The sequence below is a fragment of the Culex quinquefasciatus genome, chromosome 3, assembly GCF_015732765.1.
Source record: "Culex quinquefasciatus strain JHB chromosome 3, VPISU_Cqui_1.0_pri_paternal, whole genome shotgun sequence".
Lineage (NCBI taxonomy): Eukaryota > Metazoa > Arthropoda > Insecta > Diptera > Culicidae > Culex > Culex quinquefasciatus.
In genome coordinates this window covers 159,368,153-159,440,241 of record NC_051863.1, presented here as the reverse complement: position 1 = coordinate 159,440,241, position 72,089 = coordinate 159,368,153, and the positions used below count along the sequence as shown (strand labels likewise).

At 38.3% G+C, this 72,089-nt stretch overlaps 2 protein-coding genes across 2 annotated transcripts; one reads left to right on the top strand and one right to left on the bottom strand.

Annotated features, from left to right (window-relative positions):
- Positions 1-34,122: 34,122 nt before the first annotated feature.
- LOC6051888 (mucin-2) lies at positions 34,123-37,026 on the bottom strand. The gene is made up of 5 exons (XM_001868212.2): positions 36,954-37,026; positions 35,530-36,891; positions 35,431-35,469; positions 34,942-35,016; positions 34,123-34,868 (listed from the first exon to the last, which is right to left on the bottom strand). Exons 1-5 carry the CDS (start codon positions 36,954-36,956, stop codon positions 34,194-34,196), a joined length of 2,154 nt encoding a protein of 717 aa, XP_001868247.2. The 5' UTR covers positions 36,957-37,026; the 3' UTR covers positions 34,123-34,193.
- A 10,050-nt stretch (positions 37,027-47,076) lies between these two features.
- LOC6050889 (basic proline-rich protein) lies at positions 47,077-71,595 on the top strand. The gene is made up of 4 exons (XM_038262825.1): positions 47,077-47,265; positions 67,311-68,175; positions 68,234-70,387; positions 70,444-71,595. The coding sequence occupies exons 1-4, from the start codon at positions 47,263-47,265 to the stop codon at positions 71,262-71,264; spliced, it is 3,843 nt and encodes a 1,280-aa protein (XP_038118753.1). The 5' UTR covers positions 47,077-47,262; the 3' UTR covers positions 71,265-71,595.
- Positions 71,596-72,089: the final 494 nt, after the last annotated feature.

Below are 72,089 nucleotides of genomic sequence, written 5' to 3'. Positions count from 1 at the left end.
ACTCGAGACAGGGTTGCCAGATCTTCAATGTTTTGGACTCATTGGAAAGATCTTTTGATGACCTATCTAACAATGGGTTGAATGATGGATCCGGACATAGTTTACATATATTTAAGTGAGATCCGGCTTCAAAAAAGTACATAAATATCACTTAAGTGGCCATAACTTGAGACAGGGTTGCCAGATCTTCAATATTTTGGACTCATTGGAAAGGTATTTTGATAACCTATCCAACGATGGGTCGGGTGATGGGTCTGGACATAGTTTACATGCATTTATGTGTGATCCGATTCGCAACTCTGTCACTTTTTTATACGTAACTTTTGAACTACTTATCGGATTTTCAAACAATTCAATAGTGCAGTATGGGGCACCAAACCGGATCGAATGCAACTTATTTGACTCAAATCGGATCAGCCAGTGCCGAGAAAACTTGGCAAGAATTTTGAGCAGGAAGGGGAATACGCACACACATACACACACACACACAGACATTTGTTCAGTTTTCGATTCTGAGTCGATAGGTATACATGAATATAGGTCTACGAGCTGTTTTTCAAAAGTTCATTTTTCGAGCGGGATTATAGCCTTACCTCAGTGAGGAAGGCAAAACGCTTTAAAATCTCGTTTACTTCAAAACGACTTTATCAAATAAATGTATTGAGTAATTTAAATTGCAAATAAAATTTGAGACACGTTGAATATTTCCAAAAAAATCTTTTTTGTTTTTCAAAAAATCGGTGCTAGACTTTGCACTATCCTACAGTCAAAAGCAAAAGATGCCTGTTTAATCATACTAAAACAGCAATTTTAGACGCAGTTTTTGTAAATATTGCTCGGTTTGTTCTAGAGGTCGTATCGAGGTGCTCTGATTTGGATGAAACTTTCAGCGTTTGTTTGTCTATACATGAGATGAACTCATGCCAAATATGAGCCCGCTACGACAAAAGGAAGTGGGGTCAAACGGGCTTCGAAGTTTCAGGTCCAAAAAACAAAAAAAAATCTTAGAATTGCTCGCATTTCCGTAAAACTTCATCAATTCCAACTTTCTTAGATGCATTCGAAAGGTCTTTTGAAGCTCTTTAAGAGGACTTGTATGGACAAACTAAGGCTGCTAAATGCCTTCTTTTGACAAACGGATGCATGAATATTAATTAATACCTTACCATTGATCTATGAAAGAACGTTGTACAGTTTTCCGGGTTAGTACAACTGAATGGCGCAATTGAGGTGCGCACGTTTTGTTATAAAACGGTAGCGTCGCTTCTGGTTTGTTCATTTTATCAAAACATCAGCAGATATTCCACGATGCGTTTGGACTGAACGTGATACTGCGTAATCACAATTGGGCAAAACATTTTTACGAGAAAAAATAAACAAATGTAGTTCACTATAAAAACCGGGCTTCAAGCTACCACTTTCATCCAGTTCTACCACCATGCAGCACCTGCTAATTCTTCTCGCGACCTGCATCGCAGCCAGTTCCGGCCACATCGACACGTACAAGAGCTTCGAAGACGCCACCCGGAATTGTGCCGACTACTACCAGCTGGACGAAACCTGCATCCAGCGCTTCCTGGCCAGCCCGGAACTGGGCAAGTCCATCGACCCGCGACTCACCCGATGTGTTCTGAACGATCTGGTCGCTTGGGACGATACCACCGGAATCAAGGAATCCGTACTGAGGCAGTTCTTCCAACCGGCCGGCTGCTGCGACCGTGACTACCGACACCACACGGCCCAGTGTGTCCAGCAGCAGCTGGCGAATACGGCCGAGGATGTCAACGGGCGCGCGTACGAGGCGTTCCGGTGCTATCTGCGTCACTACGGAACGTTGATCCGGCTGGAGAAGAAGTTCATTCCGCTGGCGAAGGAATCGCTGATACAGCTCAAGATCGATGACTATCTCATCGCTAATACGCCACAGTGCGCTCTGGTGGAGTTCAGTCGAGGTGACTTTGGACGGGAGGACGAGGCCGCGAAACTGTTGTTTACGGGAACGATTCGGGGTGGTTTTTTGGATGAAACTGATAAACGAAAAATCAGTCTGGACAAACTGTACACGCAGTTTGGTAATGTGGAACTGATTGATCCAAAAACGATCAGATGTGTGGATAACGTAGCCAGAGAGTATGGACCGTCTGGGAATATCGTGCAGTCTTTGTTTCAGCAGCTTCAGCGGTGCTGCATTCAGTTTACGACCATTCATGAAGCACTGCAGGAAGCTGCGGGAAAATTGGTGGCCAATGCTAATACAACTATCACAGCTAGCAGTGTAAGCAATAGGATTAGTAGCTGTGGATGCAAGCCAGAGCCGCGGTATTACTACCCTTCTCAGATTTACTAACTACATATTTAAATTGTTTAATTTCTGTGTAATTAATATTAAGAATAGAGAAACTTTATTTATTTTAATTTAATCAACAAAAGCATTCTAATAAAATGTTTTGTTGAAAATTCCAAAATACATGCCAAACGCAATTATTTCTACCTAACCAAAATCAAATCACGAAATCAATACTATTTCCTTGAAGATCGTGCATAAACTACGTGGTCTTAAAATTTGAAATCTGAAATCATTCAACGATCGATCCAAATATTTTGCAATATCAAACTTTCAAGTTAAGGAATAGAACTCCCACCAATCCCAAACGTTTCATTTTCTAACCAATTCCCAGCATCACAGTCCATTTTAAGATTATGCCATCGCGCTACTTAGATCACATCGCCTCAAACGCCGCAAAGCCCTTTTCCCTCTAGATGCCATTCCTCCAACGACAAACCTGACCCAAAAACGTGGTCCATCTTCAACGAACCTGCCAACGACCTGCGCGCGCGCGCGCCAATACCTCTAATTTCGCCGAATCACGTTTCTGTGCTAGGCACCTTTCTTCACCCCGCAAGTTGACCTCTCTCATCTTCGGCGTCGATAACCGCGCACGGTACCCCTTCTGGGCACATCTGGACGGAGAAGGACTTGTTGCAACATACTCTGCTTCTCGCGTAGCATTTCATAATAATCTGCTGCTGCTGCTGCTGCCCTGGGAGATGCTGAACTCGGTGACGATTGTTCTGCTTCTGCGCGCGAGACCACGTGCTTACGGTTATGATGCGGTGCTGCCATTAGTAGATGCCATCCGACCAACCGGACCGTGTTGCAAACCCGTTGAACCGTTCAAAGGCCAATATGGTTACGCCGGGAATCAAAAAGGTCCCCACGCGGAACGTCACCGCCGTAGCAGCGTTCGGCTCGACTGGCCGTGGAGGTCTCGCGCGCGCTGGAGTGGCTTAGCCAAATATTATTGCTTGGTGTCATCGAAAGGGGCAAGACTCAGCATATCGCCTGCCGATCGTTGAGGTCGATGACGATGGTGTCAACATCTCATATATGTAGTTCTACCGGGGAGTAATGTTCCAATAGGTGGAATTCTAACGCTCGAAGGTTCCATCGATTAGTGGTGATTCACTGGTTAGAACCTTCGACATTCAGCCCAAGTTTAAGTAAAGACAATTAGTTGATGCCATCAACATTCACCGTCCGTACGCGGATGTAACAGCAGGTCCCCATAAGTGGAACAAAGTGACATCACTGTTAGAATTGATCATATTGTACCCGCGTCGGAACTAAACTGCATCGGAGACTGCGGTGAAACGCGAGAAACCTCCCACCGTGCGAAAATGACTCAAAATGGGAGGTTTGCGGCACCGCCGTCAATGCCGCGCACTTGTTGATGGTTTGGCACGCACGTGCTCTTCAGGCAAACTGTTAGCTGCGCTCCAAGATTGCACACTACGGCTATGGATAGGCTGACGTTCTGCGTGATCTAACATAGTGTCATTCGAGGGTACCGTCACCACGTCACGAGAGCTTTTCGAGCAAGGCTTTTGAACATCTTACTCTGTCTTCTTCAAGGATTTTACTAAACTATTTTTTATCTAAACTTTTTAAAAGAAGTTTCTATCTAATTGTATCTGACCAATATGAACAATATGAAAAAAATGCTCAAAATGACGAAAATGACCAAAATGACCAAAATGACCAAAATGACCAAATAACCAAAATGACGAAAATTACGAAAATGACCAAAAGCCAAAAAAACCTAAACAATCTAAATAACCTAAATGACCAAAATGACCAAACGACAAAAATGACCGAAATGACCAAAATGACCAAAATTACAAAAACGACAAAAATGACCAAAAGACAAAATAACCTATATAACCTAAATGACCCAAATTACTAAAATGATCAAAATGACTAAAATGGTCAAAATAACCAAAAAGACCAAAATAACCAAAATGACCAAAATAATCACAATGGCCAAAAAGGCCAAAATTACCAAAATTACAAAAAATTACCAAAATGACCAAAATGACCAAAAAGGACCAAAATGACCAAAAGCCAAAATAACCTAAATAACCAAAATGACTAAAATGACCAAAATGACCAAAAGCCAAAATAACCAAAATAACCAAAATAACCAAAATGACCAAAATGACCAAAATGATCAAAATTACCAAAATGACCAAAGTTACCAAAATTACCAAAATTACCAAAATTACCAAAATTACCAAAATAACCAAAATGACCAAAATTACCAAAATTACCAAAATTACCAAAATAACCAAAATTACCAAAATTACCAAAATTACCGAAATTACCAAAATTACCAAAATTACCAAAATTACCAAAATTACCAAAATTACCAAAATATCAAAAATTACCGAAATGACCGAAATGACCAAAACGACCAAGGGTCCGAAATGACCAAAATGATCAAAATTACCAAAACGACCAAAGTGACCTAAATGACCCAAATGACCAAAATGACCAAAACGGTCAAAATGACCAAAACGACCAAAACGACCAAAATTACCTAAATGACTTAAATGACCAACATGACCAAAGTGACCTAAATGACCCAAATGACCAAAATGACCAAAACGGTCAAAATGACCAAAACGACCAAAATTACCTAAATGACCTAAATGACCAACATGACCGAAATGACCAAAATGACCAAAATGACCAAAATGACCATAATGACCAAAACGACCAAAGTGACCCAAATGACCTAAATGACCAACATGACCAAAGTGACCTAAATGACCCAAATGATCAAAATGACCAAAACGGTCAAAATGACCAAAACGACCAAAGTGACCCAAATTACCTAAATGACCAACATGACCAAAGTGACCTAAATGACCCAAATGATCAAAATGACCAAAACGGTCAAAATGACCAAAATTACCAAAGTGACCATAATGACCAAAACGACCAAAATGACCTAAATGGTCAAAATGACCAAAACGACCAAAGTGACCCAAATGACCCAAATGACCAAAATGACCAAAATTGCTAAAATGACCAAAATGACCAAAATTGCTAAAATGACCAAAATGACTAAAAAGCCAAAATAACCTAAATAACCAAAATGATCAAAATGACCAAAATTACCAAAATTACCGAAATGACCAAAACGGACACAATGACCAAAATTACAAAAATTACCAAAATTACCAATATTACCAAAATGACCAAAACGACCAAAGTGTCCGAAATGACCCAAATGACCAAAATGACCAAAACGACCAAAATGGCCAAAATGGCCAAAATGACCAAAATGACCTAAATGACCTAAATGACCAACATGACCGAAATGACCAAAATGACCAAAATGACCAAAATGACCATAATGGCCAAAACGACCAAAATGACCTAAATGGCCAAAATGACCAAAACGACCAAAGTGTCCGAAATGACCAAAATTACCACAGTGACCAAAGTGACCAAAACGACCAAAGTGACCCAAATGACCCAAATGACCAAAATGATCAAAATTGCTAAAATGACCAAAATGACTAAAAAGCCAAAATAACCTCAATAACCAAAATGATCTCTCTTCGGAGGGTGTAGCTGTACCGTTAAGCTTCGAGACAAAAGCCCCCGTTACGGTGTCGAGAGAAAACCGCAGCTGGGTCCCGGAAGCTGCAAGGTGGCAGCCCCACCCCGAGACTAGGTATTCGCAGCCCTGGTTAGGCGGCATACCGAAGCGAAACACCAACTCAGAAAAACGAAAGAAGAAATTCAGGACGGATTAATTGGCATCAGACCAGGCGATGTAAAAAGGACAACGATTGGAAACTCGGTACTTGGAACGTTCGAACTCTCCAAGATCCTGCACGTGCTGGCCTTCTTGCCCGGGAGCTGCACAAGCTGAACGTGCATCAGCGCACCTGTGTTTCAAATGAAGGTGGCGCTAAAATGAGGTTACTTGCCAAAAATCGTATTCCTTTCTGCTGGATTGAAGAACAAAATCTCTTATTTCTCATGATTCCCTGCATCAATCTTAATGAAACTAGTTGCAAAAGTCGAGAAAATTTTTTTGCTTTAAAATAATGAACATCAATTTTCGGGAGCGCAAAAATTTGTGAACTTTTTCTTTAAAAACATGTTTTGGAACACCGCCATCCAGGAAGTTCGATGGCCCGGTCATGGAGAGCGAGAATTCACGGCGGTGGATCCCATCGCCAACACCTCTTTCAAGTACCACATCTACTACAGTGGCGGCGAAAAGGCGATGCACGGAGTCGGTTTCGTAGTGATTGGGGATCAGAAGAACCGAGTCATCAAGTGGAAGGTGGTGAATGACCGGATCTGCGTGTTGAGAATAAAGGGCAAATTCTTCAACTACAGCCTGATTAACATCTACGCGCCGACGAACGACAAGCCCGATGACGATAAAGACGCCTTCTACGAGCGTCTCGACAAGACCTATGGAGAGTGCCCAAGACACGACGTGAAGATAGTCATCGGAGACGCAAACGCGCAGGTCGGAAGGGAAGCCTTCTTCCATCCTGTCATCGGCAAGGAGAGCCTTCATCCTCGCACGAATGACAACGGCCTCCGTTTGGTCAATTTCGCCGCAGCCAGAGGAATGGCTATCTGTAGCACCTTCTTTGCGCGCATGAACATTCGGAAGCACACCTGGCGCCACCCGAATGGCGAATCGTGCACACAAATCGATCACGTTTTGGTGGATGGTCGACACTTCTCGGACGTGATGGACGTCCGATCGTACAGAGGACCGAACATCGACTCTGATCACTTCCTGGTAGCGTGCAAGATCCGAGCTAGGCTGTCGAACGTGTTGACCCCGCGGACTGCGAGGATAGCGCGGTTGAACGTCCAGCGCCTCGCGAGCAGCGACGTTGCTGCAGAGTACAGTCGGAAGCTCGACGAGCGGATCAACGAGGACGCGCCTACGGGTAACCTGGACGAGCAATGGGGAGCCCTCCAGAGCATCGTCAACACAACGGCTACCGAAGTGATCGGCACGACCAGAGGACGCAAACCCAAAGGGTGGTTCGATGCGGAGTGCCAGCGAGTGACGGACGAGAAGAACGAGGCCAGGAAGCGTATGCTGGTGAAGGGTACGCGCCGGAACTGTGAGCGATACAGTGAGTTACGAAGAGCAGAGAAACGAATCCACCGCCGAAAAGAACGGGAGTACGACGAGAGAGTACTTGCCGAAGCTCAAGCACAGTACAACGCGAATGATAAGCGGAGGTTTTACGCAACTGTCAACGGTGTAAGAAGGAAAACCACGCCTTCCCCTGTGATGTGCAACGACACGGAAGGCAACCTGTTGACAGACAAGACTGCGGTGGCGGCTAGGTGGAAGGAGCACTTCCAGCAGCTGTTGAACGGTGAGACACGAGAGGGAATCGTCGAGGACAGGATACACGTTGAGGAAGATGGAAAAGCTGTGGACCCGCCTACGTTGGAGGAAGTAGCTAAGGCTGTTAACGGTGCACATCAACCAGAGCTTTTGCACCCAGATTTTTGTAACAGATATTTTAGCAGGGGTGTGTTTGATGGGCTTGAGCTAGGTAGATGCGCATTTGGCTGAGGGCGCCTACAGTGCATATATGATTTTTAGGGCGCTGACAGTCACTAACTGATATGTGAGGCGCTTATAGTGGAAACGTATTTTTAAACTTAAAAATAAAACAAAATCCTAAAGTACCTAAACATACACATGGTTCTTGATGGTTAATAAACAAAGCGTAGATTAAATTAAAAATTAAAAAAAAATTATGGTAAATTTACCTATTTTAACAAAGTAGTACATATATAACTTAAGTTTAATTTTTGGGATTAAAGATTACTATTTTTGCATAAATTTTATTTTTGGTACGATTTCTGCTGATATTTTTTTTCTGTGATTTTGAATCAATATTATTAGAAATTAAAAAAGTCTTGTCGCAAAAGAACGATACACGCCTGTGAATCCGTTGCCGAAACCGCAAGGTTTAAGAGGGCTAGATTATAAGGTGTTACGTCGATTCAACATTATCAGAAATAAAAGTTATTTTATGTTTTTGATTTTTTTTTCATTCAAAAATGTAAGCACCTTCCCGCAAATTTATTTTAGGAAAACATAATAAAAAGAATTTCAAAATTCTTTAACGGTTAGTAAGGTAATTCGCTTGGCTAAACACTTGCTTGAAAGTGTCAAAGATTTCAAGAACCTATAGGTTTGAAAACATTATTTAGTAAACTTCAAATATAAGATCAAAACAGACAAACAGTGACTTTTGCCCTTAACATACACAAACTTCACATTATTTTTGAAAATTCATAAAATTGACTCTAAACCTAGTCGTAAACCCTTTCTTTGTCCCGTCCTACTCGATAATGAAAATGCCCATCCCCAACAAATAAAAATGTTTTGTCTGCAGCGTGGAAAAACGCAACCCATTGCAATGAAACAATAGAATCTTTTAGTTATTTAAAATTTTTAAGGTCGCACCTATCATAAAAGATAACTCTATCTACACATAATTAAATTTGATCCATTTTGGAATTGATAATAAAAACTGACTCTCACGTATTCAATCCAGAAGTCAGAATTATATATTAACAGGGTATCCAGATCCACGGTAAGTTTCGGAGAACAAATCTAAGATAAAAGTGAATATTTTTTATCGATTTTAATGTATATTTCTATGGAAAAATCACATGAAATTGATAGAAACACGTACATTCATATTTATCAAATTTGTCATGAACATGCCTGGAATGACTTGAACGGGACCATCCATAAACCACGTGGTCACTTTAGGAGGGTATGGTGATTGTCCACGATCCATACAAAAAAGTTTTTTTTGTATGGACAATTGTCCACAAGGGGAGGGGGGAGGGTGGTGGAGGTAACAGATTCCCAAAAAAGTGTCCACGTGGTTTATGGATGGTCCCAACTTGAAAATAACATATAAAAATCCTTATTCAGCTATCCGAAAACACAATTACTTAATAAGGAAAGGAGGCAGAATTCTTAAAATAAAGGAATTTCGTACTTTTTTATTTCAGTGTATGGCTTTTGAACTTTAACTTTGCAATCAAATCGGAGAAAAAGATTGACTAGCTCTCAATAGAATAATCTGATGCGATTTAGTATTACATAAAGCGTCCAATTTCCCAGGGTTACAAAATTCCCGGAAACGGTAAATTTTAAATTTATCCAAAATTGTTCTTATATTGGTTCTGGTTAATATTCTTTAACAAAATTGTATAAAATAGCAACATAAATGATCAAATTAAGTGCGAGGGTCAATTAATGTCTTAACTTCTTGCAAAAACATTTTCAAGAAAATATATTGATATTCTAAATCTAAAGACTATTTCTAAATTTACTAGTATTTTTTTTTGCAGTGATATTTTTCCAATCACAGTCTTTTGACGGCGAGTAAAATGAATCCATGCTTCAAAACCATAACATTGCTATACATTATGGTTCTGTGAACAGTTTGAGAGAATATGATAAAGAATAATATTGAGCCGACGTTGAAATGAAAATAAAAATAATGAAGAAAATATGGATTTGTTGGCAAATCTTTTTCTTGAACAAATCTTACTTCTTTGAGCTCATAAATAAATAGATAAGCATTGGATTCACCTTAAATATCAGCTTTTTCACTTGAAATATCATTTTCATAAAATCACCTTCTACATAATACGGAGTAGTTTTTTTTAATGATTCAGCTTAATAAATGATTTCGTCTAAAAGAATTTTCATAGCAATAAAAGAAGTTCAGTTCATATTAAATCTCTTACGCCCTTGTTAGCTCAAGTTTTTTTCTTGATATTAAACTGTTAACACTTTTTAACAAATTTCCCAATTTTTTTATTTGGAATGACCCTCTCTGAGACATCAATTGATATTTTTTCAATTTTCATCCAATTTGGCCATGGTAAACAAAACCGTAAAAACATAATTTGATCTTGGCAGAACAGGATACCTAAGTTTCAAAGGATATAACAACAATTTTTGTTTAAAAGCTAACCAGAATTATAATAGTTAATTTTCATTTCATAATATCGTAATTTTTGTTGCTCAACGAATAAACAAGATCCCAGTTGTGAAAGCTTCAGAAACTAATATTTTTGAAATATTTATACTTTGATATGAAATTTTCAGGCGAACTGAATGGTTATAAGAACAATAAATCGAAATGAATAAAATAAAATTAAGTTTTTCATTACTATTTTTTGAAAATTTAAAAATGTGCCAAAAGTTAAGAAAATTATGAAACTATATTATGTGCAATTATCGTTACTATTAACGGCATTGCTTTATTGAGACAAAAATTGATATCAAAATTTTATTTAATTTCTTTAAAAATAAATATGAGCATTCAAAATGTCTCAGTTAACGCTTCCTATTGTGTAACTAAGCGAAATTCGCATATCTCAGCTAGTAACGAACAAATACTGATATTTTATTATGAGAACTTGTTCCGAAAATTGTTCTTAGAGATCTAATTGATAAAGTCTAGATTATACAAAGTGGAATCAAATTAGATAATTTAGAAGAATATGTGCAATTTGCATAGATTATGTATATGTATTAGGATGTAACAAAAATTACATTTTGGCGGACATTCAGAGGTTTGTTCCGGTGGTCATACTGAGCTCAAATTCCAAATATGAGCTTGATTGGATGTAACAGGAGCTGGTGCTTTGCATTTGAATTTTAAATGGGATTTAACCCGTAAAAGATTTTTTTCAAAATGTAATTTTTAAGGCACTTGGCCACTGAAGCGCTTATTTTCAACATCACTGGCGTGTAGGCCCGATTCTTGCACATCTTTTGGTATATATAACATTGATTTTTGGGGCACCCGGAGCTCGGTACAGACCTTAAAAGTTTGGCATTTTTTCGAAAAATCGATCCCAGTATAATCAAATAGTATCTCGGACGCCGCGAGATGCGACGTATATCTTTTTTACGATTCAGTAGCCAAAGTGCTTAACAAATATAATAAGTATATTGTTTCAATCAATTTTCAGTGACTTTCCAAAGAAAAATCTTATAAGATCGTTATAAAATTCTGAGATTCTTAGAAGAAGTTGCACTTGGCGCTAAATATTATATTTCAATTTAACCCTCAAAATTTCGGGAAATAGACTTTCTTACAAGGTGCAAAATATCAGACCTACCTTATTTATCTAGGAGAACTCTAAATAATCACACCGTGTACATTGTACACTGTATGACTTAATAAAAATCAAACTATGTTTCATTTCCCATATCAGTTCTCGATCTATAAAGTAAACGAAATCATTTAGTAAAGTCCTCTACTAGAATAAAGTTGCCACATAGAGCGATTTATTTTGAGTCCCTATCACTTCAAAAAACTTTAACCAGAAGCGAAGATCTCTTTCATCAAAAAATAAAACAGCAATAAAAAATTAATATTAATGGTACTGATTTCAAAAGTATTCTTTTTTCAAAGCTTAGGGGTAAATGTTCCGAAAAACTCTACCTGTCAAAAATCATCCTCTGTTAGAGGATTCAAAGAGTAAGTCAGCCTACACAAGTCATCTGTTGGAAACATGTTGACAAAGCGATGCATAAAGTTTGCATGCCCTGTGAGGCTGTTGCTGCGAAGTGGTTGTTCAAGAATGCTACACCGTTAAATACTGTAAGCACAGAATTAAAGGATGAATAGCACGTATTTACAATATGAAAGATGATAATGTTCTCATAAACATTGATGATCGTGCCAAAAATAAAACGCATTACGCAAATGAATGACGAATTAGATTTTGCGCACTTCCAAACAAATAAAAATAAATCAATGCGATTGTGCTTTTAAAACGAGCTCCAACATTTTTACCAATTCGGAGTATCGAATCACCTGAAGGGTAGGCTTACTCCTTCAATCTGAGAAAGTCATTTGAAATCATTGGTCTAAATTTGATACATTTTGGTGAGCGAGTCGGCTTCTCTCGCTCTTGGGAAACATATAGTTGCGTGCGCACAACAACCAAAAATCATTTAGTCAAATAAAAAAACAACCAAACCACAAAAAGAAACTTATGCATCGCAAGAGTGACAAAGCTAAATTTAAATAAAACAAACAACAAACCATCGCGCAGCGATCGCGCATCGACTTAGCGACTTTGCGACTGACTGCGACAGCACTACCTTGGAACATTGAAATGTTTGGTTGACTTTCCAGAAAGAGTGCATATGACTTGAAAAAAAGAAAAGGGCGCTTCAAAATTGAGCCAAGAAATTGGTGAAACTTGGTGCAAGCCCTTTTATGGTCAAAAATATCGTTTAACTTGAATATTTTTCCTTAAAAATAATTAAATTTAAGCAAACAGCTAAGTAGATGTCATCTACTCAAATCTACCCATAAGCACACCCCTGTTCAATTTTTTTCAGCCATAAGGGCGCCTCCAGTCAAATTTTCATATTGAGAAGTTTAATAATTTTTTTTAAGTCGTAGGGGCGCCTCCAGTCAAATTTTCATATTGAGAATTTCAATACATTTTTTTAAGTCGTAGGGGCGCCTCCAGTCAAATTTTCATATTGAGAATTTCAATACATTTTTTTAAGTCGTAGGGGCGCCTCCAGTCAAATTTTCATATTGAGAATTTCAATACATTTTTAGTTCGTAGGGGCGCCTCCAGTCAAATTTTCATATTGAGAAGTTCAATACATTTTTAAGTCGTAGGGGCGCCTCCAGTCAAATTTTCATATTGAGAAGTTCAATACATTTTTTAAGTCGTAGGGGCGCCTCCAGTCAAATTTTCATATTGAGAATTTCAATACAATTTTTAAGTCGTAGGGGCGCCTCCAGTCAAATTTTCATATTGAGAATTTCAATACAATTTTTAAGTCGTAGGGGCGCCTCCAGTCAAATTTTCATATTGAGAATTTCAATACAATTTTTAAATCCTAGGGTGCCTTCAGACAAACTTAATTTAAAAATATCGCTCCTCGACTTGGCGACTTTGCGACTGACTGCGACAGCACTACCTTGGAACATTGAAATGTTTGGTTGACTTTCCAGAAAGAGTGCATATGACTTGAAAAAAAGGGCGCTTCAAAATTGAGCCAAGAAATTGGTAAAACTTGGTGCAAGCCCTTTTATGGTCAAAAATATCGTTTAACTTGAATATTTTTCCTTAAAAATAATTAAATTTAAGCAAACAGCTAAGTAGATGTCATCTACTCAAATCTACCCATAAGCACACCCCTGTTCAATTTTTTTCAGCCATAAGGGCGCCTCCAGTCAAATTTTCATATTGAGAAGTTTAATAATTTTTTTTAAGTCGTAGGGGCGCCTCCAGTCAAATTTTCATATTGAGAATTTCAATACATTTTTTTAAGTCGTAGGGGCGCCTCCAGTCAAATTTTCATATTGAGAATTTCAATACATTTTTAAGTCGTAGGGCGCCTCCAGTCAAATTTTCATATTGAGAAGTTTAATAATTTTTTTAAGTCGTAGGGCGCCTCCAGTCAAATTTTCATATTGAGAATTTCAATACATTTTTAAGTCGTAGGGCGCCTCCAGTCAAATTTTCATATTGAGAATTTCAATACATTTTTAAGTCGTAGGGCGCCTCCAGTCAAATTTTCATATTGAGAAGTTCAATACATTTTTAAGTCGTAGGGGCGCCTCCAGTCAAATTTTCATATTGAGAATTTCAATACATTTTTAAGTCGTAGGGGCGCCTCCAGTCAAATTTTCATATTGAGAATTTCAATACATTTTTTTAGTTCGTAGGGGCGCCTCCAGTCAAATTTTCATATTGAGAAGTTCAATACATTTTTTTAAGTCGTAGGGGCGCCTCCAGTCAAATTTTCATATTGAGAAGTTCAATACATTTTTTAAGTCGTAGGGGCGCCTCCAGTCAAATTTTCATATTGAGAATTTCAATACAATTTTTAAGTCGTAGGGCGCCTCCAGTCAAATTTTCATATTGAGAATTTCAATACAATTTTTAAGTCGTAGGGCGCCTCCAGTCAAATTTTCATATTGAGAATTTCAATACAATTTTTAAATCCTAGGTGCCTTCAGACAAACTTAATTTAAAAATATCGCTCCTCGACTTGGCGACTTTGCGACTGACTGCGACAGCACTACCTTGGAACATTGAAATGTTTGGTTGACTTTCCAGAAAGAGTGCATATGACTTGAAAAAAGAAAAGGGCGCTTCAAAATTGAGCCAAGAAATTGGTGAAACTTGGTGCAAGCCCTTTTATGGTCAAAAATATCGTTTAACTTGAATATTTTTCCTTAAAAAATAATTAAATTTAAGCAAACAGCTAAGTAGATGTCATCTACTCAAATCTACCCATAAGCACACCCCTGTATTTTAGTATCTTCAAAACTACGGGTACTATCGAAATTGTTTTTTATTCATCCCCTAAAGTACGGTCCACAAAGTAATTTACAACAAAGTTTGATTAATTTTACATTCCCAATATTGCAGGATTGGGTCCGTAAGTTTGACTATTTTGGTATAAGAAGACAACAACTTCCTTCGTTGCTGTGCACCCTTAAAGAGCTCAAGAACGGGAAATCCGCGGGAAAGGACGGACTTCCGGCCGAACTTTTCAAGCACGGGAGTACGCGGATGACCGAGATTCTGCACCAAATCATCCTACGCATTTGGTGCGAAGAACAGCTTCCGACCGACTGGTTAGACGGGCTCGTCACCCCAATCTACAAGAAAGGGCAAAGACTCGATTGTGCCAACTATCGAGGCATCACAATCCTCAACGCAGCGTACAAAGTACTCTCCCGCATCCTGTGGAGCAAGCTGAGACCGATGACCGAGACCTTTGTCGGCGAATACCAGTGCGGTTTTCGAGCGGGTCGGTCAACGACGGACCAGATGTTCACTCTGCGACAAATCCTCGACAAGTTCCGGGAGTACAACCTGCAAACACACCATTTGTTCATCGACTTCAAGGCGGCGTACGATTCAGTCAAAAGAAACGAACTTTGGAAAATTATGCTAGAACACGGCTTTCCGGCGAAGCTTATAAGACTGATTCGTGCAACGCTCGACGGAGCAAAATCAAGCGTGCGAATAGCTAACGAGACATCTGAAGCTTTCGTTACGTTGGATGGATTGAAGCAGGGCGATGCTCTCTCGAACTTACTGTTCATCATAGCGTTGGAAGGTGCTGCTCGAAGGGCAGGCGTGCAAAGAAACGGAACACTCATCACTAAATCGCACATGCTGCTTGATACGCTGACGACATCGACATCTTTGGTATCGACCGTCGTTCAGTGGAGGAGGCGTTCGTCCCTTTCAAGCGGGAAGCTGCGAAGATCGGACTGACCATCAACACTGCCAAGACCAAGTATCTGGTTGCTGGCAGAGCGCGTGGCAGTGCAGGTGATGGTGTTTCGGAGGTGGAAATAGATGGAGAAAGATATGAGGTGGTGGATGAATTTGTATATCTTGGTACACTCGTGACGTGCGACAACGATGTGAGCTGCGAAGTGAAACGGCGGATTAGTGCTGCAAACAGGGCCTTCTACGGTCTTCGTAGCCAGCTAAGGTCCCGCAGCCTAAGGACGCCTACGAAAATCACGCTGTACAGGACCTTGATACTCCCTGTAGCTCTTTACGGTCACGAGTCGTGGACGCTAAAGGAGGCTGACCAGAGAGCACTTGGGGTCTTTGAGCGGAGAATCCTGCGTTCTATCTTCGGCGGCAAGCAAGTAGGAGACCGGTGGCGCAGGCGCATGAATTTCGAGTTGTACCAAGACTACAAACATGCTGATATCGTAAAAGTCATCAAGCACGACAGGCTGAAGTGGGCTGGACATGTAGCCAGAATGTCGGACGAGCGGGCGGCTAAAACGATAGTCAGCAGCGAACCTGGACGGGGTCGTCGGCTTCGTGGAAGGCCTCGTACGCGTTGGCTGTGTGCAGTCGACGAAGATGCAAGAGCGGCCAACATTGTAGGCGACTGGAGACGAGCGGCCCAAGATCGAGCATCCTGGAAATCTTCGATTAGTTCAGCGTTGGGTCGATAGACCTGTTGCTGATAAAGTAAGTAAGTAACCAAAATGATCAAAATGACCAAAATTACCAAAATTACCAAAATTACCGAAATGACCAAAACGAACACAATGACCAAAATTACAAAAATTACCAAAATTACCAAAATTACCAAAATTACCAAAACGACCAAAGTGCCCGAAATGACCCAAATGACCAAAATGACCAAAACGGTCAAAATGACCAAAACAACCAAAATGGCCAAAATGACCAAAATGACCAAAATGACCAAAATGACCAAAATGACCGAAATGACCAAAATGACCTAAATGACCAAAATGACCATAATGACCAAAACGACCAAAATGACCTAAATGGCCAAAATGACCAAAACGACCAAAGTGTCCGAAATGACCAAAATTACCAAAGTGACTAAAGTGACCAAAATGACCAAAGTGACCTAAATGACCAAAATGACCAAAATGACCAAAATTGCTAAAATGACCAAAATGATCAAAATTGCTAAAATGACCAAAATGACCAAAAGCCAAAATAACCCAAATAACCTAAATGACCAAAATGACCAAAAGGACCAAAATGGCCATGTTTGTTGGTTGACTCTTTTACTATTTTATTTAAATTTAATGTTTTCTGTACAACTACACTCAACCCCCGGTGGCTGGTCACTTTTTCGTTTGACATTTTTTTAGTTTGTATCCCGTTGGTTGGTCATAGTCAAACTATTAGTGACGAACTGTCACTTTTTACACGGCGCTCACGCACACTATCAACACAAACGTTTGATAGTGAGTGTGAACTCCGTGTAAAAGTGGTGTCAAACTAAAAAGTGACCCCGTTCGTTTGACAACAGTTGGTGTCAAACCATCGGGGTTTGAGTGTAAAACCTTCTCCAAACACACAGTTTTATTAAAACACGAGTGTATTCTTTCCCATCATCCCATCCACTAATTAGTCGCAACAATGTTGCAGTTCCATCGACCACCACCACAATCAATTTAACGGCTGCAATCAATCAAAATCTCACGCGAAACTGCGCTGCGTGGGGTTCGTCGTTCCACTTTCAAGTCAAACCAATCAATGGGACGTATCCTCTGCCGGAGTGTACTCCCCGCACCCCAAATCGTTCCACACCCGATTAACCTTATAATATGACTCCTAGGATGACGATCAGCATAAACATCACGCACTCCCTCCCCGTCGCCACATTAGTAGCAGTAGACTGTAGTCGCAGGCGACCATCGAAATTAATCATCATCACAGCATATCCAGCCAGCTTACTAAGCGAGCGAGATTACCTTCAAGATTTGGCCATAAATCAAGCCTCCCGACCGCGAATCTACACGTGCACGTTCACACTCACAGGTTTAAAAGTGAATCTTCCCTTCAAACTTCCACTGGGTAGTATCCGTCGATTCACCGATTGATGTACTTCTGAAACCGCAAATATTTACTATAGTTCACCGCTACCGAACAGGAGATTAGCTACGGTTTGTATTCCTCGGATGGCGTTTGAATGTCGATTTATTTATATAACAGATTTGCAACATTGTTGCAGATCCTCTGGCTGGCTTGTTGGTGACACATTAGGAGATGTAATCACACGAAAAGTATGAATTCTACTATTTTTCAATGTAGAATCTTCTTTTTTGGGTTTGTTTATACAAAATTCTCCTTATATTTTATATAAAATTAAGTTACATAATTGAAAAAAGCTTTGTTAAATTTCTTCACAAACTCTGAATCATTTTGAAAAAAAACCTTTGTCAAAAATTTATGAGATTTGTAGTAATTTTATTTTCCATCAAAAACATCTTTGAAGAAGACTTCCGTGTGATAAAATATAATTGCATCGTAAAATATTTGCACTAATGTCCGATAGTCGGCGTGCAGTAACATCAACTACTCGCTAGAATATGTGCTAAATGATAGTCAATGACTTAATAGCGTTCATCGACTATCGGTTCGTTTTTTCGCAGCAGGCGATGAATGACATTGATCTATGGATAGTGTGCACAAATTAGCGATGGCATAGCGAATTGTGTCTATAGATGCAAAAGCTTTCCACCATGTTCGTGAAGAATTAATTCACTCCAGCTTATGAATAGACGGGGTAAAGTACTTTCAAGAGCAAATGAATAAAGAACACTATTTTTGAAGGAAGAAAAGTTTCGACATTCTTGGGGGCGTTGCGTGGACATAACGTATCAAACACTATGGAGTCTTTTTAATTTTTATTTTCCACCAAATTTAAAACTAGAAGAATAGTATTAAAATTGAGAAAATTCACTTCAAATTTCCCGTAATTGGGTTACTAAAAAAACAGCACCTTCAAAACTGATCTAAACCATGGTGTTAGCATTTTGGACCAAATTTGAGTATTTTTTATCTTTTGCCGGGATAAAGAAGCACTATTCGGGAAAGTTTTAGAAGAAGTAAAATAAAAATTGAAAAATTGTTCAGATCGTTTAGTATGGTATTTCTACGCATCCTTCCTCCCCTTAAGATTCAGTGAAATGTTATCCCTTCACAAAATCCTCTCGGTTCGTTAACGCAACGCAGTAGGTCTGGCCGCTTTAATGAAATGAAGCTCGGGAATTCTTAAAGGTACAATCATTGATACAGTGCCATTCCGTTTTTGTTAACATACATTTTTCAAACATTTCTGCTTGCTAAAAATCAATAAATTGTTTATTATTGTGTTTAAGACTAGTTTTTGATCAACAATTTAGAAAAGTGAAGTTAGAAAAATTAAGTTAGAAGAAAAGTTAACATGTCGTGTAATCTAACTCGAATGCTTTCTTTATATTTTTATATTTTATTTTTTTTAATCTGTATGTGAAAAAAAGGTACCATATAAAATTGAAATGCAATGCGCAAACTTCTAACACAACCAATCGTACCCAAGTTTTAGAAAGTTATGCAGGGACCTTACATTTCAAAAAGGTCCAATTTTCAATATTACGCCATTTTGAAATGTTAGAGTTGAGTCCTAAATTTCAAAAATATTTTTTTTCGAAGAGATCAGAAAATTTTACAAATGTTTTATTAAATAGGATCATTTTTTCTGAGATATTAGTACTAGAAAGAATAAAGCTGATTAGATGAGACTTAAAAATTTTCAATTTTCTTGTTTCTTTTTTTTTATTCGCTGTACTGTATTTCAGCAACCATAGGTTCAATCTTCAATGTCTCTTGGGCAAAAAGTTTAGAATTTCTCGAAAAAAAAATATTTTCAGGAATGGAAAATCCAAGACACTATTTTCAAATATCAAAAAATAAACTTTAAGTCGCTATATCTTAAAACATTGCACTTGATCAAAAAATCTGTTAGGTTCTTTTCGATTGCCAATATGACTTAACATTAAAAACTGTAGTCAAACAAAAATTTTGAATAATATTTCTATTTTTCCAAAAAACAACTCCAAAATACAACTCACCGAAAACTTTTTCGTCCATACTTTTATATGGCTTAAATGTTGCGGTTTTTTGTTCTCTAAACCATATAAAAAATTACAAAAAATAAAAAATGCGGATTTTGGGGAATTTGTTTTTTTTTTTCAGTGTGATTTTTCTGATTAGTCCTCATAAATACCTACAACTTAGACGAAGACACCAAACCGATCAGCAAACACCTTTAAAATATACAGATTAAATATTAACATAAATAATTTTCAAGATCCCATGGGGGTCTATCATGCTCATGCTCATGCTCAATATCAAGATAACTAGAGGTGGGCAATATCGCTCTTTTTTAACATTCCAACGCCCAAGGCTCCTAAAAAGTTGGAACGGTAACTTCAACTCAATGGTTCTCAGGCATAACTCAACCAATCAAGATGATTCTTCTTTCCTGTGATTTGTTAGGATGTCTAGATGATTCTAGAACTTTGCAGAACTTAATTTGATCAAATGTGTAATTTTTGCGATCAAAAATATCGTTCCAACTTTTGTTTTTGCGTGTAAAAAAAAATTCGCCAAAAAATCCGCGGAGGCAGTCGTTTCAAAAAAAGGTGGAACGATGTTTTCGGTCGCAGAAATTACATATTTGTTCAATTCAAATTCTGTTAAATTTTAGGATCATTTAGACATTCTTACAAATCACTGGAAACAAGAATCATGACGATTGGTTGAGTAATGCCCGAGAACCAGCGAGTTGAAGATACCGTTCCACCTTTTTTGGGAGGCTTGGGCGTCCGTGTAAGTTGGAAATGCGTTGGGCGTTCCAGTGTTAAGGAGCCGCTCATTTTTGTTCGCTCATTTCCCTCTTTTCTTTAGGTTGAAAAGTTTTTCTTGTTTCTTGTTATATTACAAGTTATTTCACATTGGACTTTTATAAATTATTTGATTAAAAAAAACTGAAAAAGAGAAGATGCCCTTGAAAACCATAGGTCTTGGTGGTCTCTTTGTTACGATTTCTACTGTAACCTAAACATTCGAGTAATTGGATGGCATCCAAACTTTAATCTTGGATGCTGGAAAAATTGCTTTTAATTTTATATATGATATTTTATTTGGAGAAAATATTCTGTGAACTCTTTTCTACATTCTGATTAAATCAATAAAGTCTATAAACGCTAAAGTTTAATCGGACAAAAGGATTTATTTATTTTTCCAAAATCTCTAAACTATTTAGTAGATTTTTGATAATAATTTACAAATGATGCAATTTGAAATACTCAAATTTGTATTCCGGTAATACATAATGTGCAATCAGTTGAACAATGTAAAGTTTTGCTTTTTTTCATTTTGTTTAGCAAATCATTTACTTATGGAATTAATTTTTATAAACATTTATATAATTGAAATTGCATTTTCAATTCTTAGCACTAAATTTAATACTATTTTTTTTTTTTTTTTTGAGATTCAATAAATTATATTTATTACAAAAATCATGCCATCTTCAAACGGTCCTTTCAAAAGACAGGAGTTTAAAAAAAGAATCTATGGTCATTTCACTTATTTTTTTTATGGTTTACTCAATGAAATCGGGATTTAGGTCATAATTTTAAGATCATTCGCTCATATCATTTTTTTAATTTAAATTTTTATTTGTATTTCAGGGCGTTGCAAATATTTTTCAAAGTTTATGTCCCTCGACTCTGACCAAAGTCGAGGGGGGGGGGGCAAAAAAATAAAAAAAAAGTATAAAAATTGAAATTACGAGCCATGGTTTCAACATTTTAATGAAAAAAGTGTTTTAAAATGCATTATACACCTGTCCAGTTGTTTTGCCATCATTAGTTTCCAAAATATCTAAGTATTCACGAAAATTTTATTTTTTGCGAAAAACATTTTTTTTGCGGTGCTGTTCATTGGAATTTCATAGAAATTCAAAACATTTTTAAACAAGCCCAAACATGCTTAACATGATTATCAATGCAGAAAAATGCATTTTAGATTGTTTGCAGTTGATTAGACAACTATTTTCATGAAAATTTTGAAGTTTTTTGGAAAAATATTTTTTTGCCCCCTGATTTTCAGACCAATTTTGAAGAATATTTGCAACGGCCTTATTTTTCCACAAAAGATTCAAATTGCATCGTGGCATGACCTGAAAAAAAAAAACATTTCCTTGCTAAATCAAACCGAATGCATGCAATATCCTAAACAGGTCACCTTTTCGAAAACTTACGACACTAACAACTCTAACAACTGGAGCCGGGAATCGGGATCGCATGATGGCGCTCTCGACCACTAGATTTATGACAAATTGTGGGAACCTCGTCACATTTTGGCACACCGCGCTTGCATTTTGCAGGCCCGGCCAAATTGAACTTATTGTTGCGGCCTCCCGTCCAAAGGTCACACGACAACGCCGTTCAATTAAATATTAAAGTTCTAATTTCTTCACCAGTATCAATCAACCGTCCGGTCGGTCGCTCGTCGGTTGCAGCTGTGCTCTTTAGACTGCAAAATTCATTCATGTTTTAGCAGCAGCAGCAGCATCAGCACTAAAAAGGTGCTTCATGTGGCATAAAAGAGCACGAAAGACGATGTCACGTCAAACGATAATAATTTGTTGTTGAAGTCTCCTAGCCAGAGGGGGGAGGCGCAAAAGGTTGGATACTCTGCTGCTGCTATACGACTGTTCAGACGACTTGGTGGACAACATCAGCCGTAATTCAAGTTCATCAAAAGTCACCGATCTTCGCGATCCTTCTGCTGACGTCTTTGCGGGCATCAAGCGTCAGGCGATCGTACGGTTTTGGAGTCGAGTTCTGGGGTAGTTTATTGTTCACCACGCAAAGGTTTAATAGCCCTAATGACGGAAATATTTTGGACTGGGACGGGTGCGAGTGACGGCGCCTCTGGGGTGATTCTGACAACGCTGATGGTCAATCGACAGCTGATGAAGTTCGGACCCTCGACGGTGGACGAACGAGCTAATTGATTAAGTGAGAGTTGCGTGCTCAGGGAGTGACTTCAGGAAGTGCGGGGAATACAGTTATTGGATATCACAGAACGTTCGGTGAACTTTTATTGACAACGCTTAGGCAACAATCAACTTCTGGACATGTTCGACTTGGGGAGCACCGTAGGTCGACCACGGGTTAGCCGAGATGTACTTGGTCGCGGGGACCACTCCCAGGTAGTTGTTGTATCCGTAGCCGTACGTCGTCAGTGGCAGACCCCATGGGTTGACCTTGGCAGAGGCCACGTTGGCTTGGATGACGGTCTTTCCCTGGGGGTACCATCCGTTGAAGCTGTTGTACGCTGGCCAATCAGTGGACAGCTGGTTGACTCCGTATGGGTAGGCTTGGAGGTTGTTCCAGGAGTTGAGGCCGTTCCAGGTGTTGATACCGTTCCAGGAATCTACACCGTTGCTAGTCACTGGCCACGACGTTGGGGCATGTCCTGCCTGCGCAGCAACTGCCATGATAGTGACGAACAGAGCGATGAAGGCCTAAAAGAAATAAATATTAATACAATTTGTTTAAAGTTAGCTGTTGTTGAACTTACGTTCATTGTTTCACGGTTGGTTAAGTCTCGGACAAACTCGATTTACTGTCAAGAAAGGAGCTACCGGAGTGAACTGTACTAGACGACGTGTTGACTCCAGTATTTGTACCGTTTGGCTAAAGGTCATCACACCAATTTTCACTTTTGATTCTATACAATCACTTCCGGGAAGACGATTGGTTTGACCTAGTTTAGATTGTTGAATCAAACTTACTATTTGGAGTGACCAAAAATGGTATAAAATGACTTCTTGAAACTCTTGTCAACATAGTTCGTCAACAGCTCTTCTACCAAGTCAACAGCTCAACCAACCAAGAAACAATGAACGTAAGCTCAACAACAGCTAACTTTGAACAAATTGTATTAATATTTACATCTACAGGCCTTCACCGTCCTATTTGTCTCTGTCATGGCAGTTGCTGCCCAGGCAGGACATGTCCCAATGTCGTGGCCAGTGACTAGCTACGGTGTAGATTCCTGGAACGGCTGGAACGGTCTCAACTCCTGGAACAACCACCATGCCTACCCATACGGAGTCAACCAGCTGTCCACTGCTTGGCCAGCGTACAACAGCTACAACGGATGGTACCCTCAGGGAAAGACGGTCGTCAACGTTGTCTCTGCCAAGGTCAACCCGTGGGGTCTGCCACTGACGTCGTACGGGTACGGATACAACAACTACCTGGGAGCGGTCCCCGCGACCAAGTACATCTCGGCTAACCCGTGGTCGGCCTATGGTGCCCCTCAGGTTGGACACGTCCAGAAGTTGATTGTTGCTTAGATAATGTTGATCGTGAAATATATTGTACTGTGTCATACCTCAAAGTCAAAAGTTTAAATGAGTTTTTGTTTGCGAAAATCATTCAATTTGCAGTCTTAACGTGAGAAATTCCATTATTCCCATGATTTTTCGTTCGAAGATATAAATTTTGCGTTGCTTTCAATATTTTGACAAAATTCCTTTTAGGGGAAATACACCCATTTCAAGCCTAAAAAGCGGTCATATTTGAATGATGCTGGATAATATGGAGTGTTCCTTGAAATTTACTAAAACCAAGAACACCAACGAGTAGAGCAACTTTTTGTGAACATTTCTGTTTATTTTCACTTTTACTTATAGTTATTCTATTCCTTTTACAAGCATTTAAAAAAATATTTCTCAAATGCATTCTAATCAGTCGAGTGCATTGGGCCACGCCCATTTTTTTATTTTCAGCTTAGTTCTTTTTTCTTCCAACGCTCTTTTTGGTCTGCTTAGTGCTGCAAAAATTGATGAAATTTTAAGCGAACACATACGAAAAGTAGCATTTATACCGAAAGTTTCCCGGCATCACTGGCTCACTCCAACAGGCGCTGCTGGTGGTGTTGGTGGCCACCCTTTGTTCTTTATTTGCCTTCGCTTCTCGCTCGGTTTTCTTCAGCCTTCGATTGGAATGGGTCGTCAAAATTCAAACGTCAAAAGGCTTGACGTGTTTCTTTTTTTGATGGCGCTTGCTAATTAATTACATGTTTCGGGATTATATTTCAAGTAAGTGACTAACTAATGTGCAAAAGAACATGTTTCCAGTAGTTGGACGCAATTTCATATCTTAAGCGTCTACGAAAACGTTACACACTTCGAAAAATTCGTGTAATTTTCTGTCATTTTAATGCACATAACTGGAGCGTCATATAAGACATAAAATTACATCTGATTTGGAAATTACACGACCCAAACAAGCAACCGGTACGGTCGTGTAAAATTACATTAAACGCAATCTGATTGGGTTATTCATATTGGAATTATGTTTTTTTTTTCTTATTGGAAACTTGTGAAGAAACATACAAAACGTTTATGATGAATATTTACTTTTATTTGCACAATATTACAATTTACACAAACCTTTTTTGAATTTCATGACCCAAACTATCTATTTGTGGAACCCGTGGTACCGGATCTTCCCCGGAAGATATTCTCCGTTTGTTCACTTTTCACTGTCTTCTTGGAACCTCTATCCGCATCTGCACAGGTTCCAGCAGCAGACTGACCTGAATAAAACCTGCTTGCCCTCTAGAATTGATCCGATGGCTGATTTTGCACACTCCAGCCACCTCCGGTTGTTTTGATTCGGCTCAGTTTATGGTTTTGTTGTGGTTGTAGCAGTTCCGACGGAGGTTACGCTGGAACCGCCATCATCAGCGGTCGTTTGAGCTCAGATTGTAACTTTTCTATGGGCGCACAGCTACAGCCAGCGTTATGATCTGGACCTCGGATTCCGGAACCGTACCGCATGACGGATAATCGGGCGGATGAAAAGCGGTCTATCTGCATCTGCGTACAACAGTCGGAAAAGTTATTTTTTATGGTATTCCACAGGAAAATTAGTTAACTTACCTTACAAAAGTGCTCCTTTTTGTCCTTACGGTGATTGATGAAAGATTTTCATCATTTTTTCGATGATTTCGCGAATAGGAAACTTTTTGCTCAAACGCGCAACATTCGTCCGTCTATCAACAATGGCTGACGTTTGACTGCACGCTGAAGTGGTAAAACTAAATACGCTTAAAATTAAGTCTGATTTGCTGTAAATTTAAATCAAAGAACACGCTCCTGATATGTGCATCAAACAAGATTGAATATTACATTTCACAAGACGTAATATTTTGCTTTCTCCGAAGAACTTGAAAATCGCTCCCTTTGCGAAGACATAATATTACGCTTTATTCAGGATTACATGCTTTTATTTTAAATTATATTTGCAATTACGTCTAATGTAATATTCATATTTTTTTAGTGTGTAGCACAAGTGAAAAGATATTGATGGCGACTTTCGTTAAGCAGTTAACCTCTCATCTTGCGTGTGGATGTGTGTGCCAACAAAATGAGGAGAAATGATCTCGCAAAATAGAAATTATGATCAAAAGTGCATTAAACTTGATTTTTTTGGCCAGTAAATGACATAAATTTGCGTGCTTAACCGAGGCGGTGCTGTTGCTGGTAAGTGTATAGCCTAAATAGTATTTTTGAAGCTTTAATCGAGCATCAAACTCTTCATATGACGAAGATATGTGTTTGATTAGAAAGGGGTTTTGTCCCCTACAAGTTGTTTAGAATAATTCCCTGCACATGCTAATACTTTTTGGTATCGATAATCCTATTCCTTGTAAAGTTATGGAAATCGTCATTAATCAATGATTGCCAACTAGGATGTCAATGATTGTGTAGAGCGTCCAATTTCCCGGGGTTACAAATTTGCTGGAAATTCCCGGGAAATTTTAAATTTATTGTAAATTCTTGTGATCTTGATTCTGATAAATATTTTGCAACAAATTTGTACAAGACAACGTTTTCAATGGTTAAAATAAGTGTTAGAAATAATTAATAACTTGACTGTATGTAAAAAAATTACAACTTCAAGAAAATATTTTTTTTCAATTTTGATGATAAGTATTTTTATATCAAAGTATTTAAACAGTGAGTAAAATGAGTCTTTCAAATCTAGAATCATAACATTTCTATTAAACTTGCTTCTGTGACCAGTTCGAGAGAGTGTTATTAAGATTTACATTAGTACATAATAAAAATCATTCAGAAATTATGTGTTTGAAACACATAATTTCACAATTATTTTTTCTAGAACAAGTCATACTTATTGCAGCATTTAAACAAAATAGTAAAGTTTTTTTGATTTTTCCTTGAAAATCTAACTTCTTGTTTTTTTTTTACTTGAAGCAACTATTTTTTTCAAATATTTGCTGCTTCTTTGGGCATCTTTTAAACAATACGAAGTTGTTGTGTTTTAATTGTTTTATTATGTCACATGGTTTTCAGCTGAATAAATGATCTCTCCTAGCACAAAAAGATCAATAAATTATACGATAAATTAACATCATTTTACAATCACTATACCTTAGAACTAATTCATCTTGCACAATATTATTTGAAATTTTTATTGCTTCCAATTCAATTTTCATCCAAATTGATCATTGTCAACAAAAACGTAAAAAAAAATCAAAATTAGGAATTAGATATCTTTATTCAAATAAAATAACACCCAATATTCTTTTTAGAAATGTAATAGACACATTCTTCAGCGACAAAAACGACACGTTTTGTCTTATAGGTCGAACATTTTAATTATTTATTCGTTTTTTTATTGGTCCAATCATCAATCGCGGGTGGATTCACAATAAGAAATGTTTATAGTAACTTAAACATGATTTATTGATTTGTATGAAACCAAAAAGGGTTCGAAATTTGCAACGTCACGGAGCGATCGATGTGGCAAATGAAAAGATCGACTTAAAATAAATTTTCCATTGTCATTACTTGTAGATTCCAATCTAAATCTGTAATAATATTTAAGTTTGGGACAGGTTTTGATATAGGGAAAATACACCCATTTTTATCACTTTAAGCCGTTTGACCAATTCTCATCACTTTTGCCGTTTACCGCTATTAAGAGGCAGTTTTTGTAAATATTACCCTGTTTGTTCTAGAGGTCGTATCGAGGTGCTCCGATTTGGATGAAACTTTCAGCGTTTGTTTGTCTATACATCAGATGAACTCATGCCAAATATGGGCCTTTACGACAAAGGGAAGTGGGGTAAAATGGGCTCTGAAGATTGAGGTCGAAAAAACATAAAACATCTTAAAATTGCCCACATTTCCGTAAAACTTTATCAATTTCCAACTCACTTAGATGCAATCGAAAGGTCTTTTGAAGCACTTCAAAATGTGCCATAGACATCCAGGATTGGTTTGACTTTTTCTCAAAGCTTTTGCAAATTACTGTTAAAAATTGACTTTTTTAAAACCTTAATATCTTTTTGAAACAGCCTCCAACATCCATACTCCCATAGGTCAAAAGTTAGGGAACTTCTTTGACTATAATCCTACAGTATTAACTTTTTGGCCAATCGCAGTTTTTCTCATATATTTACGATTTTTCTATAACAATTTTTTCACAAAGCTAACTTTTGCCCTGTAGACCAAGAAGACGGCACTTTTTGGGCGCAATTTTTACATATTCGGAATCCTCGGAAAATTTCACGTGAGTTTGAAGCTAAAAAGTTGATTGTACCACAAATTTATATAAATTTTGAAACACATGTGACTTAGATCAAAAATTCCTTCAGTGGATTAAAAAAGACAACAACCGGTACATGCTGATTCATTTTGGTGCAAAAAATCGTTAAGTTGAATTCAATACAGAGAATTTTAGAGTGATGATCAATTTTCTTCGAAAATGTTCAACGGCTTCACCTTAATCAAGATCTGTTGATTTCAATTAAACGTCCGTCAGCGATTGGAATCATCATTAGACTCCTTCCGAAACATTGTAAAACACGGTGTTCTCAAACGCTGTACTTACGGCCACATTTATGAGACTAACATCATCATTTCCCCTCTGAAGTACTGCCACACTAAAAGCCGACCTTGACTCGGTTACAATTATCGCAGTTATTCCCCTCAGCACCCCTAGCAGTTGGTCATTCATGTTCACGTTTGTCACCGAGAACAATACAACACACCCGACATTATTCAAATCAGATCATTACACCGCGCACACAGAAACCCATAAATCAAAAGCTCACTGACCAGAGGTGCCTCCAAACTGTCTGGAACTGGGCCCCAAACGAAGGCACAGTTATGCGGCAGATGGGTCTCTCACCACACCTTTAAAGGTCCAGTTTTAACGACCCACCCCGACACTGCAGTTTTGCCAAGAAGCCGTGTACTAAAACCACCGTGCTGCACAGTAGTACAGTGATCTCTCCGCGAGATAACATAAACACCCATCGGATATTACGACCGACTTACGCACCTTCTTGGAGTGCTCGGACTTGAGTACGCAAACGTAAAACAGACACAAAACAGCTAATCTAAGCTTGGCGGATGGCGGCTACGGCTTACAGTAGTGAGGTTTAGTGCCATTTTACGGCGTATATTGCATTGTCGTGGCAAACGACCTGCCAAATGGTGGCCACTATTGGTAAGGAGATAAGCGAAATGGGACATTGGATTCAAGTTTCGGTTTCGTATTATTTTTAGAATTGTCTAATGCAATTGCATTCATGAAACAGAACATGTCGAATTCCTTGACATTTTACCATGGAATTTATATTCTGTTACCAAATGTGTAATACGACTCACGATAAATTTTTAATAACTGCACGTAAATTTTTACGCTAAATTCTTCCTCATTAGCAACCTTTCAGCAAACATTACTATAGATCCTCCTTGAGAGCGCCTCTCTATCTTCCACCGGATCTCGGTCACCATCGAATCAATCACCGACTGCGGCCAGGCGCTCCACCGATGCATCAAACTAATTGATTTTATACCTTCCTCACCCTTTGCACTGTGCAACGCCGCTGCGCTGTCCAGCGTTAAAGTATTAGGTACACCTTGAAATCCCGCCGTACTTAAATAATTTAAGTGCTTATTACCCCCGTATCGAAAGGCTTTTGCCTTTTTGCGCTCTCTCGTAAATGTTACGCCGCTGAATACCGTTCGAGCCACCTACGCCGCCGCCACTAAGAACGTTTCCACTAGGAGGGCGAATCCGTATTAATGGCCTATCGACTTGGTGTGATCGAGGGTGGCCCGGTTTCCCGTGCCAGCCACAGATTAATGGGTAAGTGAGCAGCCCGCGAGTACTCGTCACGTGGCTTAACCAGCGGGCGCTCAATAGAAGATTGATGGCTGCTCAATGACGTTGGCGAGAGGTCTGGTTGGAGACTTGAAATCATTCTAATTATGTCATTTCATTGCGAAGTTCCGGGACTTCTGAATGCCGTAAAACCCCCTCTAGCAAAAGTTGCAGTTTTGTAGACTTTCCGTGATGATTCAGCCATGGATCGGACCCTTACTCCAAGCCCTTGCAGGTTACCGAGAGTAAGCAATTATGATTATCAACGGCGTTTGCCCAGTTCCAGGGGTTCGGTATTGATCGACATAATGAACGCAAATTGACCGGTACGGCGCGGAGCGCCCCTGATCTGGCAAGTACATCACGCTTCAACGAAGGGGCGTCTATTGTAGTGGTACAAAATATTGTATATATGCAAAGGTGCAAATTGGTTAGGCGCGGTGATCTGGTCTGTTGTGGACTTTCCTGCCCGAAGCTGAACTTGGCAGTGGCAATCGTGGCACCGAGATATTGGCAATGTGAAGCAATTTCTATGGATAGGGTACCACCATCTCGGTTGATTACCCAAGGGTAAAGTTTGCAAATATTACGGCTATTGACCAAATCCGTTGTGTTGAGCAAAATTGGTAGGTACTCTAGCAGCAGTATTTGCTCGGTTTGTTCTAGAGATCGTATCGAGGTGCTCCGATTTAGATGAAACTTTCAGCGTTTGTTTTTTTCTATACATGAGATGAACTCATGCCAAATATGAGCCCTCTACGACAAAGTGAAGTCGGGTAAAACGGGCATTGAAGTTTGAGATCCAAAAATCATAAAAAAATTAAAACTGTTCGCATTTGCGTAAAACTTTATAAATTCCTACGCTCTTAGTTACATTTAAAGGTCTTTTGAAGCCTTTCAAAATGTGCCATTAACATCTAGGATTGGTTAGACTTTTTCTCATCGTTTCTCACCTCATCGTTGTTAAGTTTTTGGCCAATCGCAGTTTTTCTCATAGTTTTACGATTTTTCTATAACAAACTTTTAATACCGTTAAATTTTGCCCTGTAGGCCAAAAAGACAGTACTTTTTGGTCTCAATTTTGACATATTCGGAATACATGGGAAATTCCACGTTAGTTTAAGATGTTGTTGTTATGAATTTAATTTATAAAATAAGTTATTGAAATATTTCTGAAAGAAAAAGATTGATTTAGTTTACCCTGTGATCAATAGGGGAAATATACCCTTTCTAATCAAACACCTATCTTCGTCATATGAAGAGTTTGATGCTCGATTTAAGCTCCAAAAATACTATTTAGGCTATAAACTTACCAGGAACAGCACCGCCTCAAGTAAGCACGCAAATTTTGGCCATTTACTGGCCAAAAAGATCAAATTTAATGCACTTTTGATCATAATTTCTATTTTGCGCGATCATTTCTCATCATTTTGGTGGCACACACATCCACACGCAAGGTGAGAGGTTAACTGCTAAACGAATGTCGCCATCAATATCTTTTCACTTACGCTAACGATTTCAAAGCGCTTAAGGTATAAAATTGCTTCCAACTACCGGCAACATATTCTTATGCACATTAGCTAGTCACTCACTTGAAAAGTAATCCCGAAACATGTAAACAATTAGCAAGCGCCATCAAAAAACAAACACGCCAAGTCTTTTGACGTTTGAATTTTGACGACCCATTCCAATCGAAGGCTGAAGAAAACCGAAGACAAATAAAGAACAAAGGGTGGCCACCAACACCACCAGCAGCGCCGTTTGGAGTAAACCAGTGATGCCAGGAAATTTTCTCTATAAATGCTACTTTTCGTGAGTGTTCGCTTAAAATTTCATTAATTTTGGCAGCACTAAACAGACCAAAAAGAGCGCTGGAAAAAAAAGAACTAAGCTGAAAATAAGAAAATGGGCGTGGCCCAATGTACTCGACTGATTAGAATACATTATGGAAATATTTTTTTTAAACGCTTGTAATAGGAATAACATAACTATTATTAAAAGTAAAAATAAACAGAAATGTTCACAAAAAGTTGCTCTACTCGTTGGTGTATTTGGTTGTAGTAAATTTTAAGGAACACTCCAGATTATCCAGCACCATTCAAACACGACCGCTTATTAGGCTTAAAATGGGTATATTTCCTCTACGTCAAATTTTGTATCAAGATTTGCCTACCTGTTTTACCCCTAATCCGACAAAATGCTAAAAAATATTTTAATTATTTCTAAATGGCATTTTCTTCAATCAAATTTAAAATCCCAAAAAACCTCAAATTAGCGTGAAATTTCCCAAGGATTCCGAATATGTAAAAATTGAGACCAAAAAGTGCCGTCTTGATGGCCTACAGTGCAAAAGTTACCGTTGTAAGATATTTGTGATAGAAAAATCGTGAAACTATGAGAAAACTGCTATGGGCAAAGATTTAATACCGTAGGCTTATAGTCCATAAAATTCCTTAACTTTTGACCTATGGGAGTATGGGTATTGAAGGCTGATACAAAAAGTTATTAAGGTTTAAAAAAGTCATTTTTTAACAGTAATTTACAAAATCTATGAGAAAAGTCAAACCAATCCTGGATGTTAATGGCACATTTTAAAGTACTTCTAAAGACCTTTCGAATGCATCTAAGAGAATCGAAATTGATAAAGTTTACCAAAAATGCGAGCATGTTATAAAAAAAATCATGGTTTTTGGACTTCAAACTTCTATGCCCGTTTTACCCAACTTCCCTTTGTCGTAGAGGGCTCATATTTGGCATGAGTTCATCTCATGTATAAACAAACAAACGTTCAAAAGTTTCATCCAAATCGGAGCACCTCGTTACGACCTGTTACACTTTGGTGAAAAACTCGCTCTTAAGATCCCTTCCACCCCGGGATTTAAAGTGATAACCTTCTATTGTGACTTGGACATGATTCTTTGGGGTAGCTTATAGATGAAAAATTTGGTATGATACTATAAAAACACAAAAATCACCCTAAAGGATCTGTTCCATTCTTCAACGAACAGAACTCCGATTGAGTTGAACAAATTTATTCAAAACATAAATTATAATCACAATATAAAATCTAGCTATTATAATGTCCTCTCAGCATAAACCTATTCTAGACAAAGGTGTCGCACCATCAACTCCAACAAAAATTGTGTTGATATTAGTGGTATTCTTTGTTTGGTTCCACATTATTTGTCACAATTTGTACATATGTAAACAAAACAGCTGTCAATTTTGGATAGGGTGGCAATGTATGTAGATTAGTAAGGTAAGGCGGATTGCCCAGCTGTCAAAATAGTTAGATATCATGAACAGCCATGCCAGATGTACAGATAAATCTGTATTTTACAGATTTTTCGATCCCAAAAATCACAAAAATCTGGACATAAAGTTTTTTCAAAGGATTATATTTTAAAGTTTCAACAATTTAATGATAAAATTATGCTTTAATATGATTAAAAAGCTTAAATAATCTGCTATTAAAAATTAAAAATGTCTTCTATGGCTTCGAATTCGACATGATACAGAAAAAATACAGATTAATTTTCAAGAAAATACAGATCTCCCACAAAATAACTATGCATTGAGCACGAAACCCGAATTTTGTAAAAAGATTTTCAGAAAAGTGAAAATTTTAACCATTTTTCGGGCAAATTTCACCGGATTTTTTCTGTAGGGTTGTGTTAAGCATGTCAAACTCCCGCCTTACCTTATCTAATCTACATTCCTTGATAGGGTGCAAGCTTACCCAGTGAGAAAACTGCCAACTTTCTTGCTGGGTAAATGCAAACTATCAGTTCAAAGCAGAGCATTTTGACACTTTAAGGTGAAAAGGGAAGATAGCGCCATATTGACACAACGACTCCAGTTTTTGGATGCACCTTTAAAGAAAAGTTGCGTAACTGCAAATTTTGTTTTTTTTTTTTTTTTTTGCAGACGCTAAGTAAGCAATCTGTTGAGTTCAGAATGTTGAAGTTGAACAGAAGTTGTTCACGAACTGGTGTCCCGTTTCACCTTAAATGCAAACATCCAGCTCATTTCGCTTTAAAACAATTTAAACATTCACAAGAGGTAGTGAGATGAACCGCTTTGCCTCAGTAAGTTTTAAGAATCAATTCCAAAATTTAATATTTTGTTACAACTGATTTGTAAACAAATTGTTTACAGCGGCACCAAAAAATGTCTAACCATGCAGATGGCGCAACAGTTTTGTCTAATAATTTCGTTCATTCGCACCGTTGAAAGTGCCCAATCCGTCCTTAAAACGGAAACGGAAGGTTACCTTTCTTGTATTGATACCCATTCTGGCCATCCGCTTCAACCGGAGGCAGATACCCGTTGTTGGTACTCTCCGTGGTTTGCGGCGTCGGGCTCTCGCAGTTCGGGCCCTGCCCGCCATTGGTACAGCAGTACGGCGGAACACCTCCGGCAGGACAGCTCGGCCGGGACGTTGTCGTCGTAGCACAGCTAGGCCCCTGACCACCGTTCGTGCAGCAGTACGGTGGGACTCCTCCGAAAGGACACGTGGGTTTGGAGGTCGTCGTCGGTGGGGGTCTTCTCGTTGTGGTGGTGCAGCTTGGTCCTTGACCTCCGTTTGTACAGCAGTACGGTGGGACTCCGCCCGCAGGGCAGGTTGGTTTGTAGGTCGTCGGAGCAGGTCGGCGTGTAGTTGTGGTGGTGCGACGGGTGGTCGTTGTGGTTCGGCGTGTAGTTGTGGTCGGAGGTCGTACCGTTTGGACGACACAGCTGGGTCCGATTCCTCCGTTGGTACAGCAGAACGGCGGTTCTCCTCCCAGGGGACAAGGTTTGTACGATGGCGCTGGGGTGGTTCTCCGGGTTGTTGTCGTTGGACGACGCGTTGTGGTGGTAGTTCTACGCGTTGTTGTCGTAGGTTTACGTGTAGTAGTAGTTGTTCTACGAGTCGTTGTGGTGGGCTGAAGATAGAAATAACCCTAGGTAATATACAGATGACTATGACTACCCAAGATCTTTAAACACTAGACTGACCCGTGTAGTTGGACGCGTTGTGGTGGTTGTTCTACGGGTAGTGGTTGTGGGCTTCCGAGTAGTCGTTGTAGTTCTCTGCGAAAAAAAACTCAGTATAAGTACCGTACACACTTAGATTTTCTTACCGAATTCGGTAAATTTTAACGAATTTTCAACTGCTGAACAGTTCGGTAAACTGAAAACTATCGAAATCGGTAAAAAAAACTACCGAAATTCTGTGATGTAGTTCATTATTAGGTTTTACAGCGTGACATCACGAGCGCACACGCACGCACATTTTTGCTGAGACACACGTGCAAAAAATGTAAACAGTGCAGCCAAGCTGTCAAATTTCTAACCTAAAAATTGAGTCGGCGTAAAACCTAATTGTTCATCGTACAACGTATTTTCGGAAAAATTTTGTTCATTTTGACAGATCGTTTACCGATCTGAAATTTACCAATTTTTCAACTACCGAATTTGGTAAAAAAAACTAACTTGTTTACTTACCCTGGTGGTGGTTGTTGGCCTGGTTGCCGTCGTGGTTCTCTGGAAATTTGATGTAACATTACTGAATTACACAACATTTAGGATTCAATCAAATCTCACCTTTGTAGTGGTAGTCGTCGGCTTTCGGGTAGTCGTTGTGGTTCGACGTGTAGTAGTCGTGGGACGTCTAGTCGTAATGGTTGTTCTCCTAGTGGTGGTCGTTGGCTTGGCCGTAGTCACGACCTCGCAGTTTGGTCCTTGTCCACCGTTTGTGCAACAATAGGGAAGTTCTCCCCCGTAAGGACAAGATGGCGGCTGCACTTCACAGTTCGGGCCATCTCCGCCATTGGTACAGCAATAGGGCGGCACCGCTCCATTAGAGCAGTACGGTTGGATGGAGCAATCTGGGCCGTCGCCTCCGTTAGTACAACAGTAAGGCTCTACGCCTCCGTTGGAGCATCCGCTTTGGTAAACCGGAAGTTCGCAGTACGGACCGTCACCTCCGTTAGTACAGCAATAAGGAGGAACTCCTCCATAGGGACACGTCGCTGGTTGAATCGGGACGGAAACCGGTGGATGGTAGACAATCTCCACGGAAGGTCCGTACTCGATGGCCGGTTGATACACTATACAATACGGACCTTGACCACCGTTTGTACAGCAGTATGGCGGAACACCTCCATAAGGACAAGGACCTGGAACAATACAGTTGGGACCAGTGCCACCGTTCGAACAACAGTAAGGCGGGGCAGCTCCGTTGAGGCAGAATGGTGCATTCTGGATCGTGCAGTACGGTGGAGTTCCTCCGTTGGAGCAGAATTGAGGTTGTGGCGGAGCAGGTATGGGGTTGTACACCGGTGTTGGTGGCGGCTTCGGCTGAGATTGAATAACCGGGGTTGGTGGTGGCTTCGGCTTTGGAACAACACAATCGGGTCCAACTCCTCCGTTAGTGCAACAATACGGCATAACTCCTCCGTTTTCACAAACGAACGGCAACGGAATCTCACAGTCCGGACCAACTCTTCCATTTTCACAGCAAAACGGAGGGATACCTCCATTGGCACATGAAATCTGCGGCGAAGACAGCGGTCCAGGGATCTCACAATTCGGTCCAACTCCACCGTTGGTGCAACTGACTACAGGTTTGGGGACTTCACAGTCTGGACCGGATCCACCGTTAGTGCAGCAGAACGGAAGCTGACCTCCATTCGAACAACCTGGCTTCGGCGTTGTTGCCGGGGTAGCTGGTGCTACTGACGAGGAAGATATTGTTAGTGCACAGTTTGGCCACTTTCCACCTCCTGGACAGCTTGGTTCGTCAATAGTTATTGATGTAGATTCTACGGAGCAGTCCGGACCACTTCCACCATTCGCACAAAACGGTATTGACGGCTTCGAATCTTGATATCCATCCGGTCCTAGAACCGAGGTAGCCCCAACCACACCCACGACCGCTAGCACCATCCATAGAAGACGTTTACCCTAAAAAACATCCCATAAATCAGCAAAATTTTTCCCAACAAACTCATCTTCAAACTGGTTACCATTTTGATCACACTTTCACTGCTCCAAAAACACAAAACTCACTAGTTCACCATCACTCGAATCAGAACCCAAAACGCGACTGAGCGTCCATTCTGGGCCACATCTCATATTTATACATTTGAGGACGCCCCTCGCGTAAGGATATTTGACATTTGGCCGCGGATATCTGGTCTACATTTGCATTCGGCGGGTCCACCCCAAAGCCAGACTAATGATAACGGTTGAAGAAGATCCAAAAATTGGCAAGACGCCACTTCGCTGCTGCGACATCTTTCTCAAAACAAGAAAAAAAAATCTGCAAACATTAGCATAAATTTTGGTCTGCCCCGGCAGCACCGGTTCCGGCCAAGGACGAAGATTCTTTTGCAAAACGAGATGCAACCTATGCTTTTAATAGGATCCCGGCAGATATTGCTTCACTGGGGGCGAAACTTTCAGTTTCATTTCAGAAGTTGATCTAGATTGTTATCAAACTTTGTTGCAAAATTATTCGGAAAAGCGGTCCAACAGGAAGGTAATTCTTCAAAGGATTATCTCAATACGTCCAAACCGGTTCTACCACACCTGCAGTCATATTTCATTTCCACACCGCGAATTCGTTGCATTTGATCGACCAAACAATATCAAGGACAACTGCTTCATCTTCGCTGAATCTACTGTTAGAAAAATCGGACCAACGGACTTTCTAGTTGGGCGACTCCTGCAGATTTTAGTTTCTTGACATTTGCCAGCGATGTTTTACGAGGACGAAGTTTGACCGAATCGTGGGATCGACGTGTTAAATTAAGATTGAATTAGGAAATTTGCATCTCACCCGTTGCTGGCTGCAACCGTTTTGCGACAGATTTTTATGGCGATGCACCTGAACGCGTCGATTGGGTTCGTCGCCATTAAAGAAGGCAGTAAATCTTTCTAGGTCGTGGTCATTGATGGGTTTGGAAGCATCCTTGGGGGAGATATTTGCAGTATTTTTAATCGCTTTTCCGATTATAAAAGCAACTATGTTTTGTTTGATGGATCATTTAGGAAGAATGTTTCATCAAGAAATGTGGCATATCACAATGTTTTAGCATGGTTTTGAGTACGTGTAAAAAAATTGGAGAAATTTTAATTGACATGAGACTAAAGTTGCCAAAATTGGCCAAATTTACAATTTTGCGCAATTATTTCCTGAACCGTCCGAATTTCAAAAAGTGCTCAACGAAATCACTAAAGTAGCTTAATTGTCTCATCACAGAAAAAATGTAAGTTTGGAAAGTGTTGTTTTGAAAGGTTGAATAAAACCAATATTATGATGCAATTTTACCTCTATTAAGCTTGAAAAAGTGACATTACAACAGAATAGTGGTAAAATTACATGTTTTCAGATATAAAATTACACATTTTTTCTGACATAAGATATGCATCTCTTCCCAGATGTACAGTCCAGACTCGATTATCCGAAGCCTCGATTATCCGAAGTTTCGATTATTCGATTACCCGAAGGTTTTTATGGGACTTCGGATAATCGAATCACGAACTAAAACCATTTTTTAGTGTTTTTTTTTTATTTTCTTGTTAGTAACATAAATTTGAGTTCTGCGAACAAATTTGAGTCAAATTTGAATAGTTGAACGCCCATTAAATAATAAAATTCAGTTTTTTCAACGTTTAATCACCGCCATTTTGGCCACAATTTTGGATTTTAAGCTCAACAAAAAATCTACAACGAAAAAAATATATTTTTTCATGATTCGATTATCCGAAGCAAAATGTTTCCTATGAATTTGAATAATCGAGTCTGAGCTGTAAATTAACATGATGTTACTGTGTTTCGGAGAAATCCGTTGTGCAAAAAAATACCGCATCGATCTGAAGAAAAGATTCATGAAGTTGAACAACTCCATGTAGTAGTATTGGTAGTATTGGTTTTATGAACAGTGAGTGTAATTTGGACTTTATATAAATAAAGTTATCATAATTGTGGACAAAAGATGAATTTTTTGCATTTAATGATTGCATTTGGCACAAAATTAATCATTTTTCAACTGTGTTTTTAGTTTCTTCAACCGTGAGTGAGTTATGTGGCGATATAACCACGGCAAATAGTCTCCCTGGCAGTCGTGTTAAGATGAGAATTTTAATTTTGAAGCAAAATTACTACTGATTTAAGTAAAGGAAACCGTTTTGATGTTGATACAGTCTTTCAGTAATGCCATCTCTAAAAAAATAGAACTGAGAAAATTATTTTATATTCAAGTTCAAGCGAAAGCTAGCAGCATTATATTTAAATAACCAAAGTTTCTTTAAAAATAGCTATAATTTTTAGCAAATATGTAGCTGTCGGATTTCTTTGAGGTAATAAAATTGCACAGATACTGTAGATTTAGATTGGTATGTTACAGATTTTGCACAAAATAAAGTTGCATGTAACAACAAAAGTTTACCAGTTAAAAATCGTTAATTATATATGTGTCATTCCGCTTCAATCGATCATAAAAAACATCAAAATTGGATTTAACATTGCTCCGTTGCTGTAAATCGGTGTGACATTGATAGGATTTCAGTTTATTTTTGGAATCTTTTCCAATTACTATGGTTCTACTAAAGATTAAAGACTGGACTAGGCCACACATAGTCCGGGCACTATCTTTGAAAAAAAGTTTTTTCGATAGTGCTTTAAAAAATAGTTGTGTTGAAATTTTTTATTTTGATTTCCGTGGTGAATTTGATAGTCATAGTTTTTCTTGTTAAAATGTAATTTAAGGTGTTCAATTTTTATTTCTACGTAAAATTTAATAATGAGAAAAAAATAAATGTTTATATTCAGTTAACTAAATTTATAAGCTTTTTAACAAAACACATATAAGTTTTGGGTTAAATTGTTTAAAAAGTCACAATTTTGCTTGAAATTCGATAAAACTAGTTTTGTTTATTACATTATCGATTCATATTGTATTTCAAACTGAATTCGAAGCACGAATCAAAAGTTTTTACTTTAAATATAAAATTTGTTCTACTGAAAATTTCTATCAATTTCAAATGTAAATTTTCGCAAAAAAAAGAAAAAAAACTGTAAGGTAGTGCCAAAAGGTGTAGGTGGTCCAATTGGAATGAAAATCAAGACGTTTGATCATTTTTATGGGATCAATAGTCCCTCTAAATTGGAAATTGATCAAAAAAGTTGATTTCGATTGCTGCTACGTTTAAGGTAAAAATGACCCACGAGATGAGTATCTTATCCCTCTCAAATCTTTGCCCTTGTTCCTAGTCAAAATTGGAATTCTGTCCAAATTTTCACAATTTATTCAACGTCCTTTACGGTGTGCTCGATATTCAATAAAAACCAAAAAAAAACTTTGCATTGTTGTCACTCTTCATACGAAAGAAGTTTCAATCTTGTCACACTCTGCAAAGCGACAACTGCCCTAAGGGAATTTAGTCAGAAAGCGATTTGTCATATGGGTCATTCCACCCGAAGCGGAACAGCACTTGAAAATTACCATCTCCGATTCTGCTCAAATTTGGCAGAGCTGTTAAGACTATCAAAACATGCAAAAATCCCGAATTTCATCCAAATCGGACCACCCCCTCCATTTTTATACCCTCCCAAAAAAATCAACTTTTTGACGATTTTTGAGCAAAACCCCTATCTTCAAACGACGATAACTCAGGAACCGCAAATCTTAGAGGGTCGGTCTTAGACTCAATTTTGAAGGAAATTGGACGTAGAATCCATTTCCGTGATCAAAATTTAGATTTAAATATGTTTTCTACCTGTATTGCGCAATTGAAAACTTTAAATGGCCGTATCTCAAAACAGCCCTATTTATTTTTTGAATTTGACCTCACCATCGTATTCCCCGGCCCATTTTACATAAAAATCACTTATCGACAAAAAGGAATATGTTTCGTTCCAGAGATATCGAATTTTAAAGTTTTGAGTATTTGAGATTACCTAAATTAGCTACACTCGCCGCATCTGCTAGAAGCACTCGGGCGCGTTGATCAATAATTACTACCTGGTGTTCTGTATGATGAATTATTTTTATTTTTTCATACGATTTTGAGATAATTAATCCCTTGAACAATCTATTTTTTGTTTAAGAATTATTTATTGGGTAATTTTAAATGCATTGTTTTTCCTGATCTCAGTGTCTTTGAACCATATTAAGTAAATTTTGAACTTTTAATATTTATTTGCAAATGCTACAGCGTTTTTACAATATAATTTTATCACTTTCATATCATTAGGAAAAATGTGAAAATAATATAATTTCATATTTTTCCTAATTCCTAATTTCTTCTTTTATTTGAAGCGAGAATAAATGTAGAGCTGGCTGTAGTAGATGAAATAATTCTCATGGGTTGCCATGTGCGGTAGCGAAATAGTGCCATTCAGCAAAAATTTCAAAATCTCCCATACGGTTTGAAAGATTGATCATATAAACCGTTTTTTTATATTGTGAGCCAGTTTCATCTGAATAATTGATATTTTCTTTCAATTCTGATACATTTAATTTCAAAAACAAAACCATATTTTTTCTGATAGGTACATGTGGACACAGCTGCATCGTCTACCAAGATTTCGAAATGATTGAAAAACAAAAAAAATCAAAAACAAGAAACCAACACAACTGAATTTGATCTTAATCAGATCATAAATAAAATTAATCTTTGTGATTTTCTCACATTTTTCAGTTTTATACTTTCCAGAAATCCTCCTCCTTAATCATGCTTCACGAGAGTTTAATTCATGTAAATTCATAATTTTTAACACGATAATGTATAGTACACTTTTTCTTAAGAAGTGTTACTTACAAGATCAATTGCAATTTCCTGCTAGCTCTGCGTGAATTCCATTCTGCCCTGTATTGCGTGTCGTTCTTGCTCTGTCCTGTGGGCTAGCACATAAATGCACCGTATACTTTTTTTTAAATTTAAGATTATACAGCAGTTTCCTACTAATTAACTAATGATTATTTGGGATGAAATCTTATTTCAATAAATAAACAGGTAGCAGTTATTGATCAACGCGCCCTTCTAGCATATGCGGCGAGTATAGCTAATTTAGGTAATCTCAAACACTCAAAACTTTAAAATTCGATATCTCTGGAACGAAACATATTCCTTTCTGTCGATAAGTGATTCTTATGTAAAATTGGCCGGGGAATACGATGGTGAGGTCAAATTTAAAAAATAAATAGGGCTGTTTTGAGATACGACCATTTAAAGTTTTCAATTGCGCAATACAGGTATAAAACATATTTTAATCTAAATTTTGATCACGGAAATGGATTCTACGTCCAATTTCCTTCAAAATTGAGTCTAAGACCGACCCTCTAAGATTTGCGGTTCCTGAGTTATCGTCGTTTGAAGATAGGGGTTTTGCTCAAAAATCGCCAAAAAGTCGATTTTTTGGGAGGGTACAAAAATGGAAGGGGTGGTCCGATTTGGATGAAATTCGGGATTTTTGCATGTTTTGATAGTCTCAACAGCTCTGCCAAATTTGAGCAGAATCGGAGATGGTAATTTTCAAATTTGCATTTTTTCTTGCACACGCCAGGTGGAATGACCCATATGTAAATGCAGAATGCAAAAAACGCGTTTGTAATTGTTTACAAGCATGTGCTTATTTTTGGTAATTCAACGTCAAACATTTGAAAGCGCTTTTCTCGAAACGTGGGGGGGGGGCGAACAAAAAATAGTAAATTTATTATTTTAAGCCTGATTATCGAAATATTGAGACTAAAAATATGGAAAAATGCTTTAAGGGGTTACAAACACACAAAAATGTCAAAGGTTGACATTAATGTCAAATTTGTTATGTTCAGAGCATTTAAAAAACATTTTCATTTATTGTCAAAACAAATTTGAAGACATTTGGATGAAGAAGTGCTGAGATACTGCCGCTCTAATCTAGTCCGTCCCATATGTAAAAAGTGAGTGCTGAGATAACGCTGTGAGAAGCTCAAAAAAAGTTTCACCATTTTTCTCATGCTAAACCAACAATTTCTATATAATTTTCGATACAGTTAATTCGATATCAGTTTAAAAAACACCACTTTCATAAGTTTGATTTAAAAAACTAACAATATGAAGGTAAATTTGTGGAATTTTCAACAAGAGACCGACTTGACTTTATTTGTCCATAAATAAAGGCGGGTCAGTCATGGTATCAAGGTAGGCTTGAACATTTACACCAGAGGTTCAACTGTCATTTCCAGGTTTGTTTTGGTAGTTTTCCAAGTAATTAATGGTCACCAAATGATACAAATTTGTTTATTTCAGATTTTTATAGAATTCCAAGATATAAAAATATGACCAGCAACGACACCAGAAATTGTCAAATTACTACAGAAGCAAATGACATATGAATGCAAATCTCAACTGCTAAAACCTTGAAATTAAAAATTCGCTTTTCGGAGGTGGAATCTCTTCCAGAACCAGGATTAAGCCTATTCATTCAAGACAAAATAGAATTGATTGTATGGTGTAGATATTAGCCATAACGGTATTCATTTTATTTTTCCTATTCGTGGTTTTCCCTTGAAAAAGAAAAAAAAATCACAAAAGGTTTGGATTATTTTGTTTTTAATATTTAAATGTTTCTTCGGAAATGTACAGATGATGACGTTTTAAAGCTTCACGTATTCATAAAGACATACTCTGTGAAGTTTAAACAATTCTGCATCCACTCAAACAATTTGCAAGATGTTTTTGTATGGGGAACTGACTTGCCTTTATTTTCCATATGGGACTGCACGAAAGTCATATTTATTTAGGAATTTTTAGAACAAACATTACTTGTTTATTCAATAGGCTAAAATAACATGTAAAAACAAGTCTTTTGTGAAGTTTATCTCATTTTTGACATAAATACATATGGGACGGACTAGATTGGAGCGGCAGTATACCTATTTGAAGTTTCAAAAAACGGGTGTCACGATATCTCAACACTACTCAAACCAAATCGGCTCAATTTGTTGGTGAAGGCTCGTTAAACCGGTTCCGTATGCATGACGAAGGCGAATTTTCAAAAAGCTTATTCAAAGAAAATATTTATATGTTTTTCATTAAAAAAAAAGTCATCAATTAATTTGTATTTTTTTAACGGAATCGACGTAACACCTTATAATGTGGCCCTCTTAAACCTTGCGGTTTCGTCAACGGATCCACAGGCGTGTATCGTTCTTTTTGCGACAAGACTCCGCCTCCCGGGTCTCCTAAGTGTGAAGGTATGGGCACGGGGAGAGGGCACCGAATTTTTTATCCCAAATTTCAGCCAATTTGGTCAATCCGAGTAGTGCGATGCTTGTGGGACGCGCAGTCCTGTTTTTTCGTGTTATTTTCCGTCTCTTTTGTGTCGCTATTTGTGTACATGGGATGATTGGATTTCTTCTTCTTCTTTTTTCATTTATTTTTTGTTCGCGCGTTCGTTGGCCGATGAATTTTATTTTTGTTCTCTTTATAAAGTTTTCGATAGAAACGATCCGATTTTTGTTTTTTGAGACAAGCAAGTGGTATTGCTGGATTAAATCCTTTCCATATCATCGAGGATCGGAAGGCACGTCGACGGATATGTTTTAAGGCTTATGATATAAAATAATTTTAATGAATTAAGCCCTTCCTACAACACCGTTGATCGGAAGGCACGCCGATGGAGAATTTCTAGAGAATCGCGGTCTAATTAATACTATATTTAAATCCCTAGATATCTTCCCTAGGTATCTTTCCGCAGCCGGCTGCCTAAGATTTTTAAAATTTCAACCGATAAACAAATTGCTCATGGTCGCATCACCTACCACAGTGAATCCTGGCCTCAAACCCATCTTACTAACCCCTCAAAACTCATGTGATACCTTGTCGGAGACGCAGCTGATTTAGCGGTCCCATCACTCAAGTATCGGCTAACATTCCCATCCACTTCCCCGTGTCTTACCACTGGTCGTGGCCGGCGTCGGTATTGATCAGCACGATAGGGACCTTTAAAAATTGCGAAATGGATTGGTTCCTACTCTTCATCTGTGGTGCACGGAGCAATGTTTGGGGGTCCTGGTCAATAACGAAGTAGCAGCTACGGGTAGACACCAATGCTATGCTTTGCTAAATTTCAGCCAATTTGGTCAATCCCTTCTCTAGATATCGAGGCACCCGTAAATCAAATTGGTGTTTCGAGAAAAACGCTCAGCAAGTTTGACAGTTCGCATTGCGCATTTTTAGTTGATTTAATAAATCTGGAGCAACATTTGAAAAGGGAGCATAAGCATTTTGACAGCTGCAATAGTTTTGCATTTTCCGAGACAACAAGTAACTATTTAAAAAAAATCCCTCAAATTGTTGAAAGGTAACTGGGGAGGCCAACTATTTCCTGATGCTCGAGAATCAGCGAAAAAGTTCAAACTGTCAAAATGCTTATCCGCCCTTTTTTAGTGTTGCTCCAGACATTTTCTATACAGTCAAGACTCGATTATCCGAAGTATAAAAAAATAGAAATAACAAGCCTTGGTCTCAACATTTGAATGAAAAAAGTGTTTAAAGTGCATTTTACACGTGCCTAATTGTTTTGCAATTATTAGTTTTCAAAACATCCAAGTATAACAGTTTTTTTTTTGCAAAAAAAAAACTTTGTGGGGTGCTGTACATTCAAATTCCACAAAATTGAAAATATTTTTGATCGATCCCAGACATGCTAAATATGATTTTAAACGCAGGAAAATGCATTTCTTATTGTTTTCAGTTGGTTAGACTTCTATTTCCTTTAACTTTTTGAAGTATTTTGAAAAAAATTTGCCCCCTGATTTTTCAAACCGATTTTGAAGGGGGCGACATAAACTTTGAAAAATATTTGCAACGGCCTTATTTCATTTTCTTGTTTGTAACATCAAATTCAAGTTCTGCGATCCTATTTTAGTCAAGTTTGAATAGTTGATTGCCTATTAAATTAAAAAAAAGATGATATAAAGGATATAAAAATTCTAAATCAATTTGGAGTTGTTTACGGGTCAAAAATAAGAAAAGGAAAAAAAAGAATGCGTGATTCGATTATCCGAAGTGAAATTTTTCCAAGGCCTTCGGATAATCGAGTCTGAACTATAATATGAAATCTTGTGACCCCTTAAACATCATTACAATTATGCTACTTAAAAATGACAAAGCATCAATGAATTTATTAAAATACTAATTTTTCTTGGAAAAAAATCAAAGTTAGTAGAAAGATTAAAAAGTCTCTATTTAATTTTTAATGCACAAATAATAAGCTTATACATTGTTTTCTGATTAAATTACAATCTATTTTGCAAGTTATTTCAATGCAAAATTTTAAAGTTAGTAAAAAGTTATTTTTTTAGGATATTTCGAAGAGGAGACAAAAACCTGAAATAAAATTAGCAATGCCATAACATTGTATTTAAGAATGACGAATTAACTTTTAATGTCTACATTTTTTTTCCTCTCGTTTCAAGTTTTTCAACTCTCAATTCAAAATAATTCCCCGTGAAACAAAGAGATCCTTAGTTGAATTAAATTAATCTCAATCTCAATCCCCCGCAAACAACATCAATCTATTCACTCACAAAAAATCAAAACTTCCCACAAGCATCCGCCGGAACCGACACGATCGCCACATAATTAGTCTCAATTAATTCCTGCCGGGCAAAAAACAAACACCAGCCACTCATGCACACTGATCGCACTGATCAATAACCAATCATGTGCGCACACAGCCCTCCTCTCAAGCAGACATCGCGTCTGTCCGATCGTCAGCTAAGCCTCCGGCTTAGTACCATCTTGGCCAACTAGCAGCTTCTTCTTCACCTAGTCACTCTCCTCCGACAGGATCTTCGCTCGCGACAACGACCCGAGCTTGCGCGAGAAGATCTAGTTTGGGGGGTTGCTCCGCTCTCGACTCTCTCACACGCAGATCGGCGATTCTCAGACTTTGAGCCACTGTTCTTCGACGTTTGCAAGGGTTGTTGTAGAACGCTCCGAGTGTGGGTTTCGCTCTCTCGTAAAAGCTCGCCGAATCGGAGCTTTCGCGCGCAGCATCAACCCCTTCGTCGTCGTCGTCGTCGTTCGGGGGATGATCCTGAGACCTCAGAACTGATATAAATATTCCGCCACCATCGGCGGTAACCTGCGAGTTAGTCGGCAACCGTCGACCCGGGTGGAGGCGTGCTATCCCTCTCGTGTAACGTGTAACACGCGTGTTCGGTAACAGTGTAACAACCTGCAACAGGACTCTTTTTTTTTTGGTGAAAAAGTGTGTTGCGCAAACTTCGACAGTGATTTATTGTTCGGCAAGATCTTAAGCAAGAGTTGTTGCTGAAAATGGTGAGATAATCAACGTTGATCGTTTTGCATATTTTTTGGAAGAAACTCGAAAAAGGACTGTACAAACTGTGTGAAAACTTTAGTGCACTGAGTGGCGATTCAAGCTGGCTGGACATTGTTGTGGCATTTTTGTCACATTTTTTGGAGAACCTCTCGGATTACCGCAGTGACCTTTTGCGCAGGATTACAACACGTCGGTCGTTGCGGCTTAGCTGAACCGGGCCAAGTGCGATCGGCTGGGAACCGATAACCCAACAGTGACTTCACGTGTACTACTGAGCCAAGTGTCAATGGGTAGTGCGTATGAGTGATGATGAACGCTGCTGCAAGTGAGGCTGGCGATGATCACTATCATGGGCCCAACCCAGACCCAGACCGGCTGTGAATTGCTGATGATTGATGGTTACTAAACGGCTCCTCTGGCGGTTGGCTTTTGTGCAAATACGCGCGCAACATTTAGAATGTGCATTTATTGGGACTGATGTCATGCGGCTGAACTTCGTGTGTAATGTTAAAACTGGCGGCTTTAATTGATTGGACTCGAGTGCAGGTGATAATTGATGGGGGACGGCTTGGAAGGGCAGTTGGGAACGGTGAGCCGAAGATTTGGACAATTAAAGACTTGTGAATGAAGGGGGAAAAGCTGGTGCGATATGGACGTTGAAGTGAAGTTGCTGCAAAATTGGATGAGTATTTGATGCCGTATGAAATCACTAAATGGAAAATGCTGTAAACCTTAAAAAGCTAGAGAAGCTACCGATATTTCTGAACATTCAGAACGAATTGCAATTAGTCTGAAAATCGAAGCAATTAAATCAAACTGAATCTGACTAGGAAATTTCTAAATAATGTACAGTCATTTTGATCATCATTGGATCGTTAACTTAAAACATGAGATTGAATTATCTTAAACTTCATTGAATGTTGAACGGAAACATTGTATTGTTTCGCTTAGTAATTATTTATCCATGATATGCTCCAACAATTATGCGAATCTTTTTGTGCAATCTTGCAGCAATCTAGCAAACCTTTTAAACATAATTTCTAAATGATTTGATTTCTGTCGCATGTTTGGAAACAAATGAATATTAAAACTAAAATAATAATAATAAATTTGGCCAAAATAACTATTCAAGTAAAAAAAAATACAGTTAAAGTTCCATTATCCGAAGTTCGTTTATCCGATGGTTTATAAAACTGATGCGAAAAAATAAATTTAATTTGGAGACGAGACTCAAGAATTTTGTTATTTTTATTTTTATTTATTTTTTTACCAATACCAAAATATTGTACAAAAACATGGCTAAAACAGGTTACCAAGTTCACGATTGAAGTAATTTTAAATCTTTGATGGGAATTCAATATTTTCTTTCAATTCTTCGGTTTTTCAACGACTCGTCAAGCAGAAGATCAATGAATGATTTTTGTATAATTTTGAAGCCCTTTTACTCAAAATTAATTTTTGAATTTTAAAACATTATAACAAAAGTATCAGTTATGACTTCTCAATATATATATACAGCAATTACCCACGAAAACAGCATGAAAAAAAAACAAAAGTGCTCGGACCGGGCTCAAAATTTTCCTGGGGGTTCCCTGGCCGAAATAATTAGACCCGTATTTTTTTGTTTGGCCATTAGGGTGACCTACGCCGTGTTAGGGTAGTCTGAAAAATGGCCATTTTCGTCGATTTTCGCAAAAACCACTTTTCGAAAAATCATAACTCCTCGCCATTTTAACCGATTTCAATTGTCTTATACGCAATGAAAGGTGATAAGTTGGCCTTTCAAATAAAAATAGTAAGAAGTTTCAAAAATCTAGCCTAACATATGAAAAGGGTGTATGCAACTTTAAAATGCCGTTTTGACGGTGTCTGGACCAAAGAGCCTATGTCTGGAAATATTTTTATCGGATTCTCCGGACATTTTTACATAACATACTGAAAAATGGGAGAAGTTCATTAACAAGATTCCCAGATATAATTTCTTGAAAATAAAATCCGTGTTTTTCGACGCGCCGCGCACAAAAACCGGAAAATGACGAAATCGGCAAAAAATCAACTTTAAATTTTCAGCGATGACCTATACATGTCTGGGTACCAAAAGTTGCGTCTTTTAATTACGAAAATTTTGGTACCCAAACATGTATAGGTCATCGCTGAAATTTTAAAGTTATCGCAGTTTCAGTGAAAAAAGTTGATATTTTGCCGATTTCGTCATTTTCCGGTCTTTGTGCGCGGCGCGTCGAAAAACACGGATTTTATTTTCAAAAAATCATAACTCGGAATCCTGTTAGTGAACTCCTCCCATTTTTTGGTATGTTATGTAAAAATGTCCGGGGAATCCGATCAAAATTATTTCCAGACATAGGCTCTTTGGTCCAGACACCTTCAAAACGGCATTTTAAAGTTTCATACGCCCTTTTCATATGTTAGGCTAGATTTTTGAAACTTCTTACTATTTTTCTTTGGAAGGTCAACTTATCACCTTTCATTTGCGTATAAGACAATTGAAATCGGTTAAAATGGCGAAAAGTTATGATTTTTCGAAAAAAGTGGTTTTTGCGAAAATCGACGAAAATGGCCCTTTTTCCGACCACCCAACCACGCCGTAGGTCACCCTAATGGCCAAACAAAAAAATACGGGTCTAATTATTTCGGCCAGGGAACCCCAAAAAAAATTTGAGCCCGATCCGAGGACTTTTGTTTTTTCCATGCTGTTTTCGTGGGGAATTGCTGTATATATATATATATATATTTTTTACAATGTTAAATCGGATTAATCGCTTCCTTGATATTGTCGACTAAAAATTACAAGTTTAGAAAGTTAAATAAGATGTTTTTCAAAATTTAAAAAGTTTGAATCTGAACAACCAAAAGGTGTTCATTTTTTATCCTACAAAGTTATAAAAGTTTTTTTAGAAAACATTCTGATCTGCTGGTAAATATGTTTCAGGTCTGGAAAAGAGTAAGCGCCAATTTAATAATTTGGTCAAACTTATTAAAAAAATACCCTGACATAACTAAAAATGTGTACAACATTATTGAAATTTTCAACAACAAAAAATTGTGAAATAAATTTACAGCAAAATATAGATATGGAATTTTTATCACAATTCCATGGTGAAATTACTTACTTATCAATTTTAGAATGCCAAAATTAAAATCTTTTATTTGCTTGATACATATCAGTAACAACTTTTCACTGAAAAAAACAATTCCAAGCATGTTTTTCAGAGTTGCAAAACATATCTTTAACTCGTTGCAAAACTTGTTTTTGTCAGTACTTAAGTATTTTTTTGAAACCCGGGTGAATCCTACATTTAGGTACGACTCGTGCTGAGTAAATCTTCTTTTTTGCAACTTGTTGCAATACTTTGTCAAAAACACACATTTTCAAAATGCAATTTTTTTATGTTTATGTCAAAAAAGATTATGAAATCTGATGTCCACGCACACATTGAACTTTGAATCATCGATCGATTGAAATTCAGATTTTTTTCGGTATTTTAATTTGGATTGTTGAGTTGAAATATTCCTCCAAAATCTGGAGAATCCGGAATATTAACCAATAGCGAAAACAAAACACGCAGAAAAAAATCATGATTTGATTATCCGGCCTTCAGACAGTCGAAACTTCTGATGTGTAAAATTGGAAGGTGTAATTTTGGAAGGTTAAATATTACCTCTTTTATGATTTAATTTTACCTTAATTTGGACTAAAAAAGTGACATTACACAAAGCGGTGAAATTACACATTTTCAGAGATATAATATCACATTTTTTCTCACACCCCTTACTGGATGTAATATGTATTACCATAATATTTTACTGTGTAGTCGAGTCTGATTACGAATTAAGAAACAAAAACAATATAAATCTCGATGTATGCATAAGACTAGTACAAATTTTATTTCAAGTTTTTGTCCCTCAGCTCTGGTCGAGGTTGAGGAGGAGGTCCAAATATTTAACTTCAAATTTCAAGCCATATTTTTAAATTTTCAAACAAATAGTATCACAAAAATGTTTATTATTGTATTTTCGTCAGTTTCACATTTTTACACATTTTTTTATGTAACACTACTCAAAAAGAGGTAATATTCAACCTACAAAATTTTCAATCTTCCAAAATTCATTTTGTTTTTCTGTGTACCAAACATTTGCTAAATATCAATGAAATTCTGGTCATATTACTCAAGTTTCAAGTCTTTTTTCCGTTCTGTGGTCCCAAAATTGAAAATGTTAAACAAGCCCTACTTGAGTTTTAATGCATTAGTAATGTTAACAATTTATTTTACATAGTTGACATCGATTGTACAAGTTTTTTTTTTTTTAATTTCGTTTTTTCTGCAATAATTATTTGAGCTTGAGGTTAAAAGTTGCACAGGCCTAAAAAACTATCTAAAAATAAGCAATATGAAAAAAAATCCTTCAACATTGTCCCCTCCACTGCACCCACCCAGCTAATCAATTTTCCCATTACCAAAAAGAAATTAAATTTGCCTTTTTAATTAACTGAATGACATTTTCCCAACCTACCCAGCAAACCACCTTCAATCATCGAGCGGCCCAAAACAAACGATAGTCGCCAGCGCAGCCAACATCGCACGCGCGCGCTCAAAACAAAACCTGCAGCGAACCGTAAAATCAGCCTCTCGTCACTCCGAGAGCACCAAAATCTTCATTCTCCTCACGTCACACCTCTTCGGGGCTTTAAGCAGCATCATTTGACCGCGAGCTCACGATTGCCAACTTCACGCATTGTTACCAACAATGGCGAGCAAAAAAAAAACTCCCCGACCATCCTCGTTAATGATATTCGCACACATATTCTTGTCTCGTTGTTGTTGTTCTTCTTCTTCTCGACCCTTTACTCTGTCACTGGGTCGTGGTTGTCATCGTCAACGGTGGGCCTGGGTCACACAACAAATTATGCAACACTTTTCTGCAGCGCGTTTATTGTTTTTGTTCGTGTCCAAGTTAAGCAGCTCCAGTGATGGGCTCTCTTGGGATACTCCTTCGTTAACCCTCGATTGCCGTAAGAATTGGGGTTGATTCGTCAATTTGAGTCTCACTTTCAACACAATATAAATTTTCTTAGCAGATTAGTAAAAAAAAACTTAGTCAATTTATCTAAAAAAAACTTTAAAAATTCGAACAACCAAACCGTTGAGGTAGCCCGGAACGGCAAAGGTTTTCCTCTCGTCTAAAAAAAAAGGTGATGATGGCTAAAGCATGCTGTTAAAACTTAATTTACCCCATCCGTTATTTCCAATGGGCCAAGCTCATCGTTTGTCTTACTTGTCAAAACGTGGATTTTATAATTTTGTTGCAAAAAAATGCATAATTTTGCGCCAAATTTTTTTTTACCATAAGCTGAATTGTTTTATAAGCTTGACAGCGTCCTAGGAATTGACGTCAGGGAAACTTAGCTTCAACAGCAGTTTACGATTCTTTCTAGTTGTTTTTATTTTTGTTGTTGTTCGTACTCTATATAACTTAAAAAATGAATATAAGGTTGAATATTAATTTAGTACAACAAAAATTTTATTCAGCTCGATGTTAATATATTATCATAGAATCACAAAAAAAAATCAAGAGTGTATATTGGTTTAGAAGATTTAGTTTTGATTGATTTTTTTAAGGCAAATTTTAAGTTTTTTTTTTATAAATTAAATCTAGGTTTTCTACCACCCTTTTCCTAGATTTGAAGATCTGAAACAAACAATTTCTATGCTACCAAGCCAGTATCTGAAACATTCATAGTTGTAAGGAAAATCCAAATCTCTATACAAGCACAAAAGAAACAAAATTGTAACATCTCGAAAAATAAAAAATTGAATTAAATTATAAATTAAATGAATAAGTGCTTAGGCTGGTGTTGGTGATGGCCGAACGACTTTTAGAATTGAAATTATTAAGGATCTTATTTAATTGAATTTAATTTATAATGAATAATCTTCTAACTTGCATGAATTGGCGTTCATTCTGGTGATGAGCAATCGCCTTCAAATTAAAAAAAAAACTTAGATTGACTCAAATTAATGATACTAGTCAACTAGTTTGAACTAGGCAGCTGTTGAGGCAAACAGAAATCATTTTCAATTTCGATTCAGTTTTATTAGTGAATAAGGCCGATGCAAATATTTAAAAAAGTTTTTGTCCCTCGGCCCTGGCCAAGGTCAAGGGGAGGGGGGCAAAAAAATAAAAAAATAAGAAAAATTGAATAACAAGCCATAGTCTTCACATTTAAATGAAAAAAGTGTTTTAAAATGCATTTTACACTAGTTCAGTTGTTTTGCAATCATTAGTTTTCAAAAAATCTAAGATCTGACAAATACAAAAATTGTATCGAAAAAAAAGATTTTGCATCGAAAATTTTCAAAAAATCTTAAGATTTTTTAATAAACCCAAACATGTTAAAAATGATTTTAAACGCAGAAGAATGTATTTGAATTTGATTTCAGCTGGTTGCAATTGAATTTTCATTGAAATTTTGAAGTTTATTGTAAAAATATTTTTTTTGCCCCCTGATTTTTCGGGCCAATAGGGGGGGTGACAAAAACTTTCAAAAATATTTGTACCAGCCTAATCAAGATACAATAAGTTCATTCGCAGTACAATCTAGGTTTGGAGTTCCTTTCAGCTGGAAATATGGAAATATGTAATGGTTAAAATCGAATGATTGAATTTCGAAAACAAATCCAACAACATTACAAAATCTTCAATTTTAACCAATCTAGGATTTACAATTTACTTTTGATTATTAAATTTAGGCATAAAAACAAAACTATAGGATCCTTGCACCAACAACGGAATATATTACTATTGTCAGCTTATAGAGGAGAAAAGCAACTCGCGACAAAATTTTGAGGCTAGGTTTTTTGACAGGTATGATTTTCATAAAGTATTCGCCTCCTTTTCTCTCCCACAGAAAACCTGGGAACGAGGTAGCTGTCAAACTAGGCCAAAATGTTAAAGTCACTCACAAAATGAACTTTGAGTGATTTGAGTTCATTTCTGACGTCACGATTTTCTCCTCTATTGCTTATTGCGAGATAAAATCAACACAGAAAAAAATTAATTCTCGAAACCGTGAAGTCAGTTCACGATTATGAGAACCACGAAGGAATATATTCACGTTTATGGTGCAAATTCACGATTACGGGAATTGATTTTTTTCTGTGAAGTTTCTTCTTCGATGTGAGTGACCGCAGTGTAAAGCAAGTTGAACTGAAATAGAGGAGAAAATCGTGACGTCAGAAATGAACTCAAATCACTCAAAGTTCATTTTGTGAGTGACTTTAACATTTTGGCCTAGTTTGACAGCTACCTCGTTCCCAAGTTTTCTGTGGGAGAGAAAAGGAGGCGAATACTTTATGAAAATCATACCTGTCAAAATTCCTAGCCTCAAAATTTTGTCGCGAGTTGCTTTTCTCCTCTATTCCGCGTTAATTTGGCTGTCAACTTGATTTGTTTTGAATATTTTCCAAAAAGTCCGCTGAAAACTCAAGGCATCCTTTGACAAAAGCCAAAAAATTGTTCTGCGGTTGTCATGAGGTTGTCATGTTGCTGTCATGCGACCATTATCTTGCGGTCGTATCACTGCGCGTGAACTCTAATTATTGACGCCCGCAGTAATATTAAAAATCACGAATTCAAGCTGTTCAAACTCAACCTAAATTCATGATTTATAAAGCGGTCATTCTCCGCCAACTCACACAGCAGTTGCACCGACCCCTCTTCGATTTGCGTGAAACTTTGCTCTAAGAGGTAATTTTGGTTCCTGATCACGAATCCGAGGTCCATTTTTCGATACTTCGTGCCGGTGGGACGGTACGACCCCTTTCATTTTTCTGGTTTTTTACTAAGACACGTTTTTTCAGTGATTTGTAGCTCGCAACCATGAAGAGATAGAAATTTGGTGTTAAAGGGACTCTTGTGTAAAATTAGACGCCCGATTTGATGGCGTACTCAAAATTCCAAAAAACGTATTTTTCATCAAAAAAAAGTTGAAAAATAGTTTGAAAATCGTTGCCATTTTCCGTTACTCAACTGTCAAAAATCGTGAGATATGTCATTTTATGAGAAATTTGATGTACTTTACGAATCTACATTGACCCAGAAGGGTCATTTTTTCATTTAGAACAAAATTTTTCATTTTGAAATTACGTGTTTTTTTAACTTTGCAGGGTTACATTTCAGAGTGTAACAATGTTGTACAAAATTGTAGAGCAGACAAAAACAAAAATTTTGATACATAGTCATAAGGGGTTTGCATGTATTCTTCACGAATTATGAGAATTTCACAAAAAAGATTTTTGAAAAATTTAATATTTTGACCATTTTTGACCAATTTTTCGAATTTTCAACCTCAAAAACTCAATCGTGTGATTTTGAAAGTATTTTTTTTTCGGAAAGTTCAGCTAATTTTGCATAAGAATGACCCGATTGAGTTTTTGGGGTTGAAAATTCGAAAAACTGGTCAAAAATTGTTAAAATCATAACTTTTTCAAAAAACTTTTTAGTGAAATTCTCATAATTCGTGAAGAATACATGCAAACCCCTTATGTCTACCCAAGCAACACACTTTGTCAGATAAACGTATTTCCTAACTGGTTGTATAACCAATCCGCCTCGTTACCACAACTTGTTCTACAACTCCTGTGAACTGGAAAAAGCGCACTTTTTTTGTTGTATAACTTGCCAGAAAAAGATGCAAGTTATCAGAGTAAGTTGTACAAATGTATTTGACAACACTGTGCCATCTAACAAGAGATTCAACGAAAAAAAGGGAGCGTGGTTTACGGCTGTGCTGTCAAATCAAAGCGCACACTGGAAAGGAAAGTTAGATTGAAAACAGCTATCTAACCGTCGACTAACTTACATGTAAACAAACGTTTCTTATTAGAATTTCAATCAACGACGAACCTAATAAAAAAAGTACACTTGTTTCTGCAAGATTTATTTAAAATAATTCGAAATTGAAAAAAAGAAAAACAATCATGGCGCGCATGTAATTAGTGTGAAATTTCCTGCATGGCGAACTTTTAGATTTTCATTTTTTGATGAACTTCCTCTGTCCCAAGATTCGATCCGATGACTTCGACGATTTGTTGTTATCTCCACGGCAGGTCCAGGCGCGCTTCCACATCTCTCCACGGGGCTTTATAGTAAACAAGCTGGCCCAAGCGTCAATAAGAAGGCTGCTGTCTGTTTTGTTAGCTAAAGAACTTAACTCCAACGAAGGCTGTCATTGGAATTGAAGTTATATAAGTTTGTTTCAATTCAGTTTTTATAACTCCACTATATAACTTTGTTATAACAAACCGTTTCAACTGTCATTTCGATTACCGTACCACGGAGTAATATTGAAAATCGATATGATTTTGATTTGTTGTTTTATATATCATAAACTCTATAAGCTGATAATTTTTGTAACTTTTACCAGCGATATGTTCACAAATGAATCGGTCAACAATCAAAACTATTGCAATCTTCAATAAATAAACATTTTTAAAACTCTTAATTCCTCATGTACAAATTTACACCACCTTACAACACGCAATGTCAAGTTGAATATTTATGTTGAGCATCAGTTATATAACCTATTCTCTGATAACATTTGTGTAACAAAGTGAGAAAACCTAAGGTTGGTTGGCCACGCCCATTTTTTAGAAGATGCCGTCGCATGACTATGTTAGATAAGCAGTGAAACAAACAGTGCAATATTGTTTTTATTCAACAAACGGTTTTCGAGTAAAACATTGCAGATGAGGGAACAGCATCTTGGCATATCAGCACTTTGACGTTCAATTACAGCTCATAAAAAGTGTTTTCGAGTGAAATAAAGTGATAAATAGCTCAATAGGAAGTGAGCAAGTAAGTTTCTATCAAAAGTGTTCCAAAATAAATTGTTTTAATAGTGAAAATCAGCAAATTGGATGGAGTTAAGAGCGAGTGCATATTCCCTAGGTTGTGTGTTAAAGTTGGAAAAGAGTGATGTTGACTGTTTAGCAAACTTGTTTGGCACACATCTCATGAGTTACATAAGTCAGTTATACAAGTAGTGAAACAAACTGTTATTTAACTAACGTTGGAATTTTTTCTCGTATGTTGACAAAAAACAGCTATCTAACTATTATTCAACAGACGACAAGTTATGAGTGCTACTTGGGTATGTATCCCAAGTAACATTTATTTCCAGGAGTTCTACAAGAGCTCTTCAAGATAGCTACAGCATAGCAGTTTGGACCGCGGTAGGATAAAACTCTCTTCAAGTACTTTTCCAAACTCCTGAAGAAGTTTTGAAGAGAATTTTATCCTACCGCGGTCCAAACTGCTATGCTGTAGTTATCTTGAAGAGCTCTTGTAAAGGTCCTGGAAAAAAAATGTTACTTGGGTATCAAAATTTTTGGTTTTGTCTGCTCTACAATTTTTCACAACATTGTTACACTCTAAAATGTAACCCTGCAAAGTTAGAAAATACACGTAATTTTAAAATGAAAAATTTTGTTCTAAATGGGTAATTCTCCGCCAACTCACACAGCAGTTGCCCCGACCCCTCTTCGATTTGCGTGAAACTTTGTCCTAAGGGGTAACTTTTGTCCCTGATCACGAATCCGAGGTCCGTTTTTTGATATCTCATGACGGAGGGGCGGTACGACCCCTTCCATTTTTGAACATGCGAAAAAGATGTGTTTTTCAATAATTTGCAGCCTGAAACGGATATAGAAATTTGGTGTTAAAGGGACTTATAAAATTAGACGCCTGATTTGATTGCGTACTCAGAATTCCGAAAAACGTATTTTCATCGAAAAACACTAAAAAGTTTTAAAAATTCTCCCATTTTCCGTTACTCGACTGTAAAAATTTGGAACATGTCATTTTATGGGAAATTTAATGTACTTTTCGAATCTACATTGTCCCAGAAGGGTCATTTTTTCATTTAGAACAAAATTTTTCATTTTAAATTTCGTGTTTTTCTAACTCAGGGTTATTTTTTAGAGTGTAACAATGTTCTACAAAGTTGTATAGCAGACAATTACAAAAATTTTGATATATGGACATAAGGGGTTTGCTTATAAACATCACGAGTTATCGCGATTTTACGAAAAAAAAGTTTTGAAAAAGTTGGTCGTCATCGATCATGGCCATTCATGGTCACTCGCGACAGACACGGACGACGAAACAAAGAGAAACGCAAAAAGTAACTTTTTCAAAACTTTTTTTCGTAAAATCGCGATAACTCGTGATGTTTATAAGCAAACCCCTTATGTCTATATATCAAAATTTTTGTAATTGTCTGCTCTACAACTTTGTAGAACATTGTTACACTCTAAAAAATAACCCTGCAAAGTTAGAAAAAACACGAAATTTTAAAATGAAAAATTTTGTTCTAAATGAAAAAATGACCCTTCTGGGTCAATGTAGATTCGAAAAGTACATTAAATTTCCCATAAAATAACATGTTCCAAATTTTTTTACAGTCGAGTAACGGAAAATGGGAGAATTTTTAAAACTTTTTTAGTGTTTTTTTCGATGAAAAATACGTTTTTTCGGAATTCTGAGTACGCCATCAAATCGGGCGTCTAATTTTACATAAAAGTCCCTTTGACACCAAATTTCTATCTCATCACCGTTTCAGGCTGCAAATTGTTGAAAAACACCTCTTTTTTCGCATGTTCAAAAATGGAAGGGGTCGTACCGCCCCTCCGTCACGAGATATCAAAAAACGGACCTCGGTTTCGTGATCAGGGACAAAAGTTATCCCTTAGGACAAAGTTTCACGCAAATCGAAGAGGGGTCGGGGCAACTTTTCCCGATTTCGTGTGAGTTGGTGGAGAATTACCCAAATGAAAAAATGACCATTCTGGGTTATTTGAGATTCGAAAAGTACATTAAATTTCCCATAAAATGACATATCTCACGATTTTTGACTGTTGAGTAACGGAAAATGGCTGCGATTTTAAAACTATTTTTTAACTTTTTTTGATGAAAAATACGTTTTTTCGGAATTTTAAGTACGTCATCAAATTGGGCGTTTAATTTTAAACAAAAGTACCTTTGACACCAAATTTCTATCTCTTCACGGTTGCGAGCTGGTCTTAGATTTTCGTGAAACTTTGCTCTAAAGGGCAATTTTGGTCCCTGTTCACGAATCCGAGGTCCATTTTTCGATATCTCGTGACGGTGACGCGGTACGAGTCGTACGACCCCTTTCATTTTTCTGGTTTTTTACTAAGGCACATTTTTTCAGTGATTTGTAAATCACTGAACAAACGTGCCTTAGTAAAAAACCAGAAAAATGAAAGGGGTCGTACCGCCCCACCGTCACGAGATATCGAAAAATGGACCTCGGATTCGTGATCAGGGACCAAAATTGCCCCTTAGAGCAAAGTTTCACGAAAATCTAAGAGGGGTCGGGGCAATTTTTTCTGATTTCGTGTGAGTTGGTGGAGAATTACCCAAAGACTATAATGGAAAACATTGAATTTTTAACATTTAGTCACCCCAAGTAAAAAGCAATATTTCTTCTCATTTTACTGAAGTTTTAAACGAACAAAAAAAATGTCCAGAAATATTTTTTGATATGTATGCATGTATGTAAATGTTATGTTCCATCCTCTTCCACCTCTGAGCTTCCATACCAGTAGGTGAGAAAATTCACTACAATTTCCTTTTTAAACATTTGATTTTCATGGTCAAGAAATGAAAACTTTGCTAATTTTCTTAAATTTTAGAAAATTATTACGCCATACATACTGTTTTGGAATTTGTGTTTACACCCAAAATGCATTATTGAGGGAAAAGTTCTCTAAAAATTTGGAAGCCTAATACTGAACTCTAGAGAATAATGCCACCAACACACATCATCAAAACAAATGTGTTTATTCGATTATTGAAGCAAAAAATCTCCGAAAAGTGTCATACATTGACTTCTGGACACACTGAAGTCGTCAAGCTGAAGTGGCCGAGGCAGTTAAGTTAATGGAATAGGTTGTTGAATGTTCCTGGTTTGATTCCCGAAGTCGACACATTTTGTTTTTAGAAGAGTGAACTTAATTTTGGAAATGAAATTCAATTACAAATATTATCTTAAATTAATAAATGATCATTTTTTCAAAAAAAATGCCAAATATTAAAAAAAAAGTCTTAAAACAACGCAGGAAAAACTGCCAAGTAAAACTTTTTAACGCTAAAATGTAGTGCTATCCATGCTGATATTAAGCTATTTTCCGGATAAAAACTTGCAATTACTTGAGACGTTAGCGTTCTGCAGTCGGATCTTCAAAACCAAAACCTTCACCCTGGAGTTTGTACAAAATCCCACCACCCACCAGCCAGAACAGGATGTGCCCCGCGCACTAAGGTCAAATCGAACATTACGGCGTCTACCCGAGAGCGATTGAATAAATTAAGCACATCATCTAACGCTTCTAGTCGGGTTTGTCATAAAATCCCATGACAAGACAACTTTGGTCCTCACCGTACACCGAGAGTGACATAATCGACAGCAGTTAGTAGTGAGCCTGCTTCTAGGGGTTGGAGCAGGCAGGAGAGACGCGTTACGCATCAAGGTGTTGTTCAGGAGCAAATCGAAGAATGATTGCGAAATATCAAGCGGCCGAGACGACAAATTGAGATGACGGATGGTGCGGTAATCTTTTTGTATGAGTCAATAGAATCATGGCGAATGGTTTGAGTTTGCTTTGCTCGCTGTTTGCATAAATTATGCAGTTTTATTTGGTTGAGACATCAGCCAGCGGTGACAACGGCCAAGCCAGGTAGTTGAGCGCCAAGGAATGCTCAGGGTCGAATCAGGATGAATCGGTGACAAAATCGGGTTGTATGCAAATGTTTGCTGACAGCGCAGATTGGGTAGTTTTTTTAAGTGAGGATTCATCGTTTGATGTTAACCGAAGCTTAAAATTTATTCAAAACTCAGTCAAACCCATGGTAATAGTATTTTTGTGATGACAGATTGCACAGAACAGTATGTAAATTTATGCGTCCATGATGACGTAAAATTTTGCAGATATATTTGAATTTCAGATTTCCCACTAATTTTACCCACAGCGAAATAAAAAGAAGCCAGAAAGAAAGGATTAGCCTAATCATATCCAGCTGTTTAACCTTTTGGCAAGAGCTACTAACTCAGTTTAAAAGCAATAAGATTTTCATTTGTTGGCAGCCAACCTATAAATCAGCCATAAATAAAATGATCAATCATTTTTGTTGTTTTCAAAGTCAGTTGGAAATAAAAACTATATTTTTTGGAAATTTTAGATAAATTTGTAATGTTTGCTCTTTATTAGTAAAATATATTGTGTACAAATTTGCATCAATTATCCACCAAATCGGATTTGACATTCACCCTTTTTTCGGTTCTCATCGACCCACATTACATCATCCCACCAAACCACGTGAAAGACGTAACATTTCCAAAGCTCCTTTTTTTACTCAAACCACGCGCAGCTACCGCCCCCTTAAGGCGTAAACTACACTAAGCACTTTTTTCCTACCTCTCACTATACTCTTCAGAACAAGTCCCGCTTGTCTGATCTGCGACGACGTTGAACTTTTTCACTCTCCGTTTCATTGACTGCCAGCCGCTCTTCTTCTTCTTATTTTTTTCACCACCTCATCAATCACTCAATTGCTCAATCATCATCGAACGAGCCGCGGGCTATAATTGAAAAACAATCCAGCAGAAAACAATAAAAATTAAGCGCATAAAATTGTACAAACGCCTACACACCGACCTAAAGTCAGAGACCTTTTTTGTTGTTGATGTTTTAAATGCTTGCATTTTTTGTCTAGATGAGGCATTTTGCACCTAGTCGAAAGGTGAAGAAGAACAACTCATTCACGGTTCGCACACCGGTAATCGGTGACTATGTCGTCGTCGTCATCGAACAAGGAGATATTGTTGATCATTATGGCTCGCGGCCGTAACAAACTGGGCGAGTAGCGTTAAATATTGTCCGGAGATCGTGGGAGTTTTTTGTACAAGTGAGTAGGACAACATTGTTGACCTACCTTGTGGGTTTGGTCTTTTTGAATGTCTTCATTTCACTTCAGGAGCAGTTCCTGGTAGTCTGTCATTAATTTAAGGGGTTACATACATGTAGAAAATCACAAAATTTCATATTACAGAAAATTTATTGAATCCACTAAAAAGATGATTTTCAATCACTCCTGGAAGTTTTATGAAAATATTACATGATTAAACTGAGTTGGAGACGATTTGCTGAAATTTCGGGTTGAAAACTCTAGAGACATATCCCGTGTGCATAACGAAGCCCGATTTTGTAATTTTGCTTTAAAAAAAATACAAAAATCAAAAACTGACGTAAAAAATTGTGAAACACACAAACATATTTTCATCTTTTTTTTAAGTTTTTTGAAAATCGACCTTCGTCATTCACACATGACCGGTTTAAAGAGTCTTCACCAAAATTTTGAGCCGATTTGGTCAAGGCAGTGTTCAGATATCGTGGAACCCGTTTTTTGAAACTACTAACTTCAAATAGCTATACAGTCATGCCTCGGTTTAGCACCGCATATGGGGGATGCAAAACCGAGGCGTGCATAACCGAGGCACAGAGCTTATGGGATTTTGGCTATATGGGAGACATTGGCTTTAATCGTACGAAAAATCATGCAAACATCAGAAAATTATAGTGTTTTGATATCGGGATGATGTCAGCTATCCATTAAAATTATTATTGCATGAAAATTTCACAAAAATACGTATTCTCTCAAGAAACCAAAAATATATTGTTATTGCAATATGGATATCAAATGATCAGTTTTTTTCATACATTTTGGATGTAATAACAACATTTTAAGAAAATACTCCAAATTTTCACAAAACTACGTCTTTTTGAAAAAAAAACTCCAAATTTAAATTTTAACAATATGGGTATCAAACGATCGGGATTTTTTCATACATTTCGAATGTAATAACAACATTTTTAGAAAATGCTAAAAAAAATCACAAAACTACGTATTTTCGAATAAAACACTCAAAATTTCCGTGTTTACAATATGGGTATCAAACGATCGGGATTTTTTCATATATTTCGAATGTAATAACAATATTTTTTTAAATACTACAAATTTTCACAAAACTACGTATTTCCGAAAAAAAACTTAAAATTTCCGTTTTTACAATGTTGTATCAAACGATCGGAATTTTTTCATACATTTCGAATGTAATCACAAAGTTTTTAGAAAATATTAAAAAATTTCACAAAACTTCGTATTTTCTAAAAAAAAATACTCAAAATTTCCGTTTTCACGATGTGGGTGTCGAACGATCGGGATTTTTTCATTTCGAATGTAATAACAATATTTTTTGAAAATACTCAAAATTTTCACAAAGCTACGTATTTTCGAAAAAAATACTAAAAATTTCCGTTTTTACAATGTGGGTATCAAACGATCGGGATTTTTTCATACATTTCGAAAGTTATTAAAAAAATGAAAATGCTCAAAATTTTCACAAAACTACGTATTTTTGAAAACAAAATTATTTGATTATTTGATACCCATATTGTAAAAACTGAAATTTTGAAAAGTTTTACAAAAATACGTAGTTTTGTGAAAAATTAGAGTATTTTCTAAAAATGTTGTAATTACATTCGAAACGTATGAAAAAAATCCCGATTGTTTGATACCCATATTGTAAAAATTGAAATTTTGAATATTTTATTCGAAAATACGTAGTTTTGTGAAAAAATTAGAGTATTTTCTAAAAATATTGTTATTACATTCAAAACGTATGAAAAAATCCCGATCGTTTAATACCCATATTGTAAAAACGGAAATTTTATGTATTTTACTCGAAAATACGTAGTTTTGTGAAAATTTGGAGTATTTTCTAAAAATTCATTATATCCGAAATGTATGAAAAAACCTGATCATTTGATACCCATATTCCAATAACAATATATTTTTGGATTCTTTAGAGAAAAAAATGCATTTTCAAAATACAGGAAAAATACGTATTTTTGTGAAAATTTTCTAGAAATAATAATTTTAATGGATAACTGACATCATCCCGATACCAAAACACTATATTTTTTGATGTTTGCATGATTTTTCATACGATTAAAGCCAATGTCTCCCATATAGCCAAAAACCCATAAGCTCTGTGCTTCTGTGCACTGGGCCATGCTTAACCGAGGCAGCTAAACCGAGGCGTGCAAAACCGAGGCATGACTGTATCTCGGCCATGATACAACCAAATCTCTTCAAATTTGTTTTGATAATAGATGAAAATGTATATTTAATGCCCTGAAAACAGATTTAAAATAAAATTAAGTTAAAAAAGTAAAAAAAAAATCTTTTTTTTCAATTCTTTTAAATTAAATAATTATATGAACCAGTACAGCAAATACGATTTATATATCTTGATTTTAAGAAAGAAAAACAAAGATAACTTTCACTGTAAAATAAATATTGAATAGTAATAGTAATAGTAAAATAAATATTGAATAGTTTCCAATTCGTTATTCTTCAAATTTCTTTAATCTATTGAAGTTTATAAAACCATTTTCAATATTTTTTTTTTAAATTATTTGCAGCGATCTTTATTTTCAGTATGATTGATTTGCGTTTTGAACTTTTTTTTCGAACTAAACTTAATTACTGAAAAGTTGTTTTACTCACCTAATAAAACAAAATTTAATGTTGTTTCTAAACAATAACCACTTCAATTCAAGTTTTTTCATATATTTCACATTTTTACGAAATGGATAATTTTGTTTTCTTGCCCCATTTTGCAGTTTAATATTGATTCTGAAATCAACAATATAGGAAAAATAAGAATTAAATTAAAAAATAAAGAATATTTGAATTTGAAACAAAAAAATTTCATAAACGATCAAATTGACGATCAAATGGAGCCTAACATTTCAAAAGGGCGCATGGGTTTTGTGAACAGGAGTGTCTCCTTCACTCAAATGACAGTTTACATAAGGTATAATAGAGATGCACTCTTGTTTGCAAAGCTCTATGCCCTAATGAAATGAAAGGCATGAAATAGTCGTCTTAATTACTAGTGTTCAACTTATGAACTATTCTTTTATGTTTATTGGTTTTTGGAAGCGGCAAGACTGGTTTAAAAACAAGATCCTTTACCTTATTTGGCGTTATAATAAAACATTCGGGTTTTGAGATTAAATTTACTTTCAGACAGTTTAGTTTAGGTTGTTGATTAAAGTTAGATAGTTTTCCGTCGATGAATAATTGGACTGAAATGATTAGTTGATTTGAACGAAGTGTAACATTTCATTGGCAGATCTGTTTCTAGTTGTAATGTACGACAAGACTATTGACGGACGTGACAGGTCGGCAGTTAGTTTTCATCTTTTTTTCTCTAGTATTTTTTATTTCCTTTAAATTTGGAATACATCATAGGTTTCTTTTGTATAGATCTCCGATTAGTTACATTTTCTTATTTAATTAACTAATAATTTAATTTATTCCGGGCCTTCTTACTTTGAATCACAATTTCAGATTTTCTTTATTCAGTGTTAAACTTAGATTACCGTAACTGTAAGTCATCCAAGTTCTTACTACTCACACCAACACTAATTTTCTTTCACCTCCCCCCTCCCGATCCCCTATATCTTCCGGTGGTGTTCATTTGGTATGCAATACTAGTTCGGCCACTACCCTTTTTCCACAAGAAACCGGACTTGGACTGACTTGAGGCCGCGTCCCCCACCTTGCTCCGTAAAACGAAAACGAAAACGAAAACGAATATATATTTATTCCAAAACTTATTATTTTCAAATAAACACTCAATTTATTAATTAAATGTTGCATGAACAGCCTTAAGGACCGGTCATAGAACAATGTTGAAAAGCCGTCGCGGGCCGGATGAATTCGCTTCACGGGCCGGACGTTGGACAGGCCAGATCTATATTTATCAACTACAGAACAATGATTCTCAAAAAATCGCTTAATTTTCAAAACGTTCGATCATCACTCGTAAAGGCAAGCCCATCACGGTTCACTGAAACTATCAGCAAACACAAGCAGTTCCTTGCCGCCTCAAACTGAAATGACCTTTTAGAGTAGCTACACTTATTCAAGACATATTTTTAATAGACTGACCCAAAATAGGCTCGTGTGATACCCCATTGATCTTCAAAGAAATGGTTAAATTCGAAACTTAAGCAAAAATCCCAAATTTGGCTCACTAACCCTAATCCACACATGGCGAAAAATTACCCTACTCGTGAATGACCATATCGATTCTGCGGAAAGCGAAAACGATCAAACAAAATTAGCAATCAAGCCTCGCTGCGGTGGGCAGCAGCCGGTGTCGATGACGCGTCCCTTCTGCTGACCGATCCGGGTAAAGATTGTTGAGGCTGCATTTGCATTAAAAATTTAAATGAGCTGTTTGTTTGGTCAAGGTCATCGATTTGAACAAGATGCCTAATCGCCGACCACCAGCACCAGCTGGGTGTGTTTTGATAAATTTTATGTTAATTTTTGGGAATTTGCCTAACCCGTTTATTTATGGGTGAAGATTGTGTCATTTTTGGTAAATTTATTTTAAGCTTATGCGAACTGGATTCGACGCAACCGGTTAGATCCAGATGAATGGCCCATTAACGACCGTTTGAATTGCGCGCAAACAACACAAGAATCGTTTGATAGCCACAAACAAGACCAATTACAATCTCCAGCGCAGACTGCTGCAACTCATCCCATGATCTGCGAAACACGCGCAAATCTACGAAGAGAGCCGGGAGGAAGTTTCCGCTGCCGGTCGCGTGTACGTGTACAGCAAGCAATGTTTTGTTTTGCTTCCAATTCTTCGCACGTTCACACGTGGTTTTCAGCAACCGATCAACGCCACCGCCGCCAAACAATTGAATCGTGAAACAAGTGCACATAAATCAATCAGAGATTGCGTCGTCGTAGAGCCCGGTTGACGGCTCCGGCTGTTACCACAATCTGACCATCGAACCATCTAATGACCACAACCTTCCTCTTCTTCGATACCTTCCTTTTTTCACAGCGACTGCTAGTGCTTTGCCTAGCGCTAGCAACGTCCGGCTATGCGGAGATAACGACGCACCTTGGACCGGACGGCTACGAATACCCAAGGCCGAACATCCCGTTCCCACCGCCGGAGAAACCCTCACCGCCAGGAAGCACTCCACGACCATGTCCTTTCGGTGGAGTTCCGCCGTACTGCTGTACAAACGGAGGCTCGGGGCCAAACTGTGCCCTGCCGTCTCCACCAACTCCGGGACCAACAACTCCGAGACCTTGTCCGTTTGGAGGAGTCCCTCCGTACTGTTGTACTAACGGAGGCTCGGGGCCAAACTGTGCTGTCCCGACTACCCCTGCAGGTTGTCCTTACGGAGGAGTTCCTCCTTACTGCTGTACAAACGGTGGACAAGGACCCAACTGTGTAGTGTCAATTCCTTCTACACCTGCACCAACAACACCACGACCCTGTCCGTATGGTGGAATTCCGCCGTATTGTTGTACTAACGGAGGACAAGGTCCAAACTGCGAGGTTCCTACCAGGCCAACTCCTGGACCGACTACTCCGGCAGGATGTCCTAACGGAGGAGTACCACCCTATTGCTGCACCAATGGAGGTTCCGGTCCGAATTGCATCGTCCCCACTAGACCAACTCCAGGACCAACCACTCCTCGGCCCTGCCCGTTCGGAGGAATCCCTCCGTACTGCTGTACCAATGGTGGAACCGGACCCAATTGCGTTGTAGCTACAACTTCAACTCCCACGACACCAAGACCCTGCCCGTACGGTGGAGTTCCTCCGTACTGTTGTACCAATGGTGGACAAGGACCGAATTGTGTTGTTCCGACTAGGCCTCCTCCATCTACGCCAAGGCCTTGCCCGGCTGGCGGTAAGTAACAATAGCCTTCGCATTCTTTCACAACTTCTGATAAAACCGAAAATTCCAGGTGTACCCCCCTATTGCTGTACCAACGGAGGTCAAGGACCAAACTGCGTAGTTCCACCTCCTCCCGTTCCACCACCAACGCGACCTCCGCCACCACCTCCATCCGGTAACGACAACGAATACCTGCCGCCATGCACTAACGGCGGCCAAGGACCTGACTGTGTACTGCCAATCACACCACCACCCAATCGACCACCAACTCGACCTCCAGCGTGTCCATCTGGTGGAGTTCCTCCTTACTGCTGTACCAACGGCGGATCCGGACCGAATTGTGTTGTTCCAACGAGACCAACTCCAGGACCTACGACTCCAGCTGGATGTCCATATGGAGGAGTGCCTCCATATTGTTGTACGAACGGAGGAACTGGACCGAATTGCATAGTTCCGACAAGACCAACTCCGGGACCGACGACCCCGGCGCCTTGCCCGTATGGAGGCGTTCCTCCATATTGCTGTACCAACGGCGGATCCGGACCGAACTGTGTTGTTCCAACGAGACCTACTCCGGGACCAACTACTCCAGCTGGATGCCCTTACGGAGGAGTTCCTCCATATTGCTGCACCAACGGCGGAACTGGACCGAATTGTATTGTTCCAACCAGACCAACTCCAGGACCTACAACTCCGGCGCCTTGCCCGTACGGAGGAGTTCCTCCATATTGCTGTACCAACGGTGGAAGCGGACCAAACTGTGTAGTCCCAACAAGACCTACTCCAGGACCAACCACTCCAGCTGGATGTCCTTATGGAGGCGTTCCTCCATATTGTTGTACAAACGGAGGAACTGGACCGAATTGCATTGTTCCGACAAGACCAACTCCAGGACCAACAACTCCCGCTCCTTGTCCATTCGGAGGAGTCCCACCGTACTGTTGTACCAATGGAGGATCCGGACCAAACTGTGTGGTTCCAACGAGACCTACTCCTGGACCAACGACTCCTGCTGGATGTCCCAACGGAGGAGTTCCTCCCTACTGCTGTACAAACGGAGGATCAGGTCCGAACTGTATCGTCCCTACTAGACCAACTCCCGGACCGACCACTCCTCGGCCATGTCCCTTCGGAGGAGTTGCTCCTTACTGTTGTACGAACGGAGGATCAGGACCAAATTGCATTGTGCCGTCTCGACCAACTCCTGGACCAACAACGCCAAGACCAACTCAAAACAACGAATATCTGCCACCTCCAACCAAACCATCACAGGGCTGCCCCAATGGAGGAGTACCTCCGTATTGCTGTACCAATGGAGGATCCGGGCCAAACTGCGCAGTTCCAACGCAACCTCCACGACCAACTACTCCTTCCGGTTGTCCAAATGGAGGAGTCCCGCCCTACTGCTGCACTAATGGTGGACAAGGTCCCAATTGCCAGGTTCCAACACAACCTCCAAGGCCAACCACTCCGCAGTGTCCGTACGGTGGAGTTCCACCCTATTGCTGCACAAACGGAGGTCAAGGACCAAATTGCATTGTTCCGACGCAGCCACCACGACCAACCACACCTGCTGGATGTCCGAATGGAGGAGTCCCTCCGTACTGTTGTACTAACGGAGGTCAAGGTCCAAATTGTGTAGTTCCAACACAACCACCTCGCCCTACCACGCCCTCGTGTCCTTATGGAGGAGTTCCACCATATTGCTGCACGAATGGAGGTCAAGGACCTAACTGTATCGTTTCAACGCAACCGCCAAGACCAACCACTCCTGCCGGATGTCCAAATGGTGGAGTTCCTCCTTACTGCTGCACCAATGGTGGACAAGGACCAAACTGCGTTGTTCCGACACAACCACCACGGCCAACAACTCCAACCTGTCCCTACGGAGGTGTTCCACCCTATTGTTGTACTAACGGAGGTCAAGGTCCCAACTGCATAGTGCCAACACAACCACCACGACCGACGACCCCTGCCGGATGTCCGAATGGAGGAGTCCCGCCGTATTGTTGTACTAACGGAGGTCAAGGTCCTAACTGCATTGTACCGACACAACCACCAAGACCCACCACTCCACAGTGCCCGTATGGTGGAGTGCCGCCATATTGCTGCACAAATGGAGGACAAGGACCCAACTGTATTGTTCCATCGAGACCAACCCAGCCACCAACGAAGCCAACTTCCGAAAACGAATATCTGCCACCGTGCACAAACGGCGGATTCGGTAAGATCTATCTCTGATCTCGTAATGTCAGTATTAATGACTTTTTGTTAATCTAGGTCCCAACTGCGCACTGCCAACTCAACCACCGGTTACTCGACCGCCACCAACTCAGCCTCCACGGCCAACAACGCCATCCTGCCCATACGGAGGAGTTCCACCATACTGCTGTACCAACGGAGGTCAAGGTCCTAACTGCATAGTTCCAACACAACCACCACGACCGACGACCCCTGCCGGATGTCCGAATGGTGGCGTTCCTCCCTACTGTTGTACCAACGGTGGACAGGGCCCTAACTGTGCCGTTCCGAGCCGTCCTTCGACGTACCCACCAGCTACCCGACCACCGCCAACGCAACCACCAAGCTGCCCAGCCGGAGGTATTCCGCCCTATTGCTGCACCAATGGCGGACAAGGACCCAACTGCGCTGTTCCAACGCGTCCCCCAACTTATCCGCCAGCTACTCGACCACCACCAACCCAACCACCAAGCTGCCCTGCCGGAGGAGTTCCGCCGTACTGCTGTACAAATGGCGGCCAAGGGCCGAACTGCGCAGTTCCAACGCGTCCCCCAACCTATCCCCCGGCAACTCGACCACCGCCAACACAACCGCCAAGCTGTCCAGCCGGTGGAATCCCACCGTACTGCTGCACCAACGGCGGCCAAGGCCCCAACTGCGCAGTTCCAACGCGACCCCCAACCTATCCACCGGCAACGCGACCTCCACCAACACAACAGCCGGGCTGCCCGGCCGGAGGAGTCCCACCGTACTGCTGTACTAACGGTGGAAGTGGGCCCAACTGCGAAATTAAACCGTCCCACACCCTGGACCAGGACGGTTACCACTACCAGAGGCCGAGCAAGCCGTTCAACTTCTAGGTGCTATTTATTTCATAACCATTCCAACATTTGTACAGAGTTGAGAACCCATCCAGGATGAACAAGAGTCAAGAATCAATAGCTGAGTGGAAGTGGTTGTGCCCATTTCCTTCTATTTTGTAAAAAGTGCATGTATTTATGTTTTATACCCACTATATTGTCTCGATCAGAAAAATACTCGATTGTGTGTGCTTCGTCTCTGCCCGCAGGACAGTGCGCTGCCCGAAGCACGTAATCAAACATCAAAAATTTTATCTAGTGTTAGATGAAGCTAGCTTTAAGAAAGGCGATTGATTGCTGAAGAGCCAAATAAACGTTAAAGAAATGTGTACTTCACTGTTTTTATTATTATTTTTTTTTTTTTTTGCACTAGGATACTACGAGGGCAGTCGCAATCATTATCAGAAAGGGGGTGATTGGGTGACTGTAATCCGCATTGCAATGCATTGTTGTCGCTCTTCATATGAAAGAAGTTTCAACCATGTCGTGTTAATTTGACACACCCTGAGAATCCTATCCGAAACTAATCAGAAATATTCTAATATTTTGTGGTAACACAGCTAAAACAGTTGTCCCAATTCGCCCCATGTGTCCTGTTTCACTCCGGATGACGGTAATGTACAAAGGAAATTGGATTTTTTTTCTCATTATAATTTATGTTGAATGAAAAGGCTGCTTTTTCAATAAAATATTCAAAATAACAAAATTCCCTACCATTGTAACTTCACGCTACATATTCGCTCGTAAAACATGAACTAATCATAACACGGTGTGTTTTTTAGAACAAACTAAGGCCGTAGCAAATAGTAGATAGCAAATAACAGC

Excerpts from the sequence above, each read along its gene's own strand:
- LOC6051888 (XM_001868212.2), bottom strand. Across the intron at positions 35,470-35,529 it reads CGACGACTACCACTACAAAG|AGAACCACGACGGCAACCAG; the intron begins GTGAGATTTGAT and ends TCAAATTTCCAG. Across the intron at positions 35,017-35,430 it reads GGCCAACAACCACCACCAGG|AGAACTACAACGACTACTCG; the intron begins GTAAGTAAACAA and ends TTTTTTTCGCAG.
- LOC6050889 (XM_038262825.1), top strand. Across the intron at positions 68,176-68,233 it reads AAGGCCTTGCCCGGCTGGCG|GTGTACCCCCCTATTGCTGT; the intron begins GTAAGTAACAAT and ends CGAAAATTCCAG. Across the intron at positions 70,388-70,443 it reads GTGCACAAACGGCGGATTCG|GTCCCAACTGCGCACTGCCA; the intron begins GTAAGATCTATC and ends TTGTTAATCTAG.